The sequence below is a fragment of the Heterodontus francisci genome, chromosome 30 (assembly GCF_036365525.1).
Source record: "Heterodontus francisci isolate sHetFra1 chromosome 30, sHetFra1.hap1, whole genome shotgun sequence".
Classification (NCBI taxonomy): Eukaryota; Metazoa; Chordata; class Chondrichthyes; order Heterodontiformes; family Heterodontidae; genus Heterodontus; species Heterodontus francisci.
In genome coordinates this window covers 11,368,712-11,440,800 of record NC_090400.1, presented here as the reverse complement: position 1 = coordinate 11,440,800, position 72,089 = coordinate 11,368,712, and positions in this window count along the sequence as shown.

Genomic DNA, 72,089 nt, shown 5'->3' with positions numbered 1-72,089 from the left:
TCTCCCTTCGTCAGATACAGGAGAAATGCCGTGAACAACAGATGCCCCTCTACATTGCTTTCATTGATCTCACCAAAGCCTTTGACCTCGTCAGCAGACGTGGTCTCTTCAGACTACTAGAAAAGATTGGATGCCCACCAAAGCTACTAAGTATCATCACCTCATTCCATGACAATATGAAAGGCACAATTCGACATGGTGGCTCCTCCTCAGAGTCCTTTCCTATCCTGAGTGGCGTGAAACAGGGCTGTGTTCTCGCACCCACACTTTTTGGGATTTTCTTCTCCCTGCTGCTTTCACATGCGTTCAAGTCCTCTGAAGAAGGAATTTTCCTCCACACAAGATCAGGGGGCAGGTTGTTCAACCTTGCCCGTCTAAGAGCGAAGTCCAAAGTACGGAAAGTCCTCATCAGGGAACTCCTCTTTGCTGACGATGCTGCTTTAACATCTCACACTGTAGAGTGCCTGCAGAGTCTCATCGACAGGTTTGCGGCTGCCTGCAATGAATTTGGCCTAACCATCAGCCTCAAGAAAACAAACATCATGGGGCAGGATGTCAGAAATGCTCCATCCATCAATATTGGCGACCACGCTCTGGAAGTGGTTCAAGAGTTCACCTACCTAGGCTCAACTATCACCAGTAACCTGTCTCTAGATGCAGAAATCAACAAGCACATGGGAAAGGCTTCCACTGCTATGTCCAGACTGGCCAAGAGAGTGTGGGAAAATGGCGCACTGACACGGAACACAAAAGTCCGAGTGTATCAGGCCTGTGTCCTCAGTACCTTGCTCTATGGCAGCGAGGCCTGGACAACGTATGTCAGCCAACAGCGACGTCTCAATTCATTCCATCTTCGCTGCCTCCGGAGAATACTTGGCATCAGGTGGCAGGACCGTATCTCCAGCACAGAAGTCCTCGAGGCGGCCAACATCCCCAGCTTGTACACACTACTGAGTCAGCGGCGCTTGAGATGGCTTGGCCATGTGAGCTGCATGGAAGATGGCAGGATCCCCAAAGACACATTGTACAGCGAGCTCGCCGCTGGTATCAGACCCACCGGCCGTCCATGTCTCCGCTATAAAGACGTCTGCAAACGCGACATGAAATCCTGTGACATTGATCACAAGTCGTGGGAGTCAGTTGCCAGCGTTCGCCAGAGCTGGTGGGCAGCCATAAAGATGGGGCTAAAATGTGGCGAGTCGAAGAGACTTAGTAGTTGGCAGGAAAAAAGACAGAGGCGCAAGGGGAGAGCCAACTGTGTAACAGCCCCGACAAACAAATTTCTCTGCAGCACCTGTGGAAGAGTCTGTCACTCTAGAATTGGCCTTTATAGCCACTCCAGGCGCTGCTTCACAAACCACTGACCACCTCCAGGTGCGTATCCATTGTCTCTCGAGATAAGGAGGTCCAAAGAAGAAAGGATGAACAGGCTGTGTCTATTTTCGCTTGAAAAGAAAAGGCAGAGGGATGACCTAATAGAGGTTTGTAAAATTTTCATGAGTTTTTAAAAAATTTTGACAGAGTAGACACAGAGAATGTTTACACTTGTGGGGAAAGGGAAAACTAGAGCCATCAATATGATTGTCACCAAGAAATCAAATAGAGAATTCAGAAGAAACTTCTTTACTGAGAGAGTGCTGAGAATGTGGAACATGCGACCACAGTAATTTGAGCTGAATAGTATAGAAGCATTAAGGGGAAGCTCGATAAATGCATGAGGGAAAAGGGAATAGAGAGTTATGCTGATAGTTAGGTGAGGAAGGATGGGAGGAAGCTTGAGTGGAGCATAAACACTGGCAAATGGCCTGTTTTTGTGCTGTGCATTCAATGTTACTGTGTGTAAAAATCGGATGTCCAATACATGTTGAGTTATTGGGTGGAATTTTATGCTCACCCGCAGTGGGTTTGGAGGCAGGGAGAGCATAAAATCAGGTGGGATGGTGTCGGATCCCACCACCATCCCACCTCTATGGAAATTTAGTCCAGGATGGGAAGGCCTGTGAATGGCACAGTGCCTGAACGAGGGACCCAGCAGCGGGAAAGGGGGCCCGCTGAAGGTCAATCCCCTGCCACATGACCACACCCCACGCAACACCTCCTGCCTTGACTTACCTTAAGCCTGCTTCGAGCACTGCTCTTCGGTTTCTGCTACACCAGCAGCCACCTTCTCCATGGTGGCACTTCAGCTGCCGACCTCTGATTGGCCACCAGCTCTGTAAGGCCGGGACATCCAGTGACGGGGTCCTAAATCCTATGGACAGCCTGCCGCCATCCAGTTAAGTGCCTGATTGGCACTAAATTTGGCAGGTCTTCCATAGAAGAGGGGGACGCGGGGATCTCGGCGTCGGTTTCCCCTGACATCGAGACCCCAGCAGCAAGAATAAAATTCCCCCCATGATCTTTCCCAGTTTGAATGGTGGCATCACATAGACTCATCATTCAGTTGCAAATTGCTGCTTTTTATTGCTTTAGAAACTGAAACATGCTGCTTCCTGATGTGCTAGTGGGTAAAGGCCCAATGTGATGTTAAACTAAGGCCCTGAATTTCCTTATCTCCACCTTTAAAAAAGTGTTATGTCTGCTGCTGACCTCTAGAGGGAGGCACACTGAAGTTTCCTGGAAATGTTTATTTGCCTATCTAGTGGCGCAAGAATTTGTGTAAACTCAATGCAAAATGGGTATAGGCTGAACTTTGAGCAAATTCAGGACTTTTAAAAGCACTGTTCAGCCTGCAATCTTCAGTAGCACACTGGGAGACAAAAATATGTCACAACTGCTATCTTTCAAATTACTTCAGTGCATTTCTCACTGATATCTTGGTCATGTTTTGGCAGCATTATGACTAGTCAAATTGCCATCTGTGCCAAGAGGGCAGCAAGGCAGGGCCACAGCAGAGAAAAGAACACAGAACTTCTCTGATGATGACTTTCAAACCTACTTGGATGAAACTGAAGTCAGGAAGTACAGAATCCCATGTCAGCAATGCATAAAGTCTGCCAGAAATGTCACTCATGGAATAAAAACTGTAAGTGCTGGAAGTTTTAAGGTGATAAGGTAAATGGCAAAAGAACCAAAGACAGTATGAGGAAAAACGGCTTTACTAGCTGCTGTCTGAAAGCAAATAAAAGGAAAAAATATAGAAACAAGAGATAAAAGCAAAAAAAAGGAAACAAAATGGGGACGGTGATTATGATCTGAAATTATTGAACTCAATGTTGAGTCCCGAAGGCTGTAAAGTGCCCAGTCGAAAGATGAGGTGGTGATCCTCAAGCTTGCATTGAATTTCATTGGAACATTGTAGCAGGCCAAGGACAGAGATCAGAGTGGGAGCAAGGTAGGTAATTAAAATGTCAGGCAACTGGTAGCTCAGGGTCATGCCTGTGGACTGAACTGAGGTCTGAACGGAGGTGTTCCACAACGTGTAAACGAGATTGCATAGTGAGCAGCGATATACTAAATTGAAAGAAATACAAGTAAATCGCTGTTTTACCTGGAAGGATTGTTTGGGGCCTTGGACGGTAAGGAGAGAGGAGGTAAAAGGGGCAGGTGTTGCATCCCCCGCACTTGCATGGAAAAATGCCGTAGGAAGGGGAGGGATCTTGGGGGTGATTGAGGTGTGGACTAGGGTGTCACGGAGGGAACAGTTCCGTCAGAATGCTGAAAGGTGAATGGAAGATGTCCTTGGTGGTGGCAACACGCTGGAGGTGGCAAACATGACGGGGGATGATCCATTGAATATGGAGGCTGGTGGAGTAGAAGGTGAGGGAGGGGCATAGATGACAGCAGAAGTGCGTGAAATGGAATGGACACGATCGAGGGCCCTGTCAACCACAGTGGGGAGGAATCTTTGGTTGAGGAAAAAGGAACACATATCGGAAGCATGAGTATGGAAGGTTGCACCATCTGAACAGATGCGACGGAGCATGAAACAGAATCCTTACAGGAAGTGATGTGTGAGGAAGTGTAGTCAAGGTAGCTGTGGGAGTCAGTGGGCGTTTGGTGAAGGTTGGTTGATATTGATTCATGGCGCCTGGAGAAAGGTGGCACTGGCACTAACTGCCAACTCTCTCACTCCCTGGACTGCACAACGGTGCCCAAGGAAGTTCAATGACATACCAGGGCTGGCAAGATAACACGCTCAACATGCACTCCCTTTCATCCTTGCTCATTCTGAACACCAGTTCAACCTCTTATAGCAACTCTTGCACATCTAACCCTTCATACTGTTTAAGGGAGGCTCTATTTCTCTATCCTGCAGTATGGTTACACCCTCTGCTGAGAACTGATGTGAATTCTACTAAGGATTTTGCAAAGGTGCCAAGCCTTATCAAGATTAAGCTATTAAATCCCAGAGGGAATAATTATCTTAATAAAAAGATATTTGCATTCCCTTGGGAGCTGAAGGCTAAAAAGCTTTAATCTGTTCCAGCTCCTGGATGATCCTCCAGGTCCCCTATTGGGGCAGCTGTAAGCTGGCAGAAGGGGGCAGGTGAGTCTCCCATTCGAGGCACGAGATGCGCTCCCCGACCATGTAAATGACCCCATTCCTCAGATCTGGAGTGGAATTTGTGGCCTTTGCTTTTAGCAGACTGGTCTTTCGTTCTGCCGCACTTGTGTCGGTACAGGGAATCCATCCAACTATCAGCCACTCGCAAATCAATTTTAATTTCATGTGTCACTGGTTCTCCCTCACACCCAGCTGGCATCTATTGTGTACTCACTGCCAATATTTCATTACGTGTGAAGAATAAAATCACATTTATTTATTTATTTAGAGATACTCCAGGCGCTGCTTCACAAACCACTGACCACCTCCAGGCGCGTATCCATTGTCTCTCGAGATAAGGAGGCCCAAAAGAACAGCACTGAAACAGGCCCTTTGGCCCACCGAGTCTGTGCCGACCATCAACCACCCATTTATACTAATCCTACATTAATCCCATATTCTTACCACATCCCCATCTTCCCTCAATTCCCCTACCACCTACCTATACTAGGGGCAATTTATAATGACCAATTTACCTATCAACCTGCAAGTCTTTGTCTGTGGGAGGAAACCGGAGCACCCGGCGGAAACCCATGCGATCACAGGGAGAACTTGCAAACTCCGCACAGGCAGTAACCAGAATTGAACCCGGGTCGCTGGAGCTGTGAGGCTGCGGTGCTAACCACTACTGGATCAGCTTGAAAATCTGCCCCTAAAATTTATTTGGATATTGATTTTCTTTTCCTATTTCAAGACATGTTGAGAATTTAATATGTGATGTGATAGTCCTGACATTGTCTATTGCTGATGATGCTGCCATTGAGAAGCTGGCTTTAAAAAAAAATCATTCTCGCGCAAGACCAGCATTTCTTGCCCATCTCTAGTTGCCCTTCAGAAGGTGGTGGTGAGCCTTCTCCTTGAAGTGCTGCAGTCTGTGCGGTAAAGTATAGTTGAGTATATTCAAGATAGCGGTCCATAGATTTTTGGGTACTAATGGAATGAAGGGATATTGGGGATCGTGCAGGAAGGTGGATTTGAGGTGGAAGATCAGCCATGATCTTTTTGAATCGTGGAGCAGACGCAAAGGGCCAATTGGCCTATGCTTGTTCCTATTGCTTTTGTTCTTATATGAGGGTACTCTCAGTGCTATTAGATAGGAAACTCCATGATTTTGACCCAGCAGTGATGAAGGAACACATTAACCTGAGGCCCCATCTGCCCTCTCAGGTGGGCATAAAAGATCCCATGAGAGTATTGGAAGAAGAATGGGCTAGTTCTTCTGATGTCCTGGCCAATATTGATGCTGTGTGACTTGGAGGGGAACCTGGAGGTGATGATATTCCCATGCACCTGCTGCCTTTGTGAATCAACATATTAAAACCTTTTTTGTAAGTGAATGTAAATAAATGCTCACTGCACCGATCGCAGGCTGGAGCATTAAGACTACAGCTGCCTGGCATTTTGAATTTGTTCTTCAACAAAAAAGAAAACACTACAATACATGAAATATCCATCGGCATCTGAAAGAGCAGGCGAGACCCAATAGAGGGACCCATCAGAAACGTTAACCAATCTCTTTCCGATGCTGATTGCCCTGCTGTGCAGCGCCCCTCTCCAGAAATTTGAGCGTATAATCCAGGTTAATACTCCAGCGCATTTCTGAGGGAGTGCTGCACTGTTCGAGGCGCCATCTTTCAGGTGACACATTAACCTGAGGCCCCATCTGCCCTCTCAGGTGGGCATAAAAGATCCCATGAGAGTATTGGAAGAAGAATGGGCTAGTTCTTCTGATGTCCTGGCCAATATTGATCCTTCAACCAACATCACTAAAACAGATGACCCGGTCAAATATGTAATTATTTTTTGTGTATATGGCTGTTGTGAGTTCTACAATACAACAGTGACTACACTTCAAGTACTTCATTCATTACAAAGCACTTTTGAACATCCGGAGGTGGTAGAAGGTGCTATATAAATGCAGGTCTTTCTTTCTTCTATAATCTAGTTGAACAGTGGAGCAGGCTCATGTGTCTAAATAGCCTACTGCTGTTGCTATGTGCAACACCTCCCCCTGTCAATCAAGATCAATGGAGAGATCCTGGAAAGTGTGGACCATTTTCCATATCTTGGGAGCCTCCTCTCGGCGAAGGCAGACATAGATGACGAGGTTCATCATCGTCTCCAATGTGCCAGCTCAATCTTTGGCTGACTGAGGAAGACAGTATTTGAGGATCAGGATCTCAAACCCAAGACTAAGATCATGGCTTACCGGGCAGCAGTGATCCCTGTGCTCCTATATGCTTTGGAGACTCGGACAATCTATAGCAGGCACCTCAAAACACTGGAGAAGTACCACCAGAGATGCCTTCACAAGATCCTCCAAATCCGGTGGCATGAAAGGCAGTCCAACAGCAGCGTCCTCTCCCAAGCCAAACTGTCCAGCATTGGGGCGCAAATCACCCAAAACCAGCTCCACTGGGCGGGACATGTTGTTCACATGCCCGACACCAGATTCCCGAAGCAGCTGTTTTACTCAGAACTTGGCTGCAGCAAGAGACACTCAGAAGGACAACAGAAACGCTTTAGAAATGTACTCAAAGCGTCCCTGAAGAGATCAAACATCCCCGTCAACTCTTGGTAGTCCCTGGCTCTTGACCATCCTGGACGGAGAAAACTCATTTGGGAAGGCACCGTAGACCTTGAGGGGCTTCATCAGGAGCATGCGGAGGTGAAGTCGAGGCGTCAGAGGGAGCGCACAAACGTCCAAACCATTCATCTGCCTGACCCTTCAAGCACCATTTGCTACTCGTGTGGCAGAGTCTGCAGACGGGGTATTGGATTTATCAGTTGTCTCAGAACCTATCCATCTGGAGTGGAAACAGGTCATCCTCGATCCTGAGGGACTGCCTAAGAAGAAAAAGAAGTGATTACTGTTGCTATGTGCATTTCCTTTTTGCATTTAAAGGATTTTCTGCTTTTTACAATAGATTTATAATGCCGTTTGATTTTCATTTTAATTGTGTCTTTAAATCTGTCAACTGCTTGACGAGTCTTTACAGATTATTGGGTGAAATGCCTTATGGAAAAGATTGTGTCTCACAGCAAGGGGAAGAATATTTTGACCAATTCTTATTCTGCATACTGCTTGCCTTGTTATTAGGCGAGTGCAGATCCACGTGGCCTTGATTAAGTGTGCAGTTCTCTCAAGCATCCTCTCAGCTGAAGGAGATCTCAAGGAGTCAGGAAAACATGAATTACAAATAAAAGGTAAACTAGAACAGCAAAACTAGAAAACAAATGAAGGGAACAGTTACTCTAGCCTGCCTTCTGAGATATGGATCAAGTGCTGGAAGTCAGGTTTTGGGTTATTGTAATGGTCCAATGTGACTGCGACACCCAGGGTCAACATCCATAACTGAACAATATTAAGAATTCACTTTCTTCACAACCAGTGACATGTTTGAGTCCCAGTGTTACAAGTCACGTTTGCTGTGGTTGGATGATTTTCATCAATTTATCCTCTCGGGGGTGGGGGCGGGGGAAATTAGTCTACACCAGCAAAGCAAATGGCTCACGGTGAATCGGCAGTCGATTTTTCACTGTACCAGTTTTTATTTTCCAATGATTTGGAAAATATTGACAAGATTTTTAATTTCAAACCGAGTAAAAGTGACAGTGAGTCTAGCAAAAGGAGTTTGAACTATCAACAAATTTCACCCCCTCAGTGTTGAAATCAAGATTCAGCTCTTACTCTATTCCATTCTTTCCCTGAATCCCAAGGCTGTGGAGCATCTTACCTCCCTCAGGATTACTTTCTGCCTAAAATCCATAGATGTTCAAAACCCAAGCTTGACCTCATGTAGCCACTACTTTTTGATTTGTCTTGCCTTCGCTTCTACCCTTTCCAATCTTGGTGGTGCCCTGTACTATAAGCCTTGGATCATCCCCTTGTATTTGCTATTGAAATAACTTTTGTAGTCATGCTTCTGGATGAAGAGGCATTCCAGAAACAACTTGGAGGAATTGGGAGAGCAAAATAAAAAGCGGGGAGGTGGATGGGGGGGGTGGGGTGGGGGGTGCGGATTTTTGGCAGCTTGTTCAGGCACTAATGATCCTCAGAGGGTGGCTAAAATGGGTTCTTGAGCTAAGATAAAAGCAAAATACTGCGGATGCTGGAAATCTGAAACAAAAACAAGAAATGCTGGATTCACTCAGCAGGTCTGGCAGCATCTGTGGAAAGAGAAGCAGAGTTAACGTTTCGGATCAGTGACCCTTCTTCGGAACATCTTGAGCTAAGATGTGGGCTTAGCCTGTGTTTAGAGTAATACGCCACCCTGGTAAAGGAATTGAAGCCAGTGCTCGGAACAGCCGCAGATGCTCATTAAACAGCTGACTGCCACATAAAATGCTTGCTAGCACTCATTAAAGAGGCTGCACGGCATTTTGGTGACTAGCTGGGCTTTATAAATAGAGACATATAGAGTACAAAAGCCAGGAAGTTATGCTAAACTGTACAAAACATATATACGGCCCCAGCTGGAGTCTTGTTTCTAATTCTGGGCACCACGCTTTAGAAAGGACTTGAAGGCTTTGGAATGGTTACAGAAGAGATTTATGAGAATAGTTCTAGGGATGAGGGATTACAGTTACATGGATATACTGGGGAAACTGGAGTTGTTTTCCTTAGAGCAGCGAAGGCTAAGATGAGATTTGATTGAGGTGTTCAAAATCATGAAGGCTTTAGATAGAGGAAATAAAGAGAAACTGCTTTCAATGACTGAAGGAATGATAACAAGAGGGTATAGATTTAAAGTGATTGACAAAAGACGCAGAGGTGTTTAAAAACATTTCCCTCATGCCATGAGTGGTTAGGATTTGGAATGCACTGCCTAATAGGGTGGTAGATGCAAATTCAATGTAGCTTTCAAAAGGGAAATGAATAAGTACTTGAAAGAGAAAAAATTGTACCATATGGGTTGAAGAACAGGAGAGTGGGACTAACTGGATTGCTCTTCAAAGAGCTAGTGCATACTCGATGGGCTGAAGGGCCTCCTTCTGTGCTATATTGTTCAGTTATTCTATGATTCAATGGGGGCAATTTTTACCTCACTTGCTGGGTGCAAATCCCACAGGGTCGAGGAAATACTGATTTTACACCCTGCCCAATATTTCTCATTGATTCCAATGGAGAGTAAAATTTGGCGGGGTTTGAAACCAACATTGCACTCAATCCCATCAGTTTCCTGACTGGCAGAATATGTTAAAATTACACATTGGGCATGGTGTAAAAATCAGACTCCCACCTGATCCAGTCGGTTTCCCAACCAGTGGATTAGGGTAAAATTGTCCTCATTAATGATTCTATGAACTAATACCGTCTCCCAACAGTAACCAGCTGTTGGGGAGTAAACAGGGCATTTCAAGCACTACTTAAAAGCATAAAGTCATTTTATGTTCACTTTCTGCTGGGCCTGGGAAAAGGACCTCTGAAACACATTGGGAGACTTGCTGGAACACTTTGTTAAGATTTCACCAACACTTGAGCAACACTTATTCCAGACGTTCTCTGGGGACTTCACCTATAAAGAGTGAATGCTGCGCCACTCCACTTTATTGGACATGTTACAGGAGTCACCAGAAGAAAAGGACTGCTTTGTCATGGGTATTATTAAAGGTCCCCCTTGGTCTGAATGAAGAATAGGAGGAGGACATGAGGCCAGGCAGAGCAGCACCACCTGCTGGAGGGCAGGAGGGTGAGGAGGACAAGGTGGCACCCTTCCCCCACTGCAGGTACAGGAAAAAACTCCTCCTCTGGATCTCCACCACCAGGGCCTCCAGTGTCATGCCAGAGAATCTCTTTGTCCTCTCTTAGACCCTGTGGCATCCTGCAATGTGCCACTGTGTGCCCGCCAGAGCACTCCACGCCTTCAGTGGAAGTGGGTGTGAGGAGCCCACATATACTGCTCCACGAAAATGACTTCTAATCAGAGTTTGAGTGTTAAACTTGCGGATTTCTGGTTTAGCACTGCCAGGCAAGCTCAAATATAGTAATCAGCAAATTGGTCCCAAAATTGCACATTAAATCCAGACTTTCAAACAGACATGTCATCTTAACACAGCGCCCATTTAGTGCCTGTTTTAACCCTTTGGACAAAATAACTCCCAAAGAGACCAATTAGCTGCTAGATTTGGACAAAGCTCATTTGTTAGGGTTAGACCTGCAGACAAGCCATCTTGTACTTGGTGGAGAATGACGGGTTGTGATAGTGATCAGATAAGAAAAAGAGGATGTAAATGTAAGAACTAGTATGTTTCTTGAAGTTTATAAACCTTGGGCTGTCAGTCTGTTAATGTTAACAACAAAATAAATTGTGTTGAAATGTAAACTTGCACAATGACAAATCGTTGCAGTCAAAATGCTGAATGATTAACTCGATTCTAAATTGCTCTCGTTTTCAGTTTTCAATGTCCCACATCATTTATTGCCGTCGTTACTTATCAATTTACTGACTTGCTTCGCGATACAGGCTCTGCTTCCTGGGATATCTGATATCAGTTTGGCAGAGGCACCCTGCTGAGGCCTGAAATCCAAGCAAGATTAAGCAGAAAGTTCCATCCAACAGCATGCATGGCAAACCTCCTCATGGCAATGCAGAAATTCAGGGTAGGGTCATTTTGACCTTGGCTAATAATGTAAAACAGGTGATGTCTGATCAGCCGTCCATATATATTTCCCCAATTTTCTATTGATTTCAATGGGAGAGATGTATAACAGGCAGTTGATTTGATAGCACCTGTTTTATACCATTGCTAAAGTCAAAGTCACCCCCTAGATATCTGAATTTTATATATAAAAACCTGCACTGTCATTCCCCGAGCAACAAATGTGAATGATCTCAATCATCACGCAATGCCATTGTGATGTTACTTACTATATTCCCAATTTACTCGACACAGTGGGACTAACAGCATTTTATGATGACTTCATTGTACCACAAACTACAGGTTACTCAATAAATGATATATTTGGATGTGAAGAAACTAATCTTGTGCCAATCACTTTCTCTCTTGGTAGGGCTGGTGAGCAAGGGTCCCAGCATGCAACTGCATGTTTCGACAGTGAAATCTGCCACTTTCATCAAGCATTGTCCTTTTCTGGTTGACTTCTTTCAAATAGATGTTTGCAAATTACTTGTGTTAAGACAGTAAGATTGTCCTTTTCTACAGCACTTAGTGAGAAACATTGTTCCAAATGAAAAAGTTTTAACGTATCCATCTAGCTATTATGCAGTTATTTTGCTTTGGAAGATTTATTCTCTACAAAGCAGTGGAAGGACATAACCTTTTTACCAATAACTCCCTGTTCCTTTCTGGCACGCTGCTAACCCAAGGGATCTGTTCATTTCATGCTCCTTTAGCTAATATGCCTATATTCCATTAAGAAAGATGTGTCAGTGTATTTGTACAAATTAAATAGGTGGAGCCAATGTCATTATCCTATTAAGCAGGATGCTGCATTCTTTACTCGCAAAGCACACCTGTTGTGAAATCTACTTCTCTAAAGAAATTATAAACAGCATACCACTTGAGAAACAATTCATGTCGAGTTAATGATCATTTCTTAGCCAGAGAACACAATGCAGCTTTGTAGCATTTCATGATCTGTTGCCCAGCAACTTCTCTTCCATCCCCAAGGTAGAATTCTCGACTTAGCTTCCTTAATCAACTAGTTCAATCAAAATTTTCAGAGAGCAAATTCCATTTTATATGGAGCATGCAGCTAGATTTTTAGAGAGGGATAGACTGTGCATGTGTGTAGAAGTGCAACTGACCCTGACAATAATTGTAATATCATAGGTCGGAATTGAATTTCCGATTAAATGGAATGTGTGGAGTGCTGGATAACTCAAAAAAAAAAGAGCTTGCATTCCAACCAAAAGACTTTTCTATAATAACAGCCACAATGCCAGCTACAGGAAGCAGACTCACCTTCAAAAACACTGCAATGAAGTAAACGGGCAGTCCTTTCGGGGAAATGGAGGAGCTCTGATGTCATCAGGATGAAATAATGGTCCCACAAAGCACACCGGGGTCAAAACAGTGCAGCTCAAATTAAAAGCAAAAGCTCAGTGAAGGAAATGGTGCCAGATTTTTGTGTCTTATAATTTCTTTTAGTGAATTCTTGCCTTATGGGGACGAGGGCTGTTGGCAGTGGGAAATTTCAAAGAATCACTGTCAGTCTCACACATGCCAATTCGTTTCAGACTCCTCCACCACCTGTCTCATTGGGAGGTTACATCTACCAGTATAGTTTACAGTCACAGGGGTGGGCAACATTGATTCTGGATCCCATGAAATTTTCACTTCATACATAGGCAAGGAATCCTCCTGCTGATTGCCATCTACCAGTCTACCTCAGCTGATGAATCAGTACTCCTCCACCGCTAGGGCTAAGCACTGCGAGTAGCAAGGGCGCAGAATGTACTTTGGTAGGAGACTTCAATGCCCATCAAGACTGGCTGCACAGTATCACCACTGACAAAGCTGGCCATGTCATGAAGGACAGATCTGCCAGACTGGCATTGCAGCAGATGGTGAGAAGGATAACCTACTTAACCTTATCCTTATCAACCTAATGTTGCAGATGTGTATGTCTATAACAGCATCGGTTGGAGTGACCACTGCATAATCCTTGTCGAGATCAAGTTCTGTCTTCACACAGAGGACACCCTCCACTGTTATTTTGCTGCACTTCCACTGTGCTAAGTGGGATAGATTAAGAACAGATCTAACAGCTCAAAATTGGGAATCCATGAGGTGCTATGAACCATTAGCAACAGAATTGTATTCCACCACCATCTGCAATCCCATGCCCTAGAATGCCCCTCACTCTTCCATCACCATCAAGCCAGATGACCTACTCTGGTTTAATAAGGAGTATAGAGGCCATTCCAGGAGTAGCACTCGGCATACCTAAAAATGAGGGAACAGAGTGAAGAAATTTATAATTACAAATATCTATTCCCTAAAAATTGGCATCTCATCCACTAGTCTGAACATCCATTCCCTTCAATACTGGCACACCGTAACTACAATGTGTACTATCTGCAGGACATACTGCAGTAGCTCACCAAGCCTTCTTCAGCAACACCTCCCAAACCCATGGTCTCCACCATCTTGAAGGACAAGTGCGTTAGATGCATGGGGAGATCATGACCTCCAAGTTTCCCTTCAAGTCACGCACCATCCCACTGGACATATGTCACTGTTCCTTAAACTAAAAGCAAAATACTGCAGCAGCTGGAAATCTGAAATAAAAATAGAAAGTGCTAGAAAAACTCACCAGGCCTGGCAGCATCTGTGGAGAGAGAAGCAGTGACCTTTCATCAGAACTGGCAAAGGTTAGATATGTAATAGGTTTTAAGTAAAGTAGTGGTGGGGGGCGGGGAAGAGAACAAAGTGTGATAGGACAGAGGGCTGGAGAGATTAACTGGCTAGGTCATGGGACAAAGACAAAGAGAGTGTACTAATGGTGTGATGAAAGCCAAAGCATTAGTGCAGAAGGACTCAACCAACTTCACATCCATGCTGCCACTGCCCCTATTATTCCATGAGCCTCAACTTTGCTGGCGAACCTATTATGTGACACTTTATCAAACACCTTTTGGAAATCCCTGTACATCACACCAACTGCATTACCCTCATCAACCTTTTCTGTTAACTCATCAAAAAACTGAATCAAGTTAGTTAAATGCAATTTGCCTTTAATAAATCCATGTTGGCTTTTCTTAATTAATTCACACTTGTCCAAGTGATCGTTAATTTTGTCCCAGATTATCATTTTTAAAAGCTTTCCCACCACCAAGGTTAAACTGATCGACCTGTAGTTATTGGATTTATCCTTACACCCTTTTTTGAACAAGGGTGTAACATTTGCAATTCTCCAGTCCTGTAGCACTATCCCTGTATCTAAGGAGGATTGGAAGATTATGGCCAGTGCCTCTGCAATTTCCAATCTTCTCAGTATTCGGTCCTGGTGATTCATCAACTTCATGTACAGCCAGCCTTTCTAATACCTCCTCTTTATCAATATTTAGCTCATCCAGTGTCTCAACTACCTCCTCTTTCACTATGCCTTCGACAGCATCCTCTTCCTTAGTAAAGACAGATGCAAAGTCCTCATTTAATACCTTTGCCATGCTCACTGCCTCAATGCATAGATCCCCTTTTTGGTCCCTAATTGTTCCCCTCCCCTCCCCTTACTACCCTTTTACTATATATATGCTTATAAAAGACTTTTGGATTCCCTTGTATATTAGTTGCCAGTCTCTTCTCATACTGTCTCTTTACCTCTCATTTCCTTTCTCACTTCCTCTCTGAACTTTCTGTATTCAGCCTTGTTCTCACTTGTATTAGCAACTTTACATCTGTCATATGCACCTTTTTTCTGTTTCATCTTATTCGCTTTCTCTTCTGTCATCCAGGGAGCTCTGGCTTTGTTTGCCCTACCTTTCCCCCTCATGGGAACGTACCTCAAATGTACCTGAACCATCTCATTAAAGGCAGCCCATTTTTCCATTACAGTTTTGTCTGTCAATCTTTAATTCCAGTTTACCTGGGCCAGATCTGTTCTCATCCTACTGAAATTGACCGTCCTCAATTATTTTTACACTGGATTTCTCATTGTTCTTTTTCCATAGCTAACATGATGATACAATGTAACTGTTCCCTAAATGTTCTCCTACTGATACATCACTTGACACATCTCATTTCCCAGAACCAGATCCAGCAATGCCTTATTCCTCATTGGGCTTGAATCATACTGATCAAGAAAATTCTCCTGAACACACTTCAAAAACACTTCCCCCTCTCTGCCCTTTACACTATTACTATCCCAGTTTATATTAGGATAATTGAAGTCCTCCACTATCACTACTTGATAGTTTTTGCACCTCTTTTCCCTAATTTTCCTGCAAATTTGACGGTCTATATATTTCCCACTAGTTAGTGGCCTGTAAAATGCACCCAGTAGTGTAATGGTACCTCTATTGTTTCTTAACTACAACCAAATAGATTCTATCCTTGACCCATCTAGGGCATCCTCTCACCAGTACGAACAATTTCCTTAATCAATACTGCCACCCTTCCTCCTTTCTTTCCTTCCCTACCTTTCCTGAACACCTTGGGATGCAATTTTAAGGGGCCTGTGGTGACAGGCTGCGAGGTGGGGGGGTGGTGGTGCAAACAAAATGGCATCTGGTGGTGTCGGGTGGCATGCCTGATGCCCTGCCCCCATGTAATTATGTCTGTGGAGGGCGCCGTGGTGATGGGATGTATGCTGGGAGGCCAGTGGAGCCACTTAAGGACAGCCTCCCGCCTCCACCATTGGCATTTAACCAGCATTGGAGAGGCCTGCTGCCACATGGAAACACTGCCAGGTAAAACCTGGTGGCCTCCTAGTGAGCTCTGTGACTCGTGGAGGGTCCCCGGCAGCAAGGGTCTCCGCCTGAAAGACCCCCATATGACCCCCAACTCTGCACTTGACGAGGCCTGCTTGTGTGGTCCCGGCGAGCCCAACCTCACTCACCTGTCTTCCAGGGCCTCCTCCATGGCTTCTGCTTTGGGTCTCCTGCAGTACCAGCAGTGGCCACCACTCCCAGTGGTGCTGCTGGGACTGCTGAGCTGCCGGCTCTCTGATTGGCTGGCAGTCCTTGAGGCGGAATCTTGTCCCCTGGTACGGCATCCCTCATGGCAAGCAGTTAATTTGGCCGGGGGTCCAATAAAGGCCGAGGCTGGGTGGCCCGCCTTCCATCCCATCGCTGGGGCCCCCATCACCAAAATAAAATCCAGCCCTTTGTATCCAGGAATATTTAGTATCCATTCCTGCCCTTTATTTGAACCAGGTCTCTGTTATTACCACAACAACATATTCCCATGAGGCTGCTTTGTCTGCAGCTCACCAACCTTATTTTTGTGCTTTGTGCATTAACATAGATGCACTGTAAACCTAATTTGGACCTTATTGCATTCTCTCTTACTCTGAACGCACCTAATATATATATACTATTTTTTACTCTAGTGCTATCTCTGTCTCCCAATTCTTTGTGCACCTTATTTTTCCTCTCTGATGCAACATCCCGGTTCCCACCCCCGCCAAGTTATTTTAAACCCTCCCAAACTGCACTAGCAAACTCCACTAGGACATTGGTCCTGGCTCTTTTAAGGTGCAATTTATCCAGTTTGTAGAGGTGCCTCTTCCCCCAGATCCTAATCACCCTGGAATTTAAAGCTCTCCCTCCTGCACCATCTCTCTAGCCATGCATTCATCTGCTCTATCCTCCTATTCCTATATTGATTAGTGCTCAGCGCCAGGAGTAATCCAGGGATTACTATCTTTGAGGTCTTGCTTGCTAGTCTCCTGCCTTGCTCCACAACATCAGACCTCATCCCTCTTTCTATCTAAGTCATTGGTAGCAATATCGACCATGACCTCTGGCTTTTTACCCTCCCCTCCTCAGAATGCACTGCAGCTGCTCAGGAGCATTGTTGCCCCAGGCAACAGGGAGGTAATAGCCATCTTTGATTCATGGCTACAGCCACAGAAATGCCTGTTTGTTCCCCTAACTATGGAATCTCTTGTCACTATTGCTTTCTCAACTTCCCCCCTGTATAACTGAGCCACCCATGCTGCTGTGGATATGGCTCTGGCTGCACTCCCCAAAACCATTACTCTTACCAGCATTCAGAACTGAATATTGGTTGGAGAGCAAGATCTACTCAGGGAACTCCTGCACTACCTGCCTGGTCCTCTTTGACAGCCTGGTAGTCACCCATTCCCTCTCTGTCTGCACACCCTTAGGCTGCAGGGTGACCAATTCAGAAATATTATATCCATGTATCTCTCAGCCTCATAGATGCACCGCAGTGATGCCAGCTGCTGCTCAAGCTCTGAAACCTGGAACTTGAGCTGCTCCTGCTGACTACACTTCCTGCACATGTGGTTGTCCAAGACACGGAAAGAGTCCTGGAGTTCCCACATGTAATAGCATGTACACTCCAAAGGACTGAGGTGTCCTTCCATGCCTCTATTTATTGGAATAACTAAACTTAACAGAAATAAACTAAAGACTTGTTAAAAACTGATATATTAAAAAAAACACCAGCTACCAATAAGAACATTCCCTTGTGCTGACATCATTTTTAGTTCTTCTTACGTCACTCCCAAATGCACCCTCTCACTCTGCTCTAGTGCTCCACACCCATACTCCTTCAGGTCCACTTTGCTTACCCCCAGGCTCTCTGAACTTGTTAAAGAAAGAAATTACTTGCTGGTTACTTACCCGATTTACTTATCCTCAGAGCTCCACCCGAGTACTCACTGTGATATCAATGTTGACATCACTCTTAGTATTCCAAGAATCCTCCAGAGTTCTTGCTAGACAGGATCTCCCTAAGTGCTCTGCGCTAACTGGAGTTTCTCCCTCACTGCTGCTCCTTTTTAGACTCACTTCTTTCTCTAAGTTACCCCAATCTGGGGAGAGCAACCTTCACTGCCCAGGTGTGACATTTCTCTCGCTGTACTGGATAGCATATCTTCATACTTATGGTACTCTATGAGGATCCCAGTAGGTAAAAAGGCCAATTTCCACCATGGTAATTCAAGAAATCTTGTAATTTGTGGGTATCACCTGAAAATAACCATGAAATCTCCGAGATTGTTATAAAAATCCAATTGGTTTACTAACGTTCTTGAAGGAAGGGAACTATTTGGTCTTGCAGACACGTGACACCACTCTGGACTCAATGCCCTCACAGTCACTGTTGCCCACATCCGAAAGAACAAATTTTTTTAAAGCTATCCTTGTAACTTGGAGTGAAATGACCAATTTGGTATCAAACTAAGAGAAATTTTGTACTGTGGAGCGTCCATGTCTCCGTTATAAAGACGTCTGCAAACGCGACATGAAATCGTGTGACATTGATCACAAGTCGTGGGAGTCAGTTGCCAGCATTCGCCAGAGCTGGCGGGCAGCCATAAAGACAGGGCTAAATTGTGGCGAGTCGAAGAGACTTAGTAGTTGGCAGGAAAAAAGACAGAGGCGCAAGGGGAGAGCCAACTGTGCAACAGCCCCAACAAACAAATTTCTCTGCAGCACCTGTGGAAGAGCCTGTCACTCCAGAATTGGCCTTTATAGCCACTCCAGGCGCTGCTTCACAAACCACTGACCACCTCCAGGCGCGTATCCATTGTCTCTCGAGATAAGGAGGCCCAAAAGAACAAAAAAAAGAACATCATTGGCTGGGAGCAACACCTGCTAAGAAATGTTTTGATACTACCCAGATTCACTTACAACCAACAGAAATGTTGTTTCTGGTTCCTGGTAGATTTCGGATCCCAGAGGTAAAAGGCCAGCAGTTAACCCACTTGAAGTCTTAGATAAGGAAGGTTAAGGTTAATAGCAATTGATTAAAAGAGATAATGGTTAACAATGCAGAGCATAATAAGGTTAAATTTTAAATTACACAGTATGGAAAAGTTCAAAGCAATGTAATTAGCAATTTAGAGATCAATTTTAGTTCCTAACTATTCATTTCAATTATTAAAAATAATTATTATGGCTACAATATTGTTCCGAAAGCTGCTTAATAATATGAGGTTAGGCAATCACTTAAATTTACAGGCACAAACTGGAAGCATTCAGACTACAAGCCTATTTTAATATCTTTGCAATTCCCCCACAGCCAAACAAATTCTTAACCCTGTATCTATATGTGCCAGACCTGGCTCGAGCTGAGCATCTCGCAGCATACATTGTTAATTAGATTTTTTTTCTTGTACCCTTCAACTCCAGACCCCAGTCACACCTCGTGCAGGTTCAGAACAGGGTTGGTGTGATTGATAGTGCGCTCAGCAAGCCAGGTACGGGAGAGAATGCGGATCTGCAAAAACTGACCCGAATCTAACAGGTACTTGCAATCTGTGAGAATAAAGATAAAGACTGTCGGAAGGATAGCCAGAATGCAGACCGTGGCACTTTGGAACAGGAAGCTGTCCAAAGGGGTAAGAGAAGGAAGAGGAGGGGAAGCATAATGCAGTAGTTGTCGAGGATTCAACAATTAGGGGGAGAGATAGCATCCTTGTAAACAAGATTGAGAATTTCACATGGTATTTACCAACCTGGTACCAGGATCAATGTCATCTCAAACTGACATGAAAGAATACTGGAGAGGGACGAGGAGGATCTCATGTGAGGACCAATAACCTAGGGAAGGAATAGTAGGCAAGAGGTACAGTTTGGAGAGTACCAGGAAATAGGAGCTAAATTTTTAAAAAAGGTCCTCAAGGGTTATAACCTCTGGATTATTACTGGTGCCATGTGCACTGGGACAGGAAGGAACTGTACTGGTGGGCTGGGCTCCATCTGAACTGGGCTGGGACTTGGCGGAAAGGATAAATCGGGTGGTCACGAGGAATTCAACTAATAAATTGTGGGGGAGGGCTCAGGTGGTAAAGGTAGTATAAATATGATTTTAAAAACAAATGAATGGGAAGAGAGTAGAATGTAAAGTAATTAAACCAGGAGAATCATAACAACCCAGAAGAGGGCCACTCAGCCCATTGAATCCATGCTAGCTCTCTGCAGAGCAATCCAGTTAGTTCAACTCTCTCACTCTATCTCCACAGCCCTGCAAGTTTATTTCCTTCAAGTGCCTATTCAATTTCCTTCTGAAATCATTGATCGTCTCTGCTTCCATCACCCTCAGAGGCAGCAAGTTCCAGGTATTACCACATGCTAAAAAATTCTTCCTCACATCCCCCCTGCATCTCTTGCCTAATTTCTTAAATCTGTGTCCGCTAGTCCGTCCACTATCAGCTAATGGGAACAGCCTTTCTTTGTCCACCTTATCTAACCCTGTCATAATCTTGCACACCTCTATCAAATCTCCCCTCAATCTCATTTGCTCCAGGGAGAACAACCCCAGCTTCTCCAACCTAACCTTGTAGCTAAAACCTCTCATCCCTGGAACCATTCTGGTAAATCTCCTCTGCACTTTCTCAAGGACTTTTACATCCTTCCTAAAGTGTGGTGACCAGAACTGCATGCAATACTCTCGTTGTGGCATAACCAGAGCTTTATAAAGGTTCAGCATAATTTCTCTGCTTTTGTACTCAAAGATCCCATGTACTTTGCTAACTAGTCTCTCAATATGTTCTGCCACCTTCAAAGATTTATGCACGTGAAGCTCTAGGTCCCCTTGTCCCTGTACACTATTTAGGATTGTGACATTAAGTTTATATTGCCTCTCCCTATCCCTTTTGCTAAAATGCATCACCTCACACTTCTTTGAATTAAATTCCAACTGCCATGTGTCTGCCCATTCTAGATTTAGGTAAGGTTGAATTCAATGCAATGAAACAGTAAACTGGGCAAATCTGTTAATGAGTAAAATGACAGAAAATCGGTGGGAGGTGATCAAAAACAAATTTAATGTGATATCGAATTAGGTTATGTCTTTAAAGCAATAGTTGCTGTATCGCATAAAAAAGCCATAAACGACTAAAATTACAGATCATTGTGGGACACCATCAGACACATCCTGCCAATTAGAGTATCATCTAAAGTGTGGATTGCTCCACCATTCAATAAGATCATGGCTGATCTGATTGTAGCATCAACTCCACTTTCCTGTTGGCCCCCCATAACCCTTTACTCCTTTGTCGATTAAAAACCTGTCCAGCTGAACCTTGCATATTAGCTTTGTTTTTACCAAAGTAACTTTAGCCCAACCATCTTCAGCTGCTTCATCAATGACCTTCCTTCAGTCATAAGGTCAAAAATGGGGATGTTCGCTGATTATTGAGCAATGTTCAGCACCATTGCCGACTCCTCAGATACTGAAGCAATCTGTGTAGAAATGCAGCAAGACTTGGAAAATATCCAGGCTTAGGCTGATAAGTGGCAAGTAACATTCGTGCTATGCAAGTGCCAGGCAATGACCATCTCCAACAAATGAGAAACTAACCATCTCCCTTTGACATTCAATGGCATTACCATCGCTGAATCCCCCACTATCGACATCCTAGGGGCTACCATTGACCAGAAACTGAACTGGAATAGCCATATAAATACCGTGGCTACAAGAGCAGGTCAGAGGCTAGGAATCCTGTGGTGCGTAACTCACCTCCTGACTCCCCAAAGCCTGTCCACCATCTACAAGGCACAAGTCAGGAGTGTGATGGAATACTCTCCACTTGCCTGGATGTGTGCAGCTCCAACAACACTCAAGAAGCTCGACACCATCCAGGACAAAGCAGCCCATTTGATTGGCACCCCATCTACAAACATTCACTCCCTCCACCACCGACGCACAGTGGCAGCAGTGTGTACCATTTACAAGATGCACTGCAGCAATGCACCAAGGCTCCTTAGACAGCACCTTCCAAACCCGCGACCTCTACCAACTAGAAGGACAAGGGCAGCAAATGTATGGCAACACCACCACCTGCAAGTTCCCCTCCAAGTCACACACCATCCTGACTTGGAACTATATTGTCGTTCCTTCACTGTCACTGGGTCAAAATCCTGGAACTCCCTTCCTAACAGCACTGTTGGTGTACCTACCCCACATGGACTGCAGCGGTTTCAAGAAGGCGGCTCACCACCACCTTCTCAAGGGCAATTAGGGATGGGTAATAAATGCTGGCCCAGCCAGTGATGCCCACATCCCATGAATGAATTAAAAAAACAAAAGCAACAACTTGTATTATATATTGTCTTTAATGTATTGAAATGTCCCAAGCACTTCACAGAAGTGTTATTTGACAAAATTTGAAACTGAGTCACATAAGGAGATGCTCGGACAGGTCTTGAAACTTGAAGAAAACGAATAAGAGAGGCAAAACAAATGGAGTTTAGAGTGTTGGAAACAGTTTAATGTTTATTCTGAGGTACCAGATAAGGGACAGCCAGCCTTGTCACATAGATGGATTTGTACTGAAAATGTCCTTGCAGATGGGACTTATCAGGCTAAAGTGAGGTTAGTTCCAAGGGGTTTTTAAGAGCAACTGGATGATACCGATGTTAGAGTGGACTCTTCTACAGCGGGAAAAGTAATCTTGAAATTTGTTTTAGCTCTTTTAGCTACATATTCATGGGAGTGTAAATCAATCAACATAAAAGTCACATTTCTGCAGGGTGATACGTTTCAGAGAAGTGTTTCTGAAACCACCTAAAGCGACAGCAAATGCAGAAGGAAAACTATGGAAACTGAACAAATGACTCTAATAATGATGCTTCCAGGTATTTCTCAGTGAGATCCATTTTGCTGAAAATTGGTTGTGTTCAACTAAAAGCAGATACTGTAATGTTCTATTGGTGTCATAAAGGAAAACTTTCAGGCATCTTCATGATGCATGTTGATGATTTCTTATGGGGTGGTACTGTGGAATTTGAGAAATGTGTTATTAATAAGATTGGGAGTTAGGCTTATGGGGCTTCAAAATATATTGATTTAGATATTAAGCAGAGAAGGTCTGGAATAACTTTACATCAACAACCCTATCCAGAGAGTGTTACTCCCATCCCAGTTAATTGTGCTGGGCCATCATAGAAAGATGATGATGGATCTAAAGCAGAGACAGAGAAATTGTGAAGCTTGATTGAGCACTCAGGCTAGCCCAGCTGCTAGTTTTGATGTATTGGAATTAAGCACTATGATGAAACACCCAAAGTTGGGAATGTTTTAAGGGCAAATAAAATATTAACAAAATTAAATCTGGAGAAATCCATACTTAAGTTCCCATCCTTAGGTGATCCAAAGAATATGGAACTAGTCATTATTCGTGATGCTTCACACGCTAATCTTCCTGATGGGTATTCAAGTGCAACTGGTTTCGTAATAGTTTTGATGGGTGAAAATAGGAAATGTCCTATAGCTTGGGATGCAAAGAAAATAAAAGGGGTCATTAAAAGTACTTTAGTTGCAGAAACACTGGCTCTTGTGGAGGCAATGGATTTGGGGTTCTTTTTGTCAAATCTTTTAAGTGAGATTCTATACAAGGAGAATACTAAAGATAAAATGCCCATTGAGTGTTATGTAGATAATCATAAAAGCAAAATACTGCGGATGCTGGAAATCTGAAACAAAAACAAGAAATGCTGGAATCACTCAGCAGGTCTGGCAGCATCTGTGGAAAGAGAAGCAGAGTTAACGTTTCGGGTCAGCGACCCTTCTTCGGAACCCTTTGGGATCCCTTTGGGATTCCTTGTGGGATAATGTACACTGCAAAAAGCAAGAGCATGAGAAAAGGATATGGATTGACCTTGCTGGATTGAATCAAATGCTGGAGAGAAAGGAAATCTCCAAAATTAAATGGGTACGTACAAGTCATCAACTTCCTGATTTTTTACAAAGGGAAATGCTTGTACAAAGAAAGTGTTAGGGATCCTGAATGGGGTGGGGGGCGGGGGAGCTCGCAATGTAATGTTTTGTACAGAATGTGGAATTTACTTTGATTTTGTTTTGAAATGTTTGTGCGTGTTAAACTTATACATTTTATTTAAAGAAAAAGAAGGGAATATGTTATTTGTATTTAATCATATGCAGGTGGAGGGTGTTAAATCGGGTCTTACTTGAGTATATATAAGGAGGCACTTATTGAAACTGGGTGAAGGTTTGAGTGAGGAGCTGTATATTTATAATCTTTTTGCTTTGTAAAATAAATGCAAGACTGGGTAAAGATTGGTTGCAGGATAATCCTTCAACAACAAGCTTTCTGGATTATCATACCCATCACACACCCATCAGTGGTCCCGAGCACTCAAGATACACACCTAACAGTCAGATAATCCATCTCACTCTCACACATCTTCCAGTGTTGCCAGCCTCACACCCACCTCTTGCTACCTCCACATACCTCCAGCTATTCAACTACAGCAGACACATCACCCAAATAGAGTGCATCACTGACATTCTGCCCTCTCTCTTGCAGGCCAAGGTTGCCACAATAGAAGGGAGCAAAGCCAAATCAACAGGGGACAGGCACGTCTTCATCTCCTGAGCCTGATGGAGAGTGTGTTCCGCATCATGAGTCTGCAGCATCCGGCATTGCCGAGAGCATTCAGGATGATAGTATGTTACTACCTTATACCCCTTCTCAACTCCCACTTCAACCTCATCCTGCTATTTGGCAAGGAGTGCAAAGTGCAGATGGTGTGACTTTGGATCTCCTGCTTTACACCCCACTGCCCCCCGCCCCCTCATCCCAACCCCCCTCTGCTGATTTTTTGCTTTCAGATACATAAGAACTGCCACCTTCCCAGGCGTAGCAGCCCCAGGAGGAAGAGAGAGAACAACACTTGATATATCACTTGCAGCTACTAGCTCAGATACTGGCACTTCATGAACTTTAGAGGGTAGAATCTTTACATGATGGGTTACGGAACATGAGTGGGCTGCAGCCAGGCCAGGGCGAAAGGGTAGCTCGTGTTCCAGCTCCCCAGAGGGTGGGGTCACAAACACGTTCTCCTATAGCGGATTTAAATGAGGATTTCACTGGGGCAGCATACAGGAGAACATTGATGATGATGCACATCGAGATGCTCAGTGCATTGGCTGGTCTGCCAGACAGCCTCCTGTCACTGTCAAGGTGCATTGAGGAGTCTGACTCCCCCATGGCAGAGGACATCCCACAGTGCAAGGAGCCTATCCTTTCCAGCATGGAAGTAATGACCGACTCCATGACAGCTCTCGCGGATCCAGTCCTGATGCAGCATCTGGTGACCAATGTTGCAGCTATCACTGCAGCACTGAGACATTGGGTGTCTTCTGTCTGTGCTGCAGTGGAAGCTCAGACGGAGGTCATGAAATCCGTGCTTGCTGTCATACAGGCTCAGACTATTGCCATCATGGCTGTGTATCTCAGTGTTCAACTGGGCATGCAGAGTACTAGGGTTGCTTAGGTTCCACCCTGTGGGAGTGGCAGTGGCTCTGTGGAGCACGAACTTGCTGCCCTCTCTCACGATGACAGCATTCATGCTCCCACCACTGCCACTCTGCCAGTGTACTTTCTGTTGCCTCTCAGCCAGGCCAGAATGCTGCCACCCATGCTGGGTTGGTGCAGTCCGATGCTGGGCTCTCAAGGCGCAGAGCTACTCGAGGTCGTCTTGCAAGTTCATCTACAGTCTCCCCAGTGAAAGTTAACAGCATTCCACCAGCCATGCTGCATTCACTGGGGTACCACTGCATAGGAGCACAAGGACAGGCAAAGGCACCCACAAGGCAGGCATTAAGGGGATATACAAGGGTCAGTAGTTCATCTATGTTCGTATAAGTGGATGTTTTTTGGATAAAGATGTTTTGAATAAAAAAAGGTTACTATTGGTAGGTTTTATTGTAGGATCTTGGACAGGGGGTGCTGTAATGGGGGTACGCCAGATGGATGGTGAGGTGGGGAATAGGGGAGCTGCGATGATAAAGAGAAGTTATTCTATGGGAAGCCAAGTCTGAGCAAGTGCTCTCGAAGAGCCCGTCCAGAGTGACGGTGTCCCAGATGCCACCTCCCAACCTCCTCTTCCTCCTTCTCTTCCTCCCAAGGTGGCCTCCAGATTCCTGGTAGCAATGGTACACCTACATGATGCAATGTTGTGTCAGTCGCAGTGGGCCACCACAAACTTGGAGACCCACTCTGGCATGTACTGGTGGGCTCCCCCAGGGTGGTCCAGACAGTGGAATCGTTGCTTCGGCATACCTCAGGTGGAAGAATGAGTAGTGGTCTTGGAACATCTGTTGTGTCTAGGGCCTTCTGTGGAGAGCCCTCCTCCTCCCTCTTCACAGAGCTTCCCCTCTCTGTAGCCTCTGCTCCATTTGTTGGTCATGTTGCAGTCCCAGAGGTGCTGCAATGACAGCCCCATTAGCACAGGAGTTCAGTGGACCCACGTAAAGTTTCAGCAACGTGTGTCAAGTCAACCACAATGACTGATTGATTGATGTCACTATAAGACCTCTCCTCACACTATGGCTCGCCCGCGCTAACACCCTGCCCAGCAAGGGACACCGCTCAGGATGTGCTGGAAGTGGCCCAGACCATTTATGTCTTCAGGGCTTCTGCAGTGCCGAAAATGGTGACAATGTGGAGCCCAATTTTGTAGCCAAAGTGTTTTTATTACTCTTGTGACAAGAATTTGTAGTCAATTATAATGTGCACAACTATTGTTGACTAAAACTAAAAAAAAAGCATCAAAAAGCATTTTGACTGTTCCTATAATTTTTTTTCTCAGTCAGTTTGTACTTCTGAATATAGAAGAAAATGGAGCAGAAATGGAGGGTGGTGGGGGGAATTGTGAGCAATTGTGAGCAGGAGGAAGGTGCAATAAGGATACAAGAGCACAGAAAAGTCTTGGCATGTAATCTAGCAGAGTGATAATAAATTAGGCAAGGAGTCCAGCTAGCGTTGCTCATAATACCATGCGATTCTTTATTTACTGAAAACCCAGTAATAAGTTCTTGACTTCACTACAAGCTACTAGATATTTCTACCTATGATTGTTGCTTTTACCCAGTGCCCCTATATCTCTATAGAAAAATGTCGCAGGTTTCCGTTCTAATGCTGGTGCCAAATTCTGAGGTACTCCCAATGAAAATGAGGGATTTCACTTGCGATCGAGCGCAGAGCAACAGGAACAGGCTTTGACGCAAACAAGATTTTATTAATGAAGCAGGTGTTCACCAGCTTCCTCAAATGTTTCACAACTGGCTGCTTTGCCTGACTGTTGGCATAAAAAATATATTCCCTTTCTGTGCAGCCACCTAATAGGTTCTGCCACAATGGTCAATTGGTGCAAGAAATATCTGTCATGATGGATGTGGATGCCAATGCCATGACCATTTGCCATAGCTCCAGTGCCCTTCATGTTCTGAACATGTTAAATGCCCAGTACAGTTTTTATTACCGACTTGATAGAAGGCTATTGAAGTGGATCACTGGAAAGATGAGCATTCATTGCTTTTCATTACCTCAGGACGTGCCGAAGCACTTTACGACCAATTCAGTACTTTTTGAAGTGTAGTGACTGTTATAATTGTAGAATCCTACAGCACAGAAGGAGACTGTTCAGCCCATCACACTATGCCTAATGTAGGAACTCAGCAGCTAATATGCGCTCAGCAAGGTCCCACAAAAGCAATGATATAAATAACTAGATAATCTGTTTTAGATGTTGGTTGAGAGGTAAATATTGTCCAGGACACCAGGAGAACGTCCCTGCTCTTCTTTGAAATAGTGTTGTAGATCTTTTCCATCTGCCCGGGAGACCAGGCGGAGATGTGGCTTAATGCTTCACCTGAAAAACGGCACCTTCAACAGTGCGGCACTCCCTCAGTACTGCACTGAAGTGTTAGATTGAATCATGTGCTCAAGTTTCCAGAATGGTTCTTGAATCCACAATCTTCTGACTCAGAGATGAGAGTGCAACAATCTACTGAGAGAACCTCTCTCCATCTCCATAATGTTTGTCCTTAAAATGCAACAGTGCTACTTTGAGAGTTGTTCAAAAATAAAATGCAAGTGGAATTCCACTTTGGCTGGGCTTTATGTAAGCTTAAGTAAATATATAGGTTTATTTTGATGATTTATGGTTTCCTCGGGTTAATTTTACTGATTCGAAACTTTTTTGCTCGCAAGGGGTTTAAGAATTGCATTTTGCTGTCCAGATGGTCAGATGCCATTATAAATGTGGCCAGTTGCCAGCCATGGTTCAGTGGTAGAACTCCCTCCAAAAAGAATAAAATTATAAAAATTTGTTTTATTTTCCTGTTGTTACTTTGTCTTCACTTCAATGGTGGCTTCAAGCTACACTCCAGAGACGTAAGTACTCAGAACATAGGAAATAGGAGCAGGGGTAGGCCATTTGGCCCCTCAAGCCTGCTCTGCCATTCAACTAGATCATGGCGGATCTTCTATCTCAACGCCATTTTCCCGCATTATCCTCATATCCCTCAATGCCTTTAATATCTAGAAACCTATCAATCTTTGTCTTGAACATACTCAATGACTGAGCCTCCACCTGCCCTCCGGTGTAGGGAATTCCAAAGATTCACCACCTTCTGAGTGAAGAAACTCCTCCTTATCGCAGTCCTAAATGGCCTATCTCTTGTTCTGAGACTGTGTCTCCTGGTTCTAGACTCCCCAGCCAGGGGAAGTATCTTGTCTGCATCTACCCTGTCAACCCCTGTAAGAATGTTCTATGTTTCGATGAGATCACCTTTCATTCTTCTAAACTCGAGAGAATATTTATTTATTTATTTAGAGATACAGCACTGAAACAGGCCCTTCGGCCCACTGAGTCTGTGCCGACCAACAACCACCCATTTATACTAATCCTACATTAATCCCATATTCCCTACCACATCCCCATCATTCTTCTACCACCTACCTACACTAGGGGCAATTTACCGATCAACCTGCAAGTCACTGGCTGTGGGAGGAAACCGGAGCACCCGGCGGAAACCCACACAGTCACAGGGAGAACTTGCAAACTCCACACAGGCAGTACCCAGAACTGAACCTGGGTCGCTGGAGCTGTGAGGCTGCGGTGCTAGGCCCAGTTTCTGCAATCTTTCTCATAGTACAATCCCACCATCCCAGGGATTAGTCTGGTGAACCTTCATTGCACTTCCTCTATGGTAAGTATATCCTTCCATAGGTAAGGAGACCAAAACTGTACACAATACTCCAGGTGCGGACTCACCAAGGCTCCATACAATTGCAGCAAGACATCTTTACTCCTGTAATAAAAGCAAAATACTGCGGATGCTGGAAATCTGAAATAAAAACAAGAAATGCTGGAAATACTCAGCAGGTCTGGTAGCATCTGTGGAGAGCGAAGCAGAGTCCGACTCTGGATGCTACCAGACCTGCTGAGTATTTCCAGCATTTCTTATCTTTACTCCTGTACTCAATCCTCTTGCATCAAAGGCCAACATACTATTTGCCCTCCCAATTGCTTGCTACACCTGCATGTTAGCTTTCAGCGACTTATGAACAAGGACACCCACATCCCAATCTCTCACCATTTAAGAAATATTTTTCTACATAACCTCAGCTGGCACTCCAGTGCAGTACTGAGGAAGTGCTGACCACCAGAGGTAGCATCTTTCAGATGGGACATTAAACTGAGACCTTGTCTGCCCTCCCAAGTGGATATAAAAATCCCATCACGGAACTGTTCAAAGAAGAGTAAGGGAGCTCTCCCACTGTCCTAGAGAACATCTCTCTTTCAACTAACTCCGAAAACAGATTATCTGGCTATTTATTTCATAACTCTGTATGGGACCTTGTTGAGTTCAGATTGGCTGCCTTGTTTCCTACAACAAAGACTAAATCTCAGAAGTACTTAGTCCAACCTCATTGTCGGACAACCCCGGACAACCCGCTTCTACCTCCTTCCCAAAATCCACAAACAGGATTGTCCCGGCAGACCCATTGTGTCAGCCTGTTCCTGCCCCACTGAACTTATTTCTTCCTATCTTGACTCTATCCTTTCTCCGCTGGTCCAGTCTCTTCCCACCTACATCCATGACTCTTCTGACACCCTACGTCATTTTGACAATTTCCAGTTTCCTGGTCCCAACCGCCTCCTCTTCACTATGGACGTCCAATCTCTCTACATCACCATCCCCCACCAGGACGGTTTGAGGGCTCTCCACTTCTTCCTTGAACAGAGGCCCACCCAGTCCCCATCCACCACCACCCTCCTCTGCCTGGCTGAACTTGTTCTCACATTGAACAACTTCTCCTTCAACTCCATTCACTTCCTTCAAGTAAAAGGTGTTGCAATGGATACCCACATGGGTCCTAGTTATGCCTGTCTTTTTGTGGGATATGTTGAACATTCCTTGTCCCAGTCCTACTCAGGCCCCCTCCCCCAACTCTTTTTCCAGTACATTGATGACTGTATCAGTGCCGTTCCCTGCTCCCGCCCCGAACTGGAAAACTTTATCAACTTTGCTTCTAATTTCCACCCTTCTCTCACCTTTACATGGTCCATCTCTGACACCTCCCTTCCCTTCCCCGACTTCTCTGTCTCCATCTCTGGTGATAGGCTGTCTACTAATATCCATTATAAGCCCACTGACTCTCACAGCTACCTCGACTACACATCTTCACACCCTGCCTCCTGTAAGGAGTCCATTCCATTCTCCCAGTTTCTCCGTCTCCAACGGATCTGCTCTGATGATGCTACCTTCCATGACAGCGCTTCTGATATGTCTTCCTTTTTCCTCAACCAAGGATTCCCCCCCACTATGGTTGACAGGGCCCTCAACCGTGTCCGACTCATTTCCCGCACCTCTACCCTCACCCCTTCCCCTCCCTCCCAGAACCGCGACAGGGTTCCCCTTGACCTCACTTTCCACCCCATCAGCCTCCATATCCAAAGGATCATCCTCCGCCATTTCCGCCACCTCCAGCGTGATGACACTACCAAACGCATCTTCCCCTCCCTTCCCCTGTCAGCATTCCAAAGAGATCGTTCCCTCCGTGACACCGTGGTCCACTCCTTCATTACCCCCACCACCTCATCCCCTTCCCAGGGCACCTTCCCCTGCAATCGCAGGAGGTGTAATACCTGCCCATTTACCTCCTCTCTCCTCACTATCCCAGGCTCCAAACACTCCTTTCAGGTGAAGCAGTGATTTACTTGTACTTCTTTCAATGTAGTATACTGTATTCGCTGCTCACAGTGTGGTCTCCTCTACATTAGGGAGACCAAACGCAGACTGGGTGACCGCTTTGCGGAACACCTCCGCTCAGTCTGCAAGCAGGACCCCGAGCTTCCAGTTGCCTGCCATTTCAACACTCCCCTCTGCTCTCATGCTCATATCTCTGTTCTGGGATTGCTGCAGTGTTCCAGTGAACATCAACGCAAGCTCGAGGAACAGCATCTCATTTACCAATCAGGCACACTACAGCCTGCCAGACTGAACATTGAGTTCAATAATTTCAGAACATGACAGCCCCCCATTTTACTTTCATTTTCAGTTATTTTTTCTTTTTCCTTTTTAAAATTTTTTTTCTGTGTTTATTTTATTTTATTTCATCTTAGTTTGTTCAGTTTGCTTACCCACTGTTTTTTTCCATGTTTGTACTTACGGCTGCTCAATTTTCAGTCCCTTAACACCCTATCTGTCCTAATGCATTGTCTTTCAACACACCATTAACATATTGTTTGACTTTATTCCACGACCTTCTGGTCAGCTATTCTGTGACCTTGTCCTATTTACACGTTCTCCTTTGTTATCTCTTGCCCCACCCCCACTTTACTTGCTTATAACCTTTTACATTTCTAATATTTGCTAGTTCTGAAGAAGGGTCACTGACCTGAAATGTTAACTCTGCTTCTCTCTCCACAGATGCTGCCAGACCTGCTGAGGATTTCCAGCATTTCTTGTTTTTATTTCAGATTTCCAGCATCCGCAGTATTTTGCTTTTATCTCAGAAGTATTTAATTGGCTATGACACAATTTGAAACCTCCCGATGTCGTGAACGGCACGAAAGAAATGCAAGTCTTTCCTTTTTCTTTTTAATTTGATCGCCAATAAGTTGAGATGAGTTACTGGGCCTTTTGCTTTCTTGACAGCTAAGTTGTCAGACAGGAAGAGGAAAAAGATTGCAAGAATCCCTAATACCTGTAGCTGCCCAGATTACCGGAAACTAACTATGTGATGTACAATGATTGAATATTTACATCAACTCATTACAGCCCATTCTGACAAATTGGAAGGATTTTGACATTGAGCATTTGTTTTCGTAATAGAACTGTGCCGATAAGAGCTCTTTGACTTATGGGGCTGAATTTTTAATCGGGAGTTGGGAATGGGACATGGGCGCTAGTTCCAGGTCCCAACCCTGCACAACGTGCTTTAGCCACACACTCCCCAATTTTCAAAGCTTCAGCCAATTAAAGGCCAGGGAGTGGGCCCGTGCCCAATCAGGGATGGTGGGCAGGCTCCTGACGTTGGATGGCCAATGGGAGGTCCCTCCAGCACTCAGATCGGCAGCCCCACCAGCCGAGGTGGGAGCCTCTGATATGAGGGTGCAGACAGTGAGGGACAAGGGCAGGTAAGTTTGTTTTATTTTTTAACATGCCACAGCTGCGTGGACAACCCCTTCAGGGGACAGCCAGCTGCCCCAGCTGTGGCCCGACGGCCATTACAGGTTATGGGTGTGGGGGGATGGGTGTTCCCTTGCTTGATGTATTGCCCCACCCCTTCCTGCCCTGAGCCCACCATGTTGGACGGGCAGTGGTCCAGGCCAACGTGGGCTGCCCACATTGCTGACTGAAAATCCCAGTTGGCACAGGAACGGGGCGTTAATAGGCCCCTTAATCATATTTTGTTAACCTAAATTGGCTACCTGCCACTTGCCGGCCTCTTTCAAAATGACTCAGAGTCAGGATCACGGCGGGGAACCGGCACGGAGGCCAGCAGCACCAAATTGCGGGCACGCCAGCCTCCATCTGGACCCTGACCTCTTTTAAAAATCCATCCCATGATGTTAATTGCATCACAATAGAATTAGATTAAGTCCTCTGACTTGCATATAATGTGCTAGGTATGACTGTCATTTCCAATACATGATTGGCACCCCATCCACAAACATTCACTCCTCCACCACCGACGCACAGTGGCAGCAGTGTGTACCATCTACAAGATGCATTGCAGCAATGCACCAAGGCTCCTTAGACAGCACCTTCCAAACCCGCGACCTCTACCATCTAGAAGGACAAGGGCAGTAGATGCATGGGAACACCACCACTTGCAGGTTCCCCTCCAAGCCACACACCATCCTGATTTGGAACTCTATCACCGTTCCTTCACTGTTGCTGAGCCAAAATCCTGGAACTCCCTTTCTAACAGCACTGTGGGTGTACCTACCCCACATGGACTGCAGCGGTTCAAGAAGGCAGCTCAGCACCACCTTCTCAAGGGCAATTAGGGATGGGCAATAAATGCTGGCCTTGTCAACGACGCCCACAACCCATGAATGAATAAAAAAAAAGTAAAGGGTACACTGTGTGAGTTGCTATCAGGAAATGAGGGCATCATTTGAAGTAGATTTTTACATCTTTAAATTAGTTTTTTTTATATCTTTAAATTAGTTCTATATCTTAGAAGATTAGGCATTGAAAGTGACATGTTATTTTACCTTCCTTCTCTGACTGTTCACAGAGAGGAAATGACTTTCTGGAGAATTGACTTTCAGTTGCTATCAAGTATTTTTGGTCAGTTGGATCAGAATAGTGTTAGAGGGAGCAAGTCATTCCACTGTGGAAAAATGGGAAGTATAAAACAAAATAACAATTCTTGGTATCCTATGGCCTGAGAATAATCTGGGAGCGGAAGAAGTAAACCTTGCGATAACAGACACACTCTTTCTCCTCCCAGTCCCACGAAAGAAGGTTGAACTCTGACCTTTGTGGCCTTCTCAGCCTTCAGAACTGTTTTCACTGAGTGGAGTGGCCATGTTCTCCTTTCAGGCCTCGCTTAAAAGGCCTTTGGGACTCTGTTGACGTATTAAGACCCTAGTTTTCATACATGTATGAAGCTGCTGTCCCCTAATCAAAATGGGCATGTCATCTGCCGCTAAAAACGGTGGTATACTTGGCTCTTGTCCCAGTGGTACTACTCCTCACATTAACTGATCCCCCATAAGAACTCATACACTCAATGGAATGCACTTACAGCTGACAAGTACTGCAATCTTCATGATGAGAAGCTTGACATACATGGGAGATGAAGTGTCTTTTTTAATTAAGAGATGAATGAAATATTCATAGACTCCAATGAATTAACGTAGAGTTAACTTTGAGTTAAGAAGTGTATGATAGAGAGCGGGAGAGAGCGAGAGAGAGAATACCTGCAGAACTGAATCTCTGAATGCATATTGAGAACTAGTCTAATGCCCACTTCCATAGCCAAACTAGCAGGCGCATCCAAACACATACACTGTTACAATGTGGTAATCACTGTGAGCAGTCTCCTGCCTTGGGCTCCCACATCCACCACACAAGAAGAATAGGAACATTTTGGTACAGGGCCCAGTGGCCTAGAAAGTCGTTGACCCTGTGCCCGATTTACAGTGGTGGGTGGTGTGTGCGTGCACATTCTGAGACAGAAGTACACTGCCCACCATATTGGTATAGGTTCAGGGCCCATACCTGAAACAGACTGATTCAGGTCCATAAGCCTAACCAACAGCCCTTAAAGGGACCATGGTAGGCCATCAGCAAAAAGGTACAATTTTGAAGAGTAATGAATGCGGAGCCGGGAGGTGCAGGAAAGTTTTTTTTGACACCACATTAAAATCAGGGCACGGTCGGCTACTGCTCACCGCCAACCCTTTCCAATTGCCACTTTGAATACCATTCCCCTCCCTGTTGCCCCCTCTCCTCATCCTTCCCAGTCCCCACCACCCCTCTACCAATTGTCCCCCGCAAAGTCACTCCCCTCCCTTCCTCTCCCAATGCCTCCTCTTCTCCCAAGAACTATCAGAGGGCCTTTGCCGGTGATGCAGTGGCTCCAAATTCAACTTTTTTCCTTTGTCGAGCCAGCTGGAGATGTTCACCAGCTGTCTGCAGCTCTCCGATCTGATGTTCATAAAGTTTGAGGCCTAATATTGGGTGGGCCCTTGGTTCAATCATTGGGAGGAGGGTGCAACATCCTGGAAATGCAGCGCAACGCCCCTCCACCCCCTCCCTCACTATTCCTTCCTTACTAGCAGGCGGTGGGGGCAGGGGGGTGGGGAGACAGTGAAGGGGTGGTGGGTGGGTTAAAATCAGGCCTAGTGTTGCTTCAGGTGAATCATAATTGACTGTTCCCACTATTGAACTTCACAAATTTGCTGGAGGAAACTGTCCCTTTGAATGTCAGCAGTTAAAAGATCACAATAATAGAATAAGAAATGCTTTCTTTATAAAAGCGGAAAGTCTACCTGTATAATACTATGCTAATTCTTATCTGTATTCCTATTAGCTAAATAGTTTAGTTGTAATTTCATGCTGAGTGAATTCCTTTATGGCAGATAACACTTACGGGTTCTAAAGCTTGGATCACAGCTTCACAGCAACATTATATAAGATAATAATATGGTTAAGGAATGTTTCGACAATAATGAATTCAGTAATCGTTCCTCGGAGGTAGTCCTATTAAAAAAAGCAGTTTTCCCATTGCTGCTGACATAATTTAGCTTCCACAAGGCATCAATCTTATAAGCTGCAATGTCAATTGATCTTGGTTCAGAAATGCAGCTGTCATCATGAGGCCCCTATTACATGATAAATGTACAGAGTTCATGCATTTTCTAATTTTACAGGAGTGACACTATGCATCCATCAGATTACACAGCTTGCCACTAGTTTTCCCAGATGTCTCACTGGGACTATCTCCACCCTCAGCTTGACTTGATGGTGGTAAACATAAAACATTGCAGCTCCTTACCATCACCTCAGCAATAGCAATGGGTGAATCAGTTTCTCACTATACATCTTTCTCTTCCATTTCCATTGACTTCAATCAGGAGAGATAAATAACAGGCAGCTGATCCTAAATCGGCCGATTTACATTACCGCACAAATTCATACCTGACATGTCCTCCATCATTTTACTAAAGTTGTCTGTTGGTAGGCCTTCCAATTGTTTTTTGCAGACCAAACATACCTGTCAATTGATATGAATTAAGACTCCATATAAGTTGGTCTTGTTACCAATCAAATTTTTCTTAACTTCATTAGTTTTTGAACAAAGACACTGAAGATTTGGGACAGATGATTCTCGTCCAAAATTCTGCCAAGGGAATGAGATCCTTCCAGAGTCACTGCAAGCTGAAGCCTATTGGTAAATTAGATTTGCCCTGAATATCTAACATTATGTAAAATGAAATACAGAAATCTCCATATTGCACGACAACTACCCCTAATGAGCGAATAATGTAAACAGGAGCAGTGTCCAGGTACATGACACGGTGTGAACTGGGTAGAATTGGACCTGCATTGACTGTACATGTACTGATGATGTTTAGCCAGGCATTTACACAAAACTGTGAGTGACTGGCTTAGGCTTTCACTTTCACAAGTCTTGGAATGTGTTTTGTTGAGTGCATGTTAGCTGGCATTCAGTTTTGTACAGAAGCACATGATGGGATGAATGGAATAAGCAAAGTATCCAACCATCAAAGTTTTCATTGTGAAATGTTGGTTTGGGTATGTCAGTGTATTTTCTTCAGCAGAGCAGAGAACTATGAAGCAATGCAGGTGTGTGTTGCTATGGTTACAGCTCGAGCTCTGTGAATTTTGTTTTAATACCTGCTGAAGGAAACAATTTCTGTTATACATGAAATAAATTCCATATGAAATATTGATGAAATAACACAATTGTGCTGGTATTTGTATATGGGAAGGGCAGCAAAGTGGTTATGTTACAGGACTAGTAATCCAGAGATCTGAATTAATGATCCGGAGGCATGTGTTCAAATCCCACCATGGCAGTATGGAGGTAGGATTTGCATGCGGTGAGACACCAGGCACCTGCAACCAGGGCAGGGGAACAACGATTGCGCAGGTGCCAGCTCGCTGGGTGCAAGGTCAGCATGTGCGGAGGACTTGGAAAGGGAAGCCTACAGAAGAAGGCATAAGCACAATGACCTCCACTGAAATTCAGCAGCCTTCCACCAGCCGTGCTGCAGCCGCTGGAGTAACACTGTGTCGGAGTACCTGGAGAGGCAAAGGAACACAGAAGACAGGCACTACAGGAATGCACAAGGGTGATTAGTTGACATTTGTATGCAATATGGAACAATTTGATTTATAATTTTAATTTGGAATGTTTATTTTGTGGTGGCTTTTTGTTTTGCATTGTGGCCAAACATGCACTATGATGCTCAGCAACAGAGGGACGGTAGGGTGTGGGACTGTTGGTGAATGGGAATTGGGGTGGTGCTTACAGCTATCATTCTGAGATGAGTTTGTCACAGACAGATGGTCAAAAAGGGATGATGGTATTTCCTTCCTTCCTCTTCCTCCTCCTGCTGCTGAGTTGCTGACCTTATACCTGGCAGCAAGGGCTGTCCCATCATGATGGCAATGTTGTGCAGCATGGTGTAGACCATGCTGAGTCTTGGCACCTGCTCTGCTGAGTGCTGCAGGGCTCCTCCAGTGTGATCCAGGCAGCAAAAGCATTGTTTCAGCATGCCTATGGTCTGCTCGATCACATTTCGTATGGCTTTAATTGTATGCCTGCTGTGAGTGGATTGGGCTCCAGAATCATGAGTCATATGGTCAGCAGATTTCCCTTGTCGCTCAGTAGCCATCCTCTGGTTTGCCATGGTGGCTCAAATGAAGCTGGCACAGCGGACTGCCGCAGAATGAAGGCACCATGACTGCTGCCAGGATACCAGGCATTGACCTAAATTATTCAATGCCTATGGTCACACACCAGCTGAATGTTGAGGAAGTGGAATCTCTTTTGGTTGCAGTATAGAGCAGAGGTGGCATATGGTGCCCACAAAGCAATGTGCGTGCAGTCAATGGCACCCTGAACCATGGAAAAGCCTGCAATCCTGGCAAAGCTGCACGCTCACTTCACCCGCTGGTCTCTGGCAAGAGAGAATTAAATGAATTTAACTGTAAATGAGTAGAGAACCTCAGTGTCCTCCCTCACGCAGCAGTGGATGCAGAATGGTGAGATGTTGTAAATATATCCAAATATATCCCAACCAGCTTGGAATTCACCAGACGCATAACCGTTCATCACCACAGTTACCTTCATAGCCACGGGCAACGCTGTCCTCAGCCAGCTCTGAGGTTACAGATGAAATTTAATGCAGAGAAATGTGAAATGATACATTTTGTTAGGAAAGTGAGAACAGAATATAAACTAAATGGTACAATTTTAACAAAGGTGCAGAGATATCCAGGGGTGTATGTGCATAAATCTTTGAAGATGGCGGGACAAGTTAGAAGGCCTTTAAAAAGGCATTTGGATCTTTGTCTTTATAATTAAAGCCATAGATCACAAAAGCAAGAAAGTTAGGCTAAACCTTTATAAAAGACTGGCTAGGCCTCAGCTGGAGCATTGTGTCCAATTCTGGGCTTCGCACTTTAGGAAGGATGTCAAGGCCTTGGATGGGGTGCAGAGGAATTTACTAGAATGGTAGAGAAACTGGGATTGTTCTCCTTAGAGCAAAGAAGTTGAAGGGGAGATTTGATGGAGGTATTCAAAATAAGGAGAAACTGTTCAAAAGCAAAATATTGTGGATGCTGGAAATCTGAAACAAAAACAATCAGGCAGCTTCTTGAGGGAAAAATAGAGTTAACGTTTCAGGTCTGTGTGACCTTTCATTAGAACAGAAGGAGAAACTGTTTCCTGTGACAGGAGGGTTGGTAAACAGGGAGCACAGATTTAAGGAGAATAGCGACATGAGAAATACACCTTTTTACACAGCGAACGGTTATGATCTGGAATGCACTGCCTGACAGGGCGGTGGAAGCAGATTCAATTCTAATTTTCAAAAGCAAATTGAACAAATATTTGAAAGGGTAACATTTGCAGGACTATGGGGAAAGTGCAATGAATTGTAGAACTCTTCATAGAGGTAGCACATTCATGAGAGGCTCCAATGGCCTCCTTCTGTCCTCTATCATTCTATGATTCTAGGTCTCTGGAGCGGGACTTGAACCCACAACATTTTGACTCAGTGTGCTACCAACAGAGCCATGGCCGAAACCGAAGGTGATTCCGTCTGCCATGAAATTCAGGGCTATTTGGGTCGCTGATTTAGCAATTGAGGGCCATATTACATCATTCAGGCAGCTCCAGACAATGGAGCAACCTCTATTAATGTAACATTTCTGTTATTGCCAGTATCATGCTGTATATGCTAAAAGCAAACGAAACTGCTCAATCCTGGAGACCAAAATTTCCCTGAACCAACCTGATCTCAATGCAATTTAGCCAAAACAGTCAACACATCAACCTAGTACTTATCAGGCTGAATTTAATCAATCCATTCCGGGTCCCGGCAGTAGACCCAGAAATTGGCGCTGATCCTGTTTGTCACGTGGCAGCCGGCCACTGCATCATTGCCATTTTCCATAATGGAGGCACGGAGCCCGCCCAATCACGTGGGATGCGAGATGCCGAATACAGCATTGGATGACTCGGAGCAGGTGCTGGTGCCATACTTAAAGCCCTGCCAGCTCTGCTTGCATTGCTTACTTGCACTTATTAGCTGCTGGCTGCTCAGAACAGAGACCGATTTGGCAGTAACTCTGGACCACCTTCCACCCTCCACCGCCCCCCCCCCCCGCCCCCGGAGACAGACCCTGCAGGATGGCAGAGGCAAGACACAGGGTGGCCCCAGGGTTTAGCGATGCCTCCCTCCAAATTCTCCTCCAGGCTGTAAGGGAAAGGCGAGAGGTCTTCTTCCCCAGCAATGGCAAGAAGAGGTCCTTCCACCTGACCAAGTAACGAGATCATTGAGGAGGTCAACAGCCACGGGCTCAACCCATGCAACTGGGTACAGTGCCGCAAAAGGGTTAACGATCCTTTATTCTGCCAAGGTGAGTCATAGAGTTATATAGCACAGAAACAGGCCCTTTGGCCCATCGTGTCCGTGCCGGCCATCAAGCACCTATCTATTCTAATCCCATTTTCCAGCACTTGGCCCGGAGCCTTGTGTGCTATGGCATTTCAAATGCTCATCTAAATACTTCTTAAATGTTGTGAGTCCCCACACCTCTCTCCTTTTTAGGGATTGCATGGTGGGGAGGGCAGGGGGCAGAAGGAAGCGGGACATGGGAGAGAGGCTCTACAACAGCACTAGCAAAGGGGCTTGGGCATCACCTCATCCTGACAGATGCAAGGCTGCATATCAGTCACAGGCCACCTTCTTTCACAGCTCACCCCCCTAACTCCCCTGAGAGCAGAAGGCAGAGTGAGATATTTGTGAAAGCCCAGTAGGGGATGTGGGGCTGACACTACAGAACTGTCATGTTGAAGTATGAACTATCTCCATCTTTCCACTTGCAGGAAAAGAGGGCCCACAACAAGAGGGAGACAGCCCGAACAAGCGGAGGTATCCCAGATCTTTGGCTTCTTTCCACAGATGGAGAGGTGCTAGAGTTGCTAGGGACACAGAGCGACCGCACCATATCCAATGGAGAGACTGGAGTCTCCGTGCAAGAGAGTAAGGATTGGCTTCCATCGACATACAGACCACTTCTGGAGACTCACATCACGTATGGTTGGCATGACGAGATCTGCACAGCCTAACCTACACATGTTTGTGTTCTCTCATGTAGGTCATTATCCACAGACGACTGAACCAGAAAGGGGCCAGACGTCCGCCTAAGGAGGAGGAGCACTCTGAGGATGTACCATCACATGACTCTCCTGCACCTTACACCATAGCAGATACTTTCATCTCAGTGGGTTTTCGCTCGGCTATAGAATCAGGGTCACAAGCTGATGAGAGCACCGCTCATGCACTCCAGCAGCTGGCTGAGTCTGAGACAGCCAAGGCCACTGACAGTCGGAGGACTGTGAGTGGCCAGGCCCATGCTGAGCCCCAGGCTGATGACTAGCCTCTGGTGTCGACAGACTGGGCATACTAGGGTTGCAGAGAGAGAGGAGGCAATGTACAGGCTTGAGCAGATGATGGAAGAGTCCATCCTCCCATGACTGCTGCCATGTCTCAGGCATCCTGAGGTTAGCGACTCTCCTGGAGAGCCATACCCCACTGATGCGTGCAGTCCTGCACACCATCACCTTGGCCACGAGCTCAATGCAGCAGTGGCAAGGCGACAGAGAATGAGGCCCCTGGAGTCTTCTCCAGTTCCTTGTCCTTCTCTGGTCAGCAGGGAGGCTCAAAAGGGAGGAGGAGAGGCTGACCGCCACAGCTGGGTGCTCCCCTCGGGGCACTCTGAGTGTAGACAGCGGTTCCTCAGCCCCTGCGCCAGTGAGCCCAGCCATGATGCCTGAGGAGAATCCTGCACCTGCACAGGAACATTTCAAGCAGCCGGGGTCCTCTAGGCTTCAGGGACCCAGAGGACGGCCGCCAAGGTCATCACAGGCCAAGGGGCAGCCTGCTCCCGAGTGTGCCTCCAGTCCAGCTGCTGACGATGGGCTCACACCTCAGCAGTACTCGCAAACATATAGAGAAAAGCACGTAGTTACACTTGGGGTTTCATGAGTGCTTGATATCTGATATGTAATGCTTCATATAAAGTTCTGTTGTTCAAGCCATTAATGTTCATTGTGTGAAAGGGATTATTCTATCATGCCTAACTGTGAGCCGCTGACTTCATCCCTCCCTCTTAGTGGAATGCCAATGTAAGCTCAGCCCTCATTTAAATATGATCTCCCATGGGCACTAGCATGTGTTTCAGCTAGGTACTAGGCACGGAACACAAATGGAAAGGAGGCGACAGACTCCATGCATTGAGATGAATCTTTATTGAATTCTCTGAGAGTGGACATCAGGGTGGCTGGAAGTGGGTAATTATGAGATTGTCTCTTGCCTCCTTAGCCCTATTGCTCAATCTGCCTGGCTTCTGATGCAAGGGTTTCGACATCCATTGCTGCTTGTTCCTCTCCCTCCTCCGCATCCTCCTCGTCGGGGGAGGACAGTTGCTCAGGCATCTCATCGTCATGCATGGCCTCCCCCCTCTGCAGTGCCATATTGTGTAAAGCACAGCAGACTGCAACAATACGCTAAACCCTCGCTGGGGCATGCTGGAGGGCTCCGCTGGATCGATCCAAGCAATGGAATCTCATCTTCAGCTGCCCAATGGCCTGCTCGATGGTTGCTCAGGTGGAGCCGTGGCAAGTGCTTTCCCTCTCCTCTGCCTCATTACAAGGGTTCCTCACAGGTGCGCAGACCTGAGGCCTGCAGCCACTACATTTTGTACTTCTATTTTTTTGCATTTTACTTTTGCTTTGCTTTTGATTACACAAAAACCTGTATTAAATCTTCACTGAATTTTTAAAGGTTATTTTATTTTAATTGATACAGCACTGAAACAGGCCCTTCGGCTCACCAAGTCTATACCAACCATCAACCACCCATTTATACTAATCCTACATTAATCCCATTACCCTCTCACATCCCCTACCACCTACCTATACTAGGGGCAATTTATAACAGCCAATTTACCTATCAACCTGCAAGTCTTTGGCTGTGGGAGGAAACCGGAGCACCCGGCGAAAACCCATGCGGTCACAGGGAGAACTTGTAAACACCACACAGGCAGTACCCAGAATCGAACCCGGGTTGCTGGAGCTGTGAGGCTGCGGTGCTAACCACTGCGCCACTGTGCCGCCCAAGAGCTCTTTGTAGAGCTTGATTTCTAACTAAGTGTCATTGTGCTCTGATTAAGTCCAGTAATTAATCAATATGTAATCAATGGCAATCAGTAGTAATGGGCTGAATTTTACCAGCCCCCGACGTCGGGGGTCGCGGCGGGAGTGGCCCGGAAAATACCTCCAGTAGAGGCCCGCCACGGGCCTCCATGCCGGGAAGGTCCTGCCCCATTTTACCAGTGACGGCGAGGCCTAGGGGCGGCCCCCCCCCCCCCACTGCTCGGTGAGAGAAACCTCAATTACATATTTAAATCAATGCTAATAAATGAATAATTACTTACCTCATTGCAATGGCTACCCCACGCTGATATTCCGGCCGGTTGCTGGAAGTCCTATGCCTTCAGATCTTCGTTCGAACATCCAAGGCAGAACACTGGTGGGGAGGGGGGAGGAGTGAAGTTTTCAGGGCAGTGGGGGGGGTGGCGGAAACAGCAAAAACAAGCGCAGTTGGTAGAGGGAATGGTCAGAAGGGATTGAAGGTTAAAGTAAAGAAAGTTCGGGGTTTGGGGGGAAGGTTGTGATCAAAAATTCATTACTTTTGGGGGAAGAGGACAAATAGTAAACTGATTATTCATTGGGGTGGGGGTGGGAGAGGGGGCTGGAAGTGTGAATAGCCTTTTATTTTAATTTTTTTTACAAACCTGTCATTTTAAACAGTAAAATGTAAAGGAAGGGCCTGAAGCCCTTTAGAAATGGCACCGCGCCTGCATATTGGTGCCGGACGCCGTTGCTGGGGAAGGAGCACCCACCCCCTCTACATCATCGGGGATGGGCGGTCCGCCGCCTCCATCATAATGAGCCGCCATGTGAAATATCACGGCGGCTCCACGGCGCACATCTCGCACATGCGCCACACCGTCTTGCTATAAAAATTCAGCCCAATATTGTTAACTATGAACTTGTTTTTCCCAAGAACTCCTTCCTTTTGTTTCATGCTGGTCAAAGCAGGCCACGTTCACAGCTGTTGTTTTGTCTAACCTCCTGTTTTTCTCTTCTTAAAAATAATGGTTGTTTGCCAATGTTTAAACAGGAGTCAGTTCTTACAGTATTCGATGACCCTTGAACGACAAGCCAGGATAATGGATAACTGTGCACATGGGGTGGAGTCAGAGATGGAGTTTAATTGTTGGACAGTATAACCTAATTGATGTCAGGTGAGAGACACCATCAAAGGATGTGTAAACAGCCTGGGCAGCTTCGTAGTGCCTGTGAGAAGAATTCAACAGGACACAAGGTTGTCAGACTCTTGTTTTGAGAAAGTCTGATGGAGGCCTCAGACAGCTGGAATGGAGCCAGAAACTGGACTTAAAGGGGCACAGCATCCAACGGTTGGTGCTGCAGACAGAGTGGACCAGTCAACCAATGAAGACTACGGAGGAAGGGATGTCAACGGAATGACTGACCCGAGAGTCCACCCACCGCCCCCCCCCCACCCACCTTGCAAGGCTCTTTGGAGACTTGGTGATGTCTGTACCAAGAGGAACAGTACCATTTTAGGGAGCTGTCTTGAAGAGACTAATTTGGGTTTATAGCAGTTGTGCTATAAGATTGTTGTCTTTCTTTACTCTTTTCCCTTCTTTCTTTTTAATAGTTATCTTTCTTTCATATTTTTATCATTAATAATCGCTTAATAATTATTGAATAAAAATTGTTGCTTTAACACATTATTTGATGTTAGTACGGCTCTAAACCCTAGATGAGAGTCCGCAAGGGACTCTCACGACCTACTGGCATCAGTAGCCATGTCTGCAATGGGTAGCCCTTCTCCCCAGGAATCCATCCCTGAAGGCAAGAAGGAGCCTAAAAAGCTGTGGCACCTGGGACTGTTGAAATATGTAGGCATCATGGCTGCTTCCCGGGAAGCGGGCACACACCTGCAGGAAATGCTCTCAGTGGTTGCAGACCACTTGTACATTGATGGAATGAAAGCCTTTCCTGATGGTGAAGGCGGCTGGCTGGTCCTTTGGCTCCTTAATGGCCACATGCGTGCAGTTTATCACACCTTGCACCCAGGGAAATCCCGAATCCGATGACCTTCTCGGCCTGACAGTTGCTTGCCCTCTTGAACAGGGTATTGATCACCTCCTTAATGCAGCGGTGGGCTGCTGCTTGGGAAACCCCACACATGTCCCTGGTGGATCCTTGAAATGATCCAGATGTGCAAAAGTTTATTGCCACAGTGATCTTCAGGGCCATGGGCAGAGGGTGACCCCCAAATCCCATAGGTCGCAACTCGTCCTGCAGCAGGGCGCATAAGTCAGTGATGGCCTCCCTGAAGAGATGTAGTCTTTTCTGACAATGCCACTGAGACATTTGGGGGAGAGCTGATTCGAGTCGGTACACTCTCTGACATAGGTGGGCCCTTCTTGGCATGGTCGGCTGCTGTCGCCCTCGTCATGGAGCTTTAGCAGCAGGTGCAGCTGCCTCTTGGCCCTCCCTTTGTCAGAGGCACTGCATCCAAAAATACATGGTGTATGACACCCATGCCAGATGATCAGTGGGCCGAGTGAGCACCTTCGATGCAGAGAAACCCTTGTCCTGGCAACTGAGCTTTTGCTACTTTTCCTGGAAGACTCCCTGATGGTCCTCAGTGCCAACCCTTGCTGATGGCCAAACCTCTCATCCAGCAGTATGGGCAACCACATATCTCACCCAAAAGTTTGTTATCTCAATACAGCCACCCAAACTCAAGCCCCCCAATCTTGAAGAGCCCCTGAGACCCCGAACCCTCTTGCAGAGTGCACAGCAATGTAGTCCAAAACCGGCCTCTGCATCCCTCTCTTCCCCTATGCAGTGCTGTTCATGGCTGCCTACCTGTCAGGGCACTGAAACCTTGCCTCAGTGCCGCCAGCTTTTAACGGTTGTGAAACCGAAGGCACATGGGTGCCACCCACCGTCTATTTAACCACAAGCATCCCATTGAATCATGATGAATTAGGTGCAATTTAGAAAACATTCTTGTCACATCAGGGCTGCGATTCCAACTTGGTGCATTAGTGCTTCTGACTAAATCCGGAACTGATGTCACGCTCCAGATTTCTGGATGGACTTTGCCGACACGATTCTCCATCACCGCATGCTACCATTCTGCTTTAAACAGCCCATATTATTTCCGTAAAAGCAAAATACTGCGGATGCTGGAAATCTGAAATAAAAACAAGAAATGCTGGAAATACTCAGCAGGTCTGGCAGCATCTGTGGAGAGAGAAGCAGAGTTAACGTTACAGGTCAGTGACCCTTCGTCAGAACTGGCAAATATTAGAAATGTGAAAGGTTTTAAGTAAGTAAAGCGGGGGTGGGGCAAAAGATAACAAAGAGACAAAGAGTAGATAGGACAAGGTCACAGAGAATAACCGACCAGAAGGTCGTGGAACAAAGGCAAACAATATGTTAATTGTACGTTGAAAGACGAAGCATTAGTACAGATAGGGTGTTAATGGACTGAAAATTGAACAACCGCAAGTACAAACATGAAAAAAAACTGTGGTAAGCAAACTGAACAAACTAAGATAAAATAAAATAAAATAAACACAAAAAAAAAATAAAATAACTAAAAATAACAGTAAAATGGGGGCCCGTCATGCTCTGAAATTATTGAACTCAATGTTCAATCTGGCAGGCTGTAGTGTGCCTAATCGGTAAATGAGATGCTGTGCCTCAAGCTTGCGTTGATGTTCACTGGAACAATGCAGCAATCCCAGGACTGAGATGTGAGCATGAAAGCAGGGGGGAGCGTTGAAATGGCAGTCCATTTTCAGTCCGTTAACATCCTAACTCAGTGACACCCTCGTCCACTCCTCCATTATCACCACCACGTCCCCTTCCCACGGCACCTTCCCCTGCAATCGCAGGAGGTGTAATACCTGCCCATTTACCTCCTCTCTCCTCACTAACCAAGGCCCCAAGCACTCCTTTCAGGTGAAGCAGTGATTTACTTGTACTTCTTGCAATGTAATATACTGTTTTCGCTGCTCACAATGTGGTCTCCTCTACATTGGGGAGACCAAACGCAGATTGGGTGACTGCTTTGCGGAACACTTCCGCTCAGTCCGAAAGCATGACTCCGAGCTTCCGGTTGCTTGCCATTTCAACACTCCCCCCCCTGCTCTCATGCTCACATCACTGTCCTGGGATTGCTGCAGTGTTCTAGTGAATAGCAACGCAAGCTCGAGGAACAGCATCTCATTTACCGATTAGGCACTCTACAGCCTGCCGGACTGAACATTGAGTTCAATCATTTCAGAACATGACGGGCCCCCCGCTTTACTTTTCTTTTTAGTTATTTTGTCTTTTGTATGTATTTTTTTGTGTTTATTTTATTTTATTTCATCTTAGTTTGTTCAGTTTGCTTACCCACTGGTTTTTTTCATGTTTGTACTTGCGGTTGTTCAGTTTTCAGTCCGTTAGGACCCTATCTGTACTAATGCTTTGTCTTTCAACACACAGTTAACATATTGTTTGCCTTTGCTCCATGACCTTCTGGTCGGTTATTCTCTGTGGCCTTGTCCTATCTACACCTTTTCCTTTGTTATCTCTTGCCCCACCCCCACTTTACTTACTTAAAACCTTTCACATTTCTAATAGCTGCTTGTTCTGAAGAAGGGTCACTGACCTGAAATGTTAACTCTGCTTCACTCTCCACAGATGCTGCCAGGCCTGCTGAGTATTTCCAGCATTTCTTGTTTTTATTCCATATTATTTCCGTCCTTTTTTATCAGGATGCGAGAAGGGAAGCACATAATTACAACGATTCTTATAATCCAAAGGTGAAACTCATATTTAAGTATTAATAAAATTAAGAGCAAACCTTGAAGTCCCATATCAGCAGTTAGCATCAAGATGGCTGTTCTATGTGGTATATTGAACAGCCGGTAGTTAATGAAGCAACTAATTGTATATAATGAGGACTCCATCTGGGCTCCTGGGAACGCAAAGGATAATTGTGAGGGAACTTGGCACAATTCTCTTTTACAAAAATGTGTTAATGTTAAAAGAAACTAGAGGCAAACCTGGCGTCTCGAGCTGTGTATTCCCAAAGAGAGTCATGGAAAATTGTATGTGCGCTAATTTGCATTCTATTATAGGAACGTTTTTAAATGAAACCCTTGCCTATTTTTGGCAGAAATTCCTTAGGCCCACCTTGAGAACTAACCAAAAATTTGTTCACAATGGGCCAAGATCAGGCAGGATTGACTTCCACTCAATTTCTCCACTCTGCCCATGCCCCTTGCACTCTTGTGTCCCAGCAATGGCACATGGAAAATATGCCCTGTTAATAATTGCCATAAAAAAAAATGAACCCGGTGAATTCCAGTATAGTCATCGGGAAGAGATTGGTGATTTTCTCTTGCTGAGTCTGAGGGTCAAAAATGAACAGAATTTAAGAATTAATGTATTAAAGTCAAGTGTTAGGTTATGGAAGGGAGCACTCTTCCAACATAAACTCTGACATGTACTGTCGAGAGAAGACACTGAGTCTTGCTGACTCATGCTCGACCTGACAGTAGCACTTTTCTCAAGGACAGATGCAGCAAAGTTCAAACCTGGCATTGGTGCAGTTACCATCAAGAAACAGGATGAGTCTAAGGATATAAGCAGTACTGTGAAAGCTTCATTTCACAGGGTATCAGGTCGCCAGGAGAATGGAGAGTGATTCATGTCCCATGCCAGAGGCTTGAACCCATAATCTAGGCTGACACTCTGGTGCAGTACTGAGGGAGTGCTGCACTGTCAGAAGTGCTGACTTCAGGATGAGACATTAAACCGAGGCTCTGTGCCCTCTCCGGTGGGTGTAAAAGTCCCTTGGCACTATTTCGAAGAAGAACAGGGGAATTCTTTCTGGTACCCTGGTCATAATTATCCAAGGTCCCAGATTCTCTGTTGCCCTTGCCTCACCATTATCAGCTCACACTTCCAGCAATTTGCAAGGCAAAAGATGTTGGAGCTGAGGAAAAAATGTCTCACAAATGGGGCAAGATGCCTCACTCCAACAATATCTGGGCCATGATCTGGTCATTATCATTGCTGTTTGTGGGAGCTTGCTGTGAGCAAATTGGCTGCCGTGTTTTCTACACTACAATAGTGACTAGAATTCAAAAATATTTTAGTGGCTAAGCACCTTTGGACATCCTGAGGTTGTGAAAGGCACTATAAAAATGCAAGCTGTTTCTTCTTTCTTCTTCCTTTTATCTTATCCGAGAGGACAGCTATGAACAGAGAAAATCTCTTTAAAAGCCTAGCATTGAAAGGTACTGAGAACCAGTCAGATTGACATGGGAACTCTGGGGTAAATTTTCTGTGGCTTCATTGTCACAGGTCAGGCCTTGCATGTGGGCCAATTGGAAAAGGCTCCAGTTTTCAGTCTAACAAATCAATAAGCAGGACATGGCTGTTAGCACACCTGTAATTTTCCAATAAGTAGACTGTTCCTACAGTCTCGAATAGGGTCTTGGAAAATTTACTCTGAAGACTATAGTCCACTTTACACCGATGCTACGTTTGTAGTGTAAATGGACCCATAGGGGTGACCTCTCTTCCTGACCCTGTCCAATTTTGACTGAAAAGGGCAGAGAATTAGATGGTGAGGCCTATTGCTGCATTACCGTCACTCCACCTGCTTCTCTGGCATTGCCACCACTGCTCATTGGCTATCTGTCTGTGAAGGGGTTGGGGGGAATCGATGTCCCACCTCATTTTGTTCTTATCTTCCCCTGTTCCTGCTGGTCCCTGGGACTACCAGGTGAAACATAGCGGGAGGCCCAGAATTCTGGCACAAATGACCCAAATGAGGGGACAGTGCCTCATAGCAGCCTAACCCTCTTCCTCCAACATGATGGGCTCAGCTAAAGAGTTTAGTGCATTACTTTGTCCAGTCTTCTGAACTTTAACCTATTTTCCGGTCTCTTCTGCTGAAACAGAGGCAGTCGATTTGCAGTCCCACATCTGTCTTCTAGAGGAGGCATCTACCAGACTCCCATTGGCTGGCAGGAACCCCAACTCAGGAAACTGGGCAGGGATCACAGCAGGGTCAGGATGGTGGGTGTATGTCTCACCCCAACCTGTAGAGGTGGGAACAGGGGAACCCAGCTCCTACAGTCAATGTATTTAGACATTCTGCATCTGCCGCCATCACACAAACACTACCTTCTGAGTTCCCAGAGATTGTTTCTTAAAGGAGCTGCTATTGCTGCAGTATAACTCACTAAACGTTATGATTTGTAACAAATTGGGGTAAAACTACTCAGAGGGTCAGTAAAAGAGCTGATTCAAGGGTTGACGTGCATCAGTTCCAAGTGTAAATTATTACAATAATCTCTCAAGTTTGCATTGACATAGTATTAGCTGATTTCATTGTGAGTTCATAATTAATATTGTATTCCTACTGTAAATGTGAAATAAATTTTATGGACCCAATTATTATAATTGTACATAATAAGGTATTCCAATAAATCTGCCCTTCTCTTATCAGAGTCTATGGTAAGTTCATCAGTAACTCAGACCTCAATCCTCAACTAGAGTGAGTTTTAATCCCAATATATTCTCTGCAGGCTGTTTAAGGAATCTAAATAACAGGGTCAAGAGTCCCACGACACTGATGTAGTCAATAAATCTAGCAGCGGTTCAAGATGTGCTATTTAATTCCTATCGCTAAGTCAACTAGTACAATAACAAAAGCGAAATACTGCAGATCCTGGAAATCTGAAATAAAAAGAAAAATTGCTGGGAACACTCACCAGGTCTGACAGCATCTGTGGAGAGAGAAACAGAATAAATATTTCATGTCGATGACCTTTCAGCAAAACTGCATGTTTATATTGCAGAATATGGCAGCTCAGAGACTGGGAATTCTGCGGCAAGTAACTCACCTCCTGGCTCCCCAAAGCGTGTCCACCATCTACAAGGTATGTCAGGAATTGTAATGAGAAGGTTTTTATGTTGTCTGATGCAACATATATTAGATGTATGGAGTTCAGTTGATTGAAGACCTCAAACAGGTTTATTAACAGCTAACAAGTATATCCAGTGCAGAGCTAACTATTTTCAGGACCTGCCTCTAGGTGTTACAGTTACAGAGTGAAACTGGCACGTAGTCACATGAGCACGTCATGGTACTTAGCATATTAGCATACTAAGATCTTAAAGGGACATCACTCTTAAGGTAATCACACAAAATCCCCCTTCTTTCCAAAGATAGGTCTTGTATGCTGAGTAAAAATACATAAAATTAGATAATATCAAAATTATTTACACATGGGTAGAGATTACGAACTTTACAAGTAGAGAGGCTTAAAAGTCCATATATATCATCTCGGTGGTTTGACAATTCTTGCTCGGGGAATTTGTGTCTCATCTGTTGCTGTTCTTTCTGAAGTTTCTCCCTCTCTGCATTCAGTTTCTGTTGCTCTGCCTTCAGCCTGTTAACATACTCTGTTGCTTCTCTCAAAATGACCGCTTTTGAGGTCTTGTCATTCTTGGAAAGTTCTGGCACCTCATCTCGAAGATCCAACAGATAATGCTTCAACTCATTCCTCCTCTGCCTCTTCAACACATTGGGTGTCCTTCACCTCTCCTCATCCTCCGCATCTGCAGGCCTGGAGTTCAAGGTCGAGGACTTGTGAGAAGAGTACTTTGTCCGTTCTGGCTCGTTGTGGTGCTGGCGGTTCTCGATAGAGCAGAAGTGAAGGTGTGGCATAGTTGTGCTGTTGCTGGGTTTCTAGACTGCACCATTTGATACTGGTCAGAGTCTGCAATCAGGTTCCAGTTCTTGGAGATTTCCCCTTGGCAATGCTCTCGTGGATAGTTACAATGTTGAGGTTCTCACAACTGGTAGTGCTGCCACTTCTGGTCCGTTCGTGTCTGCTAGGTAGAACGTTTGTGGTTTCCATGCCGACTTGCCGTATCTACATTGCATTGTTAATGTGCCACTGCAAGGGATGGGCAATACATTGCATGCAAATAACTTGGCAGTTGTCGATTGTATCATTGACTTCCAATCACTCTGGTACATATCTTTGAGGATTCGGACTGGTAGGATATTTGCACTAGCTCCAGTGTCATACCTTGAGTATATGTTTGCCAGCTTTCTTTGGGCACATGATGTTAATACTGGCAAAAGCTTCCAATTGTTTGACTTCATCAACATGGCGTGTCAGGTTCACAATGTGGAAAGCCTGTTCGTCTTCTGTCTGAGAACTATTTCTCTCTGAGTCTTGTCTCAGGTCTGTTTTGCCATGGATTTTGTGTATTGGCTTGCGTTTTCGCCGGTCTCTGGCCCTTTCCTTGCTGCTGTTGCCCTGTCTTCTGTTATTTTGCATCCAAACATGACTTCAATCTATGTCTTTGGAGCTAGAATTCCTACATAGGCGGGCCCAGTGTCCTTTTGCACCGCACGCCTTGCACAGGTCGTGAAATGCAGGATAATTTCACTGTGAGTGGGACCAGCCACACTTATCACACAGCCTGCTTGCCCTTTTTGACCTGGTTATGGTGCCAATACCGTTGGCTGCACCAAGTGCTTGTAGGCGCTGTTGTCCACCTACAATGGCTTTGTATTTCCTGCCATCGTCCAGCAGTGCATCGATGCTGTGACCTTGCTTTTTCCCCAAGAGGTCTTTCTGAAACACTTCAATGGGTGCTCATACAAACACCAACTCCATTATTCTGTCTGACAGCTCAGTTTCTGAGAAATCGCATTTATTGCCCTTACTTCAGCATCTACGGACGAACTGGTCTATTGATTCCTGTGGCTGTTGCCTGTAGGACATCAATTCCAGGCAGTGAATTCAAAAATTCCCTCTCAATCGGATCTAATCTTCCAGCACTTTCCATATCTTTGCAGAATCTTTCTGGTCCTGTTCAGATAATCCAGAGGTATTTAGTTTAGTTTTAGTTTAGTTTAGAGATACAGCACTGAAACAGGCCCTTCGGCCCACCGAGTCTGTGCCGACCATCAACCACCAATTTATAATAATCCTACACTAATCCCATATTCCTGCCACATCCCCACCTGTTCCTATATTTCCCTACCACCTACCTCTACTAGGGGCAATTTTATAATGGCCAATTTACCTATCAACCTGCAAGTCTTTGGCTGTGGGAGGAAACCAGAGCACCCGGAGGAAACCCACGCGATCACAGGGAGAACTTGCAAACTCCACACAGGCAGTACCCAGAATTGAACCCGGGTCGCTGGAGCTGTGAGGCTGCGGTGCTAACCACTGCGCCACTGTGCCGACCTATTGATTCTGTGTAATCCCTCATTATTTTTATAGCCTGTTTTTCTGGTTCTGCAATTGCTTGGTCTGTAAAGCAGAATTCCATTCTCTGTTGAAACAGTTTGAACTCAGATAGGATATCCCAGGCTTCCCAGTTCATGCTGTTCTTTTGCTTTAACCTTGCTTTAAGAACCTGCCTCTGTGACTCTGTACTGCTTCACTTTGAAAAATAAGTCTCTTCTTTAGACTGGTTGGTTTGACAGGAGCAGTTTGTCTGTTTATCTAGCTTCCAGCACTCTAAGTCTGTCTGGTTATACAGCTGTGCAATAGGCATTTCAAGTGCTCTGTTTGTCAACTAGTGTTTGTTCATACAGCTGTTCAAAATGCAATTCTTCATGGTTGAGTCGTTTTATGAGTTTTTTTTAACTCTGGCTGAGTAAATGAAAGCTCTTCAGCATTGGAGCGATTTAATGGGTTTCTTTTTATAGCTCTAACTGCAAACTGTGTGAATGGAGGATTCCTATGCTTTTTGCTGTTGGGCATCTCCTGTAATGGCATGGACCTGATCAGCCTGGAGAGACTTTGAAAACAATCGATCAGCCTGAGAAAGGGATTGTGTTTTCCCTGTTTTTTTCTTTACTGAGCCTTTAAAAAAAATCAACTCTGCAAGCACCTCAAAGCCTTTTTTTAACTGGGGTTCCTGTACTCACCCGCTCACAGTGAATGATTTGAAGCTGTCGTTTAGCTCTGTCCTCTACAGCTGGAGGTGAGTTTTATTTTCTTTACATTGTTTGAACCAGTGTTTTTTTTAAACTTTCTTTCTCTTAGCTGTAGATAGTTTTAAAGGCTGTTTTCTTGTGGTCCTCATTCTTGGGTTCTGTCTTCTCATCACAGCTGCCACCATGTACTAAGAAACTTTTTATGTTTTTATGTTGTCTGATGCAACATAAATTAGATGCATGGATTTCAGTTGATTGAAGATGTCAAACAGGTTTATTTTCAGCTAACAAGTATATATAGTGCAAAGCTAACCATTTACAGGACTTGCTTCTAGCTGTTACATTTACAGAGTGAGACTGGCACATGGTCTAATGACCACGTCCTGCTACTTAGCTCATTGGCATACTAAGATCTTAAAGGGACATCACTCTTAAGGCAATCACACAACAGTGATGAAGTACTCTCCACTCGCCTGGATGAGTGCAGCTCCAACAACACTCAAAAAGGCCAACAACATCTAGGACAAAGCAGTCTGCTTGATTGGCATCCCATCCACCACCTTAAACGGTGCTGTTAATTTAAGAAATGTAGTATGTGCATGTGATTCCAAAAAGCTTGGTGAAGGTTTGGCTCAACATGTCTTTATATGAGTTGACTGTATGGGCTGTCAGCTTCTTAATATGCTGGAGACTTTTTAATTTGTGCTTTGATAGCTCTTTGTAATGAACCTATTTAAATAACAGGAGTCTGACTGAGTCTTTGTGCACTGCACACAGTGCAGATATCATATTGCTGGATATAAAAAGATCGACATCACACTGCTACACTGGATATAATGATGGGCCATGCTGTGCAAGAAAGCAGTGAAAGCATTTTGCTTTGTATAAAAACATGACACAGGGGTAATAGATGAGGCCACACTCTATGGTGTCTCTTTTGGATTGATGGCAAATAGCAGAACCTGGACTGAAAACGGCATCTTTGCAGAAGGTGCTTTCATCTTGGTATCTTTGTCACATTAATTCAAAGATGAAATGCTATGACCAGTTACAAATAGTTCTTTCACATCAAAGTTAAAGGAGCAAGCCTCTGTGGCAGCATTTCCACCTCCGATTCAGAAGGTGCAGGGTTCGTACCCTACCCTGGGCAGAGGAACATAGGAACAGGAGAAGGCCATTCAGCCCCTCGAGCTTATTGTACAATGGCTAATCTGATGGATTTGACAGTCCCAGTAAGTGGCGACCGGAGCTGCTTCGCTGAACACTGTTGATATCCAGAGGTGCACTCGCGTCTGTGTAGGTGGCCCTCACCCTCACCATATGGGTTGTGGGAATCCATAATACCCTCCCGCTGTACAGGACGAAATCCCCCTATCTATGGTGTAAAGATAGTTACGGCCATGGAATAGGATGTTCTCATCGTGGCCGTTCAGTCTGTTTGCCTATGAATCCTTCCACCACTTCACACTGTTCTCCAAAGGAAGAATATGAAGGTACAAAAACAACAACCATCAGAATTAAGGAGCAACTATCGTAAAGTAACACGAACACCACAACCAATACATTTTAGAGGATACTTATTACTTCAAAAGAGGATTTTTTTACACCAAAATAAATCAAATTAAACAATTATTCAAGTCGAGCAACCTGATTAAGTGACAATGTAAAGAAATGTGCTAAAGAAAACTGTAAATGTATAGGAAAATTGAAATTAATTGACTTTATGAATTGACCTTGTATATTTTAGTAGCTGTTCAGCATCATAAGCTGTTAATGACCTTGGGTCACCTCTACCTTAGAGATGAGTATATTGCTTGTATCGATGGCTATTTATAGAATTACAAATGATAAAAATTGTTCGGGTCTAATGGATTTTCAAAGCTCAGAAACATGCACATTATTTTGTAAATTGTATCCCCTAACAGCACAATTGTATTCAAAGTGGACAGAATACTGCCCTTTTAACCAATTAGAAAGCTGCACATGCTTCATCCAATATGCTTTCCACTATCCATACCTTTATACATCCATAGCAGATGCGCTGAGGATAATTCTTCAAATCCCCACTAGATACAGGCGAGGTACCAGATGATTGGAGGTCTGCGAACGTTATTCCATTGTTTAAAAAGGATGCGAGGGACAGGTCAAATAATTATAGGCCGGTCAGTCTGACCTCGATGGTGGGTAAATTGTTAGAATCAATTCTGAGGGACAGGATAAACTGCCACTTAGAAAGGCACGGATTAATCAGGGATAGTCAGCATAGATTTGTTAGAGGAAGGTTATGTCTTACTAACTTAATTAACTTTTTTGAGGAAGTAACAAGGAGGATTGATGAGGGTAGTGCAGTGGGTGTGGTCTACATGGATTTTAGTAAGGCATTTGACAAGGTCCTCATGGCAGACTGGTCAGTAAAATGAAAGCCCATGGGATACAGGGGAAGGTGGCAGGTTGGATTCAAAATTGGCTCAGTGACAGAAAATAAAGGGTAATAGTCAACGGATGTTTTTGCAAATGGAAAACTGTTTCCAGTGGCATTCCACAGGGCTCAGTGTTGGGTCTCTTGCTGTTTGTGGTATATATTAATGATATGGGCTTAAATGTGGAAGGCATGATTGGGAAATTTGCAGATGACACAAAAACTGGCAATGTAGTTGATAGTGAAGAGGATAGCTGTGGACTCCAGAATGATATCAATGGTTTGGTTGAGTAGGCGGAAAAGTGGCAAATGGAATTCAATCCAGAGAAGTGTGAGGTAATACATTTGGAGAGGACAAATAAAGCAAGGGAATACACAATAAACAGGAGGATATTGAGAGGGGTAGATGAAGTGAGAGACCTTGGAGTGCATGTCCACAGGTCCTGAAGGTGGCAGGACAGGTAGATAGAGTGGTGAAGAAGGCAAATGGAATGCTTTCCTTTATTGGCTGAGGTATGAAATACAAAAGCAGGGATGTAATGCTGGAACTGTAGAATATGCTGGTTAGGACACAGTTGGAGTATTGCATACAGTTCTGGTCATCACATTACAGAAAGGACATAATTGCTCTGGAGAGAGTACAGAGGAGATTTACAAGAAAGTTGCCAGAGCTTGAAAGTTTCAGCTATGAGGAAAGATTGGATTGGCGGGTTGTTTTCCTTAGAACAGAGGAGGCTGAGGGGTGACTTAATTGAAGTGTACAAAATTATGAGGGGCCTGGATAGGGTAGACATAAAGGACCTGTTTCCCCTAGCAGAGAGGTCAATTATCAGGGGGCACCGATTTAAGGTGATTGGTAGAAGGATTAGAGGGGACATGAGGAAAAACTTTTTCACCCAGAGGGTGGTGGGTGTCTGGGATTCACTGCCAAGAATGGTGGTGGAGGCAGTAACCCTCAATTCTTTTAAAAGGTACCTGGACATGCACCTGAAGTGCTGCAACCTGCAGGGCTATGGACCAGGTGCTGGAAGGAGGGATTAGATTGGGCGGCTAGTTTTTTCAACCGGCAAGTACACGACGGGCTGAATGGCCTCCTTCTGTGCTGTAATTATTCTATGGTTCTCCTCACTAGGTTACAAACCACACTGTCTCATACTCGAACTTATGGATAGAAATACATTGAACAGGCCATTCGGCCAAACCAGTCTATGTTGGTGTTTCCCCTCCACATGAGCAAATGGTTCTAATCACATTTACCCGCCCTGTTCCAGTATCCCTTCATCCAGGAAACGTGGCAGTGAATTTGCACACAGTATACTCCCACATGCAGTAATGTGATAATGATCAGATAATCTGTTTCTGGCAAGGTTAGTTGAAGGATAAATATTGGTCAGGACACCTGGGATAACTCCCTTCTTCAAAATAGTGCCATGGGATCTTTTACATCCACCCAAGCAGGCAGATGGGGCCTCAGTTTAACATCTCATCTGAAAGAGAGCACCTCCAATGGTGCAGAAGTACCTCAGTGGTGCACTGGGGTGTCAGCCTTGATTTATGTGCTGAAACCCTGGAGTGGGACTTGAATCCAGAAAATTGTGATCCAGAGGCAAGAGGGCTAATCACTGAGCCACAGCTAACAATGGCTCAGGCAAAATTCAGGGCTTACTTTGCTGAAATGGTTACCCTCATTGATGACCACCTTGGGCTAAGAAACAAAGATTGTCTTCATTAGATATCATTGAAATAGCCATTCTGGGTTAATTAAATCATGAACAATATCTTATCTACACAGTACTGATTGGTAGTACTGATTTTATATGTCAGCGTCGAATGGGCGATAGTGAGTAAGCAGCCTGTTTTATATTCCCCAGATTTTATATCCATTGAAGCCAAAGGCAAGATCTCTTTCTCTCTGTCACAGAATATCTATAAATTTAGCAACCAGCAGAGAAAAAGGCTAATTCAGGTTTGAAGTTTGAGCTTGAGAAAGGGAGCCTGTGTTAAGAAAGCAGAATTTCTGTCTTTATTATTTTTACTATCCAAGGAGTGTAGGAAATAAATGTTTCACTCTGGAAACGACATACAGTTCATTCATGGATTCTCTGCAAATAGATCAATGGATGGCCTGAGTAGATCCTCATTTCAGTAAAGCAGGGAGAACTCACGTAAAGGCGCATGTGATATTTCATTAGCTAGTGTACAGTGTATAGAATGCTCTGTTACAATCCCTATACTGTTGTCAAACTAACATTGAGCAGAAAAACATTCACCAGATAGCAAGGGGCATGAGGTCTCCTTACAGGAGTGCATGGTGGCACTGAACCCAAGAGAATACTTTGTATAAAAACCCCAAAATGATGATGCTTGGCATTGCCTATCAAGAGGTGTTCAATATTTAGGAAGGACAGGCAAAAAGGGAAAGGAGTAGCGTTGTTAGTAAAAGAGGAAATCAATACAATAGTGAGGAAGGATATTAGCTCAGAGAATCCTGATGTGGAATCTGTATGGGTGGAGCTAAGAAATATCAAGGGGCAGAAAACGCTGGTGGGGGTTGTATATAGACCCCCAAACAGCAGTGGTGATGTACAGGATGTCATTAAACAGGAAATTAGAGACGCATGCAATAAGGGTGTAACTGTATTTATGACTTTAATCTACATATAGATGGGGCAAACCAAATGAGCAATAATACTATAGAGGAGGAATTCTGGAGAGCGTACATGATGGTTTTTTGCATCAATACGTTGAGGAACCAACTACAGAACAGGCCATCCGCCACTGGGTATTGTGTAATGAGAAAGGATTAGTTAACAATTTTGTTGTGCGGGGTCCCTTGGGGAAGTGCGACCGTAACATGATAGAATTCTTCATTACGATGGAGAGTGAGAGTAAGAGAGCTGATTCCGAGACTAGGGTCCTGAATCTAAATAAAGGAAACTTTGAAGGTATGAGGCATGAGTTGGCTATAATAGATTGGGGAACGTTACTTAAAGGGTTGACAGTGGATAGGCAATAGCTAGCATTTAAAGAGTGCATGGATGAATTACAACAATTGTTCATTCTGAAGAAGGGTCACTGACCTGAAACGTTAACTCTGCTTCTCTCTCCACAGATGCTGCCAGACCTGCTGAGTTTTTCCAGCATTTCTTGTTTTTATTTCAGATTTCCAGCATCCGTAATATTTTGCTTTTATTATAATTGTCCATTCCTGTCTGGTGCAAAAATAAAACAGGAAGGGTTGCTCAACCGTGGCTTACAAAAGAAATTAGGGATTGTATTAGATCCAAGGAGGAGGAACATAAAATGGCCAGAACAAGCAGCAAACCTGAGGATTGGGAGCAGTTTAGAATTCAGCAAAGGAGGACAAAGGGATTGATTAGGAAGGGGAAAATAGAGAATGAGAGTAAGCTTGCAGAGAACATAAAAACTGACTGTAAAAGCTTCTATAGATATGTGAAGAGAAAAAGATTAGTGAAGACAAATGTGGGTCCCTTGCTGTCAGAAACGGTGGAATTTATAATGGGGAACAAAGAAATGGCAGACCAATTAAATACATACTTTGGTTCTGTCTTCACAAAGGAGGACACAAATTACCTCCCAGAAATGTTGGGGAACATAGGGTCTAGTGAGAAGGAGGAACTGTATGAAATCAGTATTAATAGGAAAATGGTGTTAGGGAAATTGATGGGATTGAAGGCCGATAAATCCCCAGAGCCTGATAATCTACATCCCAGAGTACTTAAGGAAGTGGCCCTTGAAATAGTAGATGCATTGCTGGCCATTTTTCAAAATTCTATAGACTCTGGAACAGTTCCAATGGATTGGAAGGTAGCTAATGTAACCCGACTATTTAAAAAAGGAGGTAGAGAGAAAACAGGGAATTATGGACGAGTTAGCCTGAGTCCATTATAATAGATGTAATAGCAGAGCACTTGGAAAACAATGACAGGATCGGACAAAGTCAATATGGATTTACAAAAGGAAAATCATGCTTGACAAATCTACTGGAATTTTTTGAGGATGTAACTAATAGAATAGATAAGGGAGAACCAGTGGATGTGGTGTATTTGGACTTTCAGAAGGCTTTCGATAAGATCCCACATAAGAGATTAGCATGCAAAATTAAAGCAGATGGGATTGGGGGTAAGGTACTGACCTGGATAGAGAACTGGTTGGCAGACAGGAAATGAAGAGTAGGAATAAACGGGTCTTTTTCAGAGTGGCAGGCAGTGACTAGTGGGGTACCGCAGAGATCAGTGCTAGGACCCCAGCTATTCACAATCTATATTAATGATATAAATGAGGGAATTAAATGTAATATATCCAAGTTTGCAGATGACACAAAGCTGGGTGGGAGTGTGAGCTGTGAGGAGGATGCAGAGAGGCTCCAGTGTGATTTGGACAGGTTGAGTGAGTAGGCAAATACATGGCAGATGCAGTATAATGTGGATAAATGTGAGGTTATCCACTTTGGTGGCAAAAACAGAAAGGCAGATTATTATCTGAACAGCGATAGATTGGGAAAGGGGGAGGTGCAGCGAGACCTGGGTGTCCTTGTGCACCAGTCGCTGAAAGTAAGTATGCAGGTGCAGCAGGCAGTTAAGAAGGCAAATGGTATATTGGCCTTCATAGTGAGAGGATTCGAGTACAGGAGCCAGGATGTCTTGCTGCAATTATACAAGGCCTTGGTGAGACCACATCTGGAGTATTGTGTGCAGTTTTGGTCTTCTTATCTGAGGAAGGATGTTCCTGCTATGGAGGGAGTGCAGCGAAGGTTTACCAGACTGATTCCTGGGATGGCAGGACTGACATATGAAGAGAGATTGGGTCAATTAGGCTTGTATTCACTAGAGTTTAGAAGAATGAGAAGGGATCTCATAGAAACCTACAAAATTATAACAGGACTAGACAGGCTAGATGCAGGAAGGATGTTTTCGATGGCGGGGAGTCCAGGGCCAGGGGTCACAGTCTAAGGATAAGGAATAAGCCATTTAGGACTAAGATAAGGAGGGATTTCTTCACCCAGAGAGTGGTAAACCTGTGGAATTCTCTACCACAGAAAGCAGTAGAGGCCAAATCATTAAATATATACAAGAAAGAGTTAGATATAGTTCTTAGGGCTAAAGGGGTCAAGGGATACGGGGAGAAAGCGGGAACAGGGTACTGAGTTTGGATGATCAGCCATGATCGTATTGAATGGCGGTGCAGGCTCGAAGGGCCGAATGGTCTACTCCTGCTCCTATTTTTCAACGTTTCTAAGTGCTTATCTCAGTTTCTCCCTGGGACTCTTTTCAGCTTTGTTGATGTCTCGCACTATGGGCCTCAACTCTTCACCAGGGTGAAGAAGTCAATGTCTGCTGAGAGTGATATTGTCACTGGAACTGTCAACTGAAGCGTCCATGAGGAAGGATTTAGCCTTTATACTCATATTTAAGATTTTACTCTGAATTGCAGAGAGGAAATCGTCTCACATTACTCTCAATAGGAACAAAATTTATTCCGACCTATTAATCATTGTTCATATAATAAGCTTAGATTCCCAGCAAATTCCTGTCAATTCAATCATTTAGAAAGAGTCAACTATAACAGCAACAGCTCCAGGGAAAATTTCCTGCAGTCCGATATTGTACCTCAACCCCCAACATCAGGAGACCCTTCTTGATGCACCAGTAGGTGCTTTTGTATTTAAAATATTCAACTCCTTCTAAGTGCTGATTCCATGCACGCACAGAATGGCTGTCTTTAAACCAGGGATGAGGCCTGGAACCAAGCATCACCAGACTTTATGATGATGGGAATATTTAAAGGGATGCAGCTACTTAAAGGTGTCTGCTTGGCTTCTGTCTCTGAGTCAGAAGGCTACGAGTTCAAGCGCCACTCAAAGACTTCACTACAAAATCTAGACTGGCATTTTAGTATAATACCGAGGGAATGCTGCGTTGTCAGCAATGCCGCCTTTTGGATGAGATGTGATAGTGTCGCAGTGGTTCGCACTGCAGCTCCAGCGACCCGGGTTCAGTTCTGGGTACTGCCTGTGTGGAGTTCGCAAGTTCTCCCTGTGACCGTGTGGGTTTCTGCTGGGTGCTCTGGTTTCCTCCCGCAGCCAAAGACTTGCAGGTTGATAGGTAAATTGGCCATTGTAAATTGCCCCTAGTGTAGGTAGGTGGTAGGAGAATTGAGGGAAGGTGGGGACGTGGTAGGGAATATGGGATTAATGCAGGATTAGTATAAATGGGTGGTTGATGGTCGGCACAGACTCGGTGGGCCGAAGGGCCTGTTTCAGTGCTGTATGACTTTATGAAGCTGAGATTCCATTTGCTTGTTCAGGTGAATATAAAAGACCCCTTGACATTGTTTATTGTGAAGCAGGGAAGTTTTCTCAGAATGCTGGAAATACTCAGCATGTCTGGATGCATCTGTGGAGAGAGGACGGTTATCAGGCTAAATTTTATGGGTCCCCTAGAGATGGGAACGAAGGTGAGAGGGGCCCATAAAATTGCGAGGGAAGGCGGGAGATGGAGCGCCTTCCAATTTAGTCCAGGGCGAGGAAGGCCGATGACGGCCTTCCCGTCCAATCACCCATTGAGGTCCTTAAGTGACCAATTAATGGCCACTTAAGGGCCTCTTCCCACCACCATGTGGGGAGGTCAGGCAGTAACTCAGGGCAGCCTCCCTGTGGACTTTGTGGGGGATCTCCCCTGTGGACAATCTGTGGCCCATGGAGGGCCCCTGGCAACAAGGGCCACCCCTCCCCCATCACCCCCCACCCATACTAACCCACCATCCCCCACCACCAACACTCGCCAAGACCAGCCTGAGTGGCCCTGGCGAGCCCACCACCACTTAGCTTTAGTCCAGGCTCCATGGCTACTCCTCGTCAACTGCCTGCTGCAGTTCCATCAATGGCCACTGCTCCGGGTGACACTGCTGGGAATGCTAAGCTGCTGGCCCTCTGATTGGCTGGTAGCTCTTGGAGGCAGGATCCCCATCCTTAAAGGGCTTGGGACCCCGTTGCCAGGCTGTTCATTGCCCGAGCGCCGTTCAATGCAGCTAGGGGTCCCCCCAAACAGGTGAGGTGGGGCTCCCCTTGCCTTTTTGGCCTGGCATTGGGACCCTTGCCAGCTGCACAAAATCCAGCCCAATGTTTCAGGTCAATGACCCTTCATCAGAACTCCCAGTGGCCTGCTCAGTGTTCCTCCCTCAACCAACAGGATTAAATCAGATGAACTAGCCATTTACCGCATTTGCTGCTTGTGGAATCTAGTAGTGCATAGATAGGTTGCCATGTTTGTTTACATAACAACAGTGACTACACTTCAAAAGTAAATAGTTGACTGTGAAACACTTTGCGATGTTAAAGGATATTAATTAAGAGCAAGTTCTTTCTTTAAATATAGAAGTAATTTGTGTGAACATTTAAAGAGGATGGAAGTATTTTTCCTTTCCAAGGGCTATTTGCAGCAAAAAAAGTGACTGGCTAAGCCCAGTGAGAGGTAATACCATGTGACTAGCAATACCCAGTGACTGGCAATACCCAGTGATAGGCAATACCCAGTGACAGGCAATACTCAGTGACTGGCAATATTCAGTGACAGGCAGTACTCAGTGACAGGCAGTACTCAGTGACTGGCAATAGCTAGAGACTGGCAATATTCAGTGACAGGCAGTACTCAGTGACAGGCAATACCCAATGACTGGCAATACCCAGTGACAGGCAATACTCAGTGACAGGCAATATCCTGTGACTGGCAATACTCAGTGACAGGCAATACCCAGTGACTGGCAATATCCAGTGACAGGCAATACTCAGTGACAGGCAATATCCTGTGACTGGCAATACTCAGTGACAGGCAATATCCTGTGACTGGCAATACTCAGTGACAGGCAATACCCAGTGACTGGCAATACCCAGTGACAGGCAATACCCAATGACTGGCAATACCCAGTGACAGGCAATAGCTAGAGACTGGCAATATTCAGTGCCAGGCAGTACTCAGTGACAGGTAGTACCCAGTGACTAGCACTGCCCAGTGATTGGCAATACCAAGAGATTAGCAATATACAACGACAGGCAATATATAGTGACAGGGAGTATCCAGTGTCTGGCACAATAAACATGGAAGCAAGAAATGGATGGGATGAAATTCAACTTTGATATGATTGGAAAGCATGCTGAATCAAATCAGCCCCCTTGATTTTCCTTTCCTCAGGCTTCAGCATTATTAGGTGGGGGTGTTTCAACTACTGCCCATTTGAACCTCCCACAAAGTAGAATTTTACCTTCAGAGTCTGAGTGATGGAGTAGCAGAACACTCAAAGTCCTGTTTGATAGTGGTGCTGTGAGTGTGGAAAGGGTTGTCCCATTTACTACACCAGGGCACTCTTGCCAGAGGACAACGGGACAGCATAGCTGGCAGGAGGTGGCAGCCATATTCCATGCTGCGTTCACTGCCCACAGGACCTGGGAAAAAATTCAATAGATGATAGCACACATTCAGAAAAACTTGAGAGGGTATGATTACATAATGGATTCATTTACCAGACATGTGGCTCATGCATGCATTCCAGAATGTGTTGCCAGGCAACTTGTAGCATGTTTACTCCTGCCTCAAGCCAAGCTCTTCCTCAAGTTCACAGTGAATGCGATAGGGATCACATTGTGGGTATAGATTACAATTGAAAGCCTTGGCACATTGATATCTTCAAAGGGATGCACACATTGAACTACTGTACCACCTGGTGGATATAAAAGATCCCATGGCACTCTTTCAAAGAAGAGCAGGAGCCTTCTCTCTGGTGTCCTTGACCAATATTTATTCCTCTACCAACATCCCAAATAAAAGGTCATCTGGTCATTATCACCTTGCTTTTTGTGGGAGTTGGATGTGTGCAAATTAGCTATCAGATTCTTACATCACAACAGTGACTACACTTGAAAAATAGGAGACGTTGTTCAATGTGAGATTGGCTGTAAAGCATTTTGGGATTCTTGAGGTCGTAAAAGGCACTATAGAAATGCAAGCAAAATACTGCGGATGCTGGAAATCTGAAATAAAAACAAGAAATGCTGGAATCACTCAGCAGGTCTGGCAGCATCTGTGGAAAGAGAAGCAGAGTTAACGTTTCGGGTCAGTGACCCTTCTTCGGAACTGACAAATATTAGAAAAGTCACAGATTATAAGCAAGTGAGGTTGAGGTGGGGGTGGGGATGGGCAAGAGATAACAAAGGAGAAGGTGTAGATTGGACCAGGCCACATAGCTGACCAAAAGGTCACGGAGCAAAGGCAAACAATATGTTAATGGTGTGTTGAAAGACAAAGCATTAGTACAGATTAGGTGTAAATACACTGAATTGTACACTCTTCTCGACAAAAACTTCAGAGGGATAGGAGAAGGAGAAGCCATTGGCATCCTCCAAGCTACGAGCCAGTACCATCCAATTCTTGCCCCTTCCCTCCTTAACACTCGCATGCTGACGAACACAAAAACACATATACTGCATACTCAGACAGCATACTCAGTTAGACTTTTTTCTAGTGTTCTGATGAAAGGTCATCGTCCTGAAATGTTAACTCTGTTTCTCTCTCCACAGATGAAGCCTGGCATGCTGAGTATTTCTAGCATTTTCTGATTTCATTTCAGATTTACAGCATCTGCAGCATTTTGCTTTTGTGTTAGACTTTTTGCAATGTGGGCTCTGTTGAAAGGTGATTTTGCAGCCTGCATTCCTCTCACCAAGGTTGGTGAAAACCGAAACACATGGTTTTTTTTGTTGATGCAGTGGTGGAATTGAGGTGGCCGCCCCATGGTAAATCACAGGGCACAGGTGAAGAGTGAGGAAATGTAGTATTTGACAAGGAATGGGAGTCAGATGACCAGACTAAGGAGGGACCCTTTTTGTACTTTGAGAAGTGCAGAAGTGCATTGAGACTGGGTCCCTGTCACCTTACATTTGACGCTCAGTAGGAATAGAGCTGGGCAGCATATTGGTCATGATGCCAATCCTAGACTGGAGCAAAGAGAAACCAAAAAAGTTGAGTGCACTGGTAACCTTGATAGCACCAACTCCATAGTACAGGCTGGTAAACAAATAGTCAAATTCAAAACAGGAGAGCAACCTGCAAAATATTGCAAAGCGACTTTAAAAAGTTTATTGCTGTCTCTTTATATCCGACACAGGTGTACAGCCCTAAGAGAAAACAAAATGTGGAGATATCTTTTCAGAGGGAACAGGATAAAATCACTAGCCATCAATTTCCTTGTCCCTATTCACCTAAATCCTGCTGCCAGGAACAATAATGCCCCCCACCCAGGAAATTCAACCTGTGGTCTCTCTGACAGACTGCGGGCAGCTTTGTCCTCTGAGCCATTAATTACTGTGGAACATGGTTCTACAGGCAATTGCAAAGAATGGACAACCATAACTTACAGACATGACAGGTATTTTACATCATAAAAGACACAAGAGGTACTCTGAAACAATGGATTAAAGACAGCCTTTAAGACAGGTATTTACTTATTGTATTTTACACCTTAAAACATAGAACAGTGCAAGGTGACAAGCTCAAAACTGAATATTAACTCTGTACCACGCTTTGTCTTTCAGCACACCATTAACATACCGTTTGCCTTTGTTCCATGACCTTCTGGTCAGTTATTCTCTGTGACCTTGTCCTATCAACACCTTCTCTTTTGTTATCTCTTGCCCCACCCCCCACTTTACTTGCTTAAAATCTTTTACATTTCTAATATTTGTCAGTTCTGAAGAAGGGTCACTGACCTGAAACGTTAACTTTGTTTCTCTCTCCACAGATGCTGCCAGACCTGCTGAGTATTTCCAGCATTTCTTGCTTTCATTTCAGATTTCCAGCATCTGCAGTATTTTGCTTTTATTTTAGTGTTTAATTCACTGCCACTGCTCTTCCAGGAATGCCTACCTTGAAGAAGTTCTGCTCTTCTCTCTGACAGGATTTTTGTTTGTCTCTTTTACCTCGTTCACCGTCATTGCTTTCTATTTCCCTCCTGGTGTTTGATAAAGTGTCTACCAAAACTCGTTTTCACAGCCACATCTCCTTACTCAGTGACTGTCTCCGGCTCCGACTTATTCCACGTGGATTCCAACTGAAGTTTCATCCTTCGTGCTTTGAATCCACCCAGGATTACAGGTATCTCCGCGAAATACAACGTTCCTCGGACAACTGTTCTTGCCGCATTCTGAGATCCACACTCTGTGCTATGCGCCGCCACCTGTACACACTGGACCACTCTCTCCAGCAGCACCGCCTCACCTTATCTCAAAGCTGTTCTACTCCACAGTTTCATTTCATCCTTCGTCTTATCTGACGCATTAACAAAAAATATTTTTTTCTTCCTTTCAGGTGTTAAGGAATGCAAGCTCCAGCAGCTGATAGGGACTAATGCCCCTCCAGATCCTTCTTCCCCTTCACTTCCCTCTGACTCCACCCCTTCTGATCTGACCCCTTGCCATGTATTCACTATACCCTCTGACCTTCCCCTCGCTGCCGCTGAACGTTCTGTACTCAGCAAAGGACTCAGTTTTATCCCCTTACGCCCCCACCTCAATGAATTTCGTGCTCGGCATGACGTTGAGCTGTTCTTCCGTCACCTCCACCTCCGGGCTCACTTCTTTGACCAGGAGTCCTCCCGCCGTCCAGCAGACCCATTCACCCACCTCCAGTATTCTCCCCCTACCTGGACCCCTCCCTCTTGATCTTTTCATTGAAAACTGTCGGCGAGACATTGGCTGTCTCAATTTCTCTGTTCCCCTCACTCACTCTAACCTGTCCCCCTCTGAACTTGCCACACTCCGTTCTCTCAGGTCTAACCCCGACATTGTGATCAAACCTGCAGACGAGGGTGGCCTGAGAAAGTGGAGGTGGGCCTTCTACTTGCACTACCATAACTATTTGATAAAGGCTCAAGCGACCATTGAGCAGGCCATTGCGTTTCTGAAAATGCCATTCAGATACCTTAATAGATCTAATGCAGCCCTTCAATATGCCCCATCAAAGGTCTCATGTATCATGGTGGTGTGTTGTGCTTTGCACAACGTGGTGTTACAAAGGGGAGAAACATGGGACAATGAGGACATCCGAAAGTATGATGCCTCCTCTGAGGGTGAAGGTTTGGAGGGGTCTGCTGACCAAGCAGACCATGGCGATGCACCAAAGGAACCACAGGCAAGGTGCAATGAAATACATGCAAGGGAGGCTCACGAGTCACTAATACAGACAGATTTCTCATGAGCCTTCTTTGGACTCCCATGCAAACAAATAAATCTTCCACCTTCAAAAGCCCTGCTGCCCTTTCCTTGAATGCCCCTACCATCTCATGGGAACCATCATGATATCAGGCTATGGATAATGCATTGTCCTAATGCATGGTGGACCTTTCCATCTTTGAAAGAGCAATTGAACTGTTAATTGCCCAAAAGTACAGAAATGAGCAAAGGATTCATTTTGTGGTGCAACGTATCAGATTTCATTAATCACAGTTGAAAAACAAGGTGACATCAAGCTACACACTTTCACCCAGTGAAAACCAGAGAGCAGCTAGGTGGACTTTCTTCCGCATTTGTGAATGCTCCTACATGGTGCTCTCCCTGTGCTGTCAGCTGAGCTAGAGGCAGCCTGCTTACCTTTCTGCTCCGTGGTTTTTGATGGCCGTGGCTGTCATCCTCTGGTTGTCTGAGGCCTAGAAAACCCAGCATATGGACGGATGCTTCCTGTACCTGTGAAGGAGCCACCTCGGTCTTCGCCGCTTCATGAGTGTTGCTATCACCATCAGAGGGGATGAGGACCGGCCATCCTTGCCAGAACCAGCTTGAGAGGAGCCCTCAGGTGCTTCAGGCAGCTGCTCTTCTACCGTTTCAGGGCACATTTGGCCCCCCCCTGTTCACCTCAGGAGCACGAGCACCTGACGATGACTCCAGGAGTCTCGTACCCTTCTCGCCAGCCATTGCTCCACGGAGCTCACAAAGGAGGCGTTGACATGCAGGTCCACACACATCTCCAGCAACCACTGTGTGGTATGCTGGATGTGGCTCTCCATGAGGGTCACCACTCTGTCAATGGAGATGCTATGCGTGTACATGGCTGCACTCATGACCTTTGGGCTTTGCATGATGGAAGCTCTGTCAGACGTTCACACACCTCATGCTGTGGCTCCAGCATCTGCCATTTTGTTGTTGGCTGCAGAGGCATGTTATCAGCCTGAAGCTGAGCATTGCCATGCCCTCCTCCAGTCCTCTGAGTGCAAGTGGCCACAACTGCCACTGCCTTTGTCAGGTGCTGTGCTCACCAGATTGTGCCCCGTTGCTACAGACGCCTGACTGCCCAACGATATGAAAGTATCTGCGCCGGTGGAGGGTGCGGAGGACTGATGTGACACTGCATCCTCTAAGGTCATCTCCTCCTCAGAGGTGGAAAGCTGTCCCACAGACTTGGCAGCTGCCTGTTCTTCCACTTGAGCTGTGAGAGAGAGAAGAGTGATGAGAAGTTACTGCATGCTCCAACACATCTTTCTGACTGCTTGTCCTCTGGAGCTCCATGTGACCAGTGATGACCACATCAGCACTCGGCTTATTTTTCGCCAGAAGGTGTACTACTCTCATCCATTAGGGCACTCACTGTCTGGCGGCTCCACACCTGCCTCACCATCAGCGACAGCCTGCCCTGTCTCCAGGCCTCCTATCTCTGTGGCCTCCTGTTCCATTGGCATCAGGACTGTGAGATTTGGTTTCCCTCCTATAGTCGTTCTTCTCTCACATGCATTGTGAGCTCTCTTCTCATGCAAGCACATAAATTAACATTGTCCGTTGCCCATCATAGGCACACACTATGCTATGTTGGTGGCAGCCTCACTGTCCATCATGGTGCCACAGGGACGCCTGTTGCATCTGGCCATTCAGTACTGGCAGTGCAGGGATCAACTCTGACTGACCAGTGTCCTCCACAGAGAGCTAACATGCACCTGGCAGCCAATGCTTCTGCCTGGGTATTGCCACGAACTGGGTGGGCACTCCCTTCTCCAATTTCATATTCACCTTTTGTGACATTTAAGGCCTGGAGCTAAGTGTTCTGCATTGCACTCACCTTGCCAGAACGCATCAGGTCATGGATCCTCTTCCTGCCCTGCAGCTGCTCCACAGCTGCTCACCTCCTCCGCGATCTCCAGCCATGCCCTTTTCATTTGCCCAGCTGACATCTGTTGCAATATTGCTTTAACTGCTAGAGTACTAATTAACATAGTGATGAATATGTAAATAGTTTAGCATCCATCATCACAGGAAGTGATGCAAGTCAACATGTGATATAACAGATGGAGCAGTGTTCGTCAACAGTCAGCACATGTATCTCAGAGCTCCCCTGTAATTCTGTTATTTTGTAAGAAAGAGCCCTTCATTCAACGTACCATTCATCTTCAGAGTGTTTGGTACATTTGTGTTGAGAACTGAATAACACAACAGCCTCCTCCTCTCGTGCTGAGGGAAAACGACTTTCCTCTGTGCCCTTGTCACCTGGAGGTGAACATCCAGGGAGGCATCAGAAAACCTGGGTGCTATCCATGCTCTGACTGCTTCTATCTCCCAGACACACCAGTTGTCAGGTCTCCCTCTCAGTGCCCTCCAGTGCTCCTGCCTTTCAAATATGGAACCTATCTGACATGACTTGGTACTTGCCCCCGACCTACACCACCTAACTGGCTGGCTCCCACACCTGCCGGCCGTTAATTGGACGGCCCTGACAGTATTATGGTTTCACTTCCGCACCCGCTGCCCTCACGGCCACGCCATTCGCTTTACCTCCCGAAGGCAGGGCATGGTCATTGCTGGCAAAATCTTGCCCACATTCTCTGGATTATTAATCTAGTAACATACACCACTATACTGACAACTCAAAAAGACTTTCATTAATTTGTGTTGTGTTAAAAACCCAGGTCCCAGTGTTGGAGAATAGAACGCCAACTCACTGCATAGGTGCCTCTGAAAGGGATTATAAATTCTTTAAAGTAAATGGCAAAGTAGTTGAGTTGATGCCTTCTCCATTTACTTTTCCAGTTGTCTCCAGTGGCTCAGCTATCTCTATGGTGATGAGGAGATCTGCACGCTAATATTTAAAGCACCTCCATTTCCTATTTGCTAACTCATTTGATTTATAACCAGCAATAAACCTTTCCCCTTGTCTAAGCAATTCTGAGCTGCAACAATTTACACAATATCACTTGGTTTGAGACTTACTTAGCTGTTAAGAGCATCAAAGTCACAGATATGGTTTACATTAAAAATACTGATGCAGATTTTCAACCTGGTTGTGAGTTATTGCCTGGAATGCAGGGAGAGAAGGTGAGAGTAACACATCAGTAACAGATTCATTTAAATGGAGGAAAATTTGGATGGGATCTGTGTACGCATGGAATGCTCCCAGCCTGAATTTCCATTTTGCCGCTGCCCAGATGGTTCTTTACTCCCGTGGTGTACAGACTGTCCTCCCATTTTTTGTAAAATATTTTTTGAGGACTCATATTTAAATTGTGGAAATGGATTCATTTTGGAAGGCTGAAGATTTCATAGATGCTGGACTTTGCTTTTTGTTGACAGTCCACTTGAGAGGTTTTGTTTGAAAACAAACCTTTACTGGATATCACACGCCTTAAGCTCAATAAACGACAGAATATTGGTGACTTGGGGAAGATGTTTACAGAAAAATGACGTCAAGATTTATGAGGGTCAGGAATTGGTTTCAGTTCTGAGACATTGTTTTGGTTCAGTTGGGATGTGGAAAGTGTTGAAAAGCAGTTGGTTTTATAGCCTGCT